General features: G+C 29.0%; 3 protein-coding genes across 3 annotated transcripts; all 3 read right to left on the bottom strand.

The window, feature by feature from the left end:
- Positions 1-40,971: 40,971 nt before the first annotated feature.
- Positions 40,972-42,051, bottom strand: LOC147802766 (uncharacterized). Its single transcript, XM_087152770.1, has 2 exons — positions 41,535-42,051; positions 40,972-41,474 (listed from the first exon to the last, which is right to left on the bottom strand). Exons 1-2 carry the CDS (start codon positions 42,049-42,051, stop codon positions 40,972-40,974), a joined length of 1,020 nt encoding a protein of 339 aa, XP_087008896.1.
- A 48-nt stretch (positions 42,052-42,099) lies between these two features.
- LOC147802765 (uncharacterized) lies at positions 42,100-42,557 on the bottom strand. Its single transcript, XM_087152769.1, has 2 exons — positions 42,242-42,557; positions 42,100-42,185 (listed from the first exon to the last, which is right to left on the bottom strand). The coding sequence occupies exons 1-2, from the start codon at positions 42,555-42,557 to the stop codon at positions 42,100-42,102; spliced, it is 402 nt and encodes a 133-aa protein (XP_087008895.1).
- A 790-nt stretch (positions 42,558-43,347) lies between these two features.
- Positions 43,348-57,660, bottom strand: LOC107438312 (uncharacterized). Its single transcript, XM_087152768.1, has 2 exons — positions 57,577-57,660; positions 43,348-44,376 (listed from the first exon to the last, which is right to left on the bottom strand). Exons 1-2 carry the CDS (start codon positions 57,658-57,660, stop codon positions 43,348-43,350), a joined length of 1,113 nt encoding a protein of 370 aa, XP_087008894.1.
- Between the last annotated feature and the right edge of the window lie 14,429 nt (positions 57,661-72,089).

Here is a 72,089-nt window from a genome sequence, read left to right as displayed (position 1 = left end):
ACATACGCACGGTTTTTAAAAATGAGTTTCAAATACTGTAGGTTACTGCTTAATTGCTAAGTAATTTGCAAACAAAGTTTCTTTTCGATGAACATAATAAGTGGATATTTAAGAAAAGAAATAATTAGCGTTAACAAATATACAAGTTTAGATATTTAATTAAATTGATGCATGATTTAAATGTGGTGAAAATATACAGTAGAAACATAAGTTGCAGTTGTAATTTATTTATGATGCACTAAAGCTGCACAGTGGGCTATAGGCGATGGGTCTGGAAGGCTTCGCTGAGGAAGATCCAGAGACATGCCATCACAATTTTTATCCTCTGACGAGAGGAGGGCACCCTCCCTTCGGTAGCCCGATGACCTGTGTGCGAAGTCGAGCAATTTAGAGTAGAACACAAATTCCCTCCGCAGAGGATCAAAATTGCGATGGCATGTCTTCGAATCATTCTCAGGGATGTTTCCCAGACCGTCGCCAATAGCCCTTTGTGCAGCTCTACTGTGACGTAAATAAAGTACCTACAAACCTCCCTACTGTAGAACACAGCTTAACGAGTACTAATACCGCAAGCGAGCACTAATACCGTCCCTTCGCAGACTGATCAAAGTGGTCACCCACTCGCTCACGGGCCTCAACCAGTGATGCTTGACTTCGATGATCTGTCGTGAACCATGTCCGATCAGTCCACTGCGGGACAAGTAAAAACATAAATACTACTTATATTAAAAATAAGTTACCTAAAAATTATCAAAACGAAAAATAAAGTAGCCTCAGCTAATATTATAAAAAATATAAATTTTATATCAGTATTAAGCTAGAGAACGTCATGCATTTCTACTGAAAATGTAGATTAAATTTTATTGTCTATCGATATAAATGGCTATCGATATAAATATAAATATAAATATAGATATATATATCGAAATAATATTTTTATTTCCTGTTCAAACATAATGAAAAAAAAATCCAGAGAAAACATAAGAAATAGTAATATTTTCATTTCTGTTTCTTTTTGTAATCAATCTTTCACTAGCCTAAATGTTTAATTTCTTTTTCAATTAAATCAATTTTTCGTTACAAACATAGATGATTAGACTCATTTTGAAAAAAGAGATTTTGTAGCGTGACCTTCGGTTACTAACAACAAACACTAAACAATTTCTAAATTGCTTTCATCATCACGTTTTTCATTTTTGGCATTAATAGATTCCACACTTTCTTCATCATCTCAGCTAGAAATGACAGCATGCTTTTAACGTTATTAATTTCATTATTGTTTGGAAAGTGAAGATACTTTGTAGTACTTGTTAATTTTGTTTATAAAATGCCAACAATTTAATTAATATTTTAATGAAAACTAAAAGTTGTATTTATATGGTAACTTTTAATGAATAAAAAAATTTGATATCTACTTTAAAATTTCTGCTGGAAACAAAATTCGACATAAACGATCCGTCGACAAGGAAGAGGGTTGCCACGAATAAGGCGAGTTCGGGGATTATGTTTTTTATGGTCAGCTGGGATTGAACTAGGAATGGGACTAATGCTCAGATGTTCTAGCCGTGACAGAACCTTATGAATAAAATAATAAAATAAATGGAACACCTTAATAAATGTTGATCTCTTTATTTTTTTTTTCTAATGATAAGCTTTTCGCATGCTTATCATGTTCTCAGCTGTAGCCCTTCGAACTCCGGTGCCACAGGTCAGGAGTTATATCCTCGGATTGGACAAGTTTGACTCCCACTTTCTTCCCTTCAGTGGGTCGATAAAATAGATACCAAGTGTGCTTGGGGACTAAACACACTAAACACTGGGCGTTCCGTGCTCGGCTGACCACCCAATCAGAATGTCTACTCTTACGCCCCGGCACACTCGATGAAGATAACTGGGATGATCATAGTAGACTATGACCCTTCATGGACTATCACAGCACTGAATCCAAGATTTTTACAAACTAATCTTATTATTATTAAGCCGTGGGGGCTCAGGGGATAGAGCGTTCATCTCCCTATGATGTGAACCAGGTTCGAATCCCAGCGATGTCAGGTCGGTATGAATTTCACACCCGACTTGCATCGACCACAGTGCTGACGTAAAATATTCTCAGTGGCAGACAGATCATGTATTAGAGTACTCTTGCTGTCAGGCTGACCATGGGAGGCTTTCGTGGTTTTCTTCTCCATTTAAAGTAAATGCGGGTTAGTTTCCTCAAAAAGTCCTTCATGAAGGCAAATTTCTCCCAATACTTTATCCAGAAGTTACCTTGTCTTCTGGATTGGGTTCAAAATTACAAAGCAGAGGAGTTGAATATTGGTAGTCGTAAACCCTATATTGTGAACTATATACATATATATATACTTTTTCACAAAATATTTTTTATTTTATTTTGTGCAGCAGACGATATTTTAAGAGAAGAAACTCGACACAAAATTGTACTTTCTCTGAAAAAGCATTTTTCAATGTATTTGGATTCTTTATTCAGACAATAGGAGAAAAGGAAGCAAGAAGTTTAAAAAAATAATTCCAATAAATAAAAGAGTTGTTCAGACTCCTTATTGTTAATTTCCAATTTGCTTGTTCTGTCAAATATCTAGAGCTGTTTTAGCGAATCTAGCTTCTCCTCTCATAAAGTTGCAATGTTTTTGTAAATTAATTACTAATATCATTGGATAAAATTGACAATAATTAAACTTGTACAGTTTCCTTAAGCTAAAACAAAACTTAATCATACTTGCTGTAAAAAACTAACTTATTACTAAATTTGTTTTTCTTTTATATCTGAAAACTGGAATTCACGATACATCTTCAATAAATAAAAAGTAAATTTAATTTTAATAAAATAAGGTCATTTTTAATACTGGCATTTTTTAAGACATTTTTTTACTATATTCACCAAGTGCTTATAAATTCTCAAATCTGTTAGTTTGAAAAATAATATTTTCCCTTAAAGGATAATATGTGAGATAAAGGCATAATTTAAATTTGATTTGCCTTTTTTTTTAAAAAAAAAGAAAACATAAAAAGTATTTTTTTCAAATTTTGGTTAAGTTAAAAACCGTGTTCCTCCATTTTACGATTGAAACATGCTTCTGATTTGTTCCATATCCTGAAGCTGTTTAAAATGATTTTGGTGAACGTTTTACGAGAAAAAAACTTGTGTATCTGAAAAAGTTTGTGAAATCGAAATGCACATAACTTCTCCAACTTTTTATTATCGATAAAAGCAAAGTATAGTAACATATTTTTTTTACTGTATTACTATTGAAACTTTCCATTTAAAATTTCTAGAAATAAGTAATAACAATGCTACTTTTAAAAAGTAAATAGTTATGCTAAACGTTGTAATTTATAAGTTAAGTAAATTGTTTTATTTTCATCCTAATACGTGCAGATCTCCTTTTTGTTACCTATAATAAGTTTAAACCTATAATAAATCTTAAAAGCATATACCTATAATAATTTTTAACATACATTTACCTTTAATAAACATTATTAAAAACATTTACCTATAACTAAATTTTGTTACCTATAATAAATTTTGAACGCATTTTCAAAAGATATAGAAATTTAAATTATTTTATGAAATAATAAAATTGATTTTTTGCATGAGCAGAAGATTTACATGTAAAAAAATGTGCCTATAGATTAATTCTTGTACCTGAGATCAGTTAAAAAAATTTATACATTAATTTCTTCGTATTAAATTTTTCTGTTTTGTTGGTGCTGGTTTTCCAAGTTTGTAGTTTGATTATTTTTTTCAGCAAGTATTGCTTTTTAATACTTATATAAGTTCCAAAATACCATCCATCGGCTTTAATACTATTGAAAAATAGTCAGACCTAACAAAATCAAAGGGCATATGATTTTTAGGTTAAGTTTTGCATCTTATATCGATCCAAGGTATCTGCGGCATATTCAGTTAGGACTAACATATTTCTTTTTGGACTTTGTTTTAATTTTTTTTAAACATTTTGAGAATGGCAATGTGTTTTCAGTAAATTTCTATAATTTTCAAAACGTACAATGAGAAAAAGTTATTTTGGTTTTTTACTACTTGAAAACTTCATGAATATCCAAATTTAATCAACAAACGAGTTTAAAAGGAAAAAAAAACTTAAAATGAATATTTTCCAAAGGTCCAGGCTACAACATGCGGTAGTTTCAGGTACGCGATATGATTTTCATTATTTCAAACTCATCCGAATCGTATATATTTCTGATATATAGCGAAATATGCAGGGTGTTTATAAAGTCCCGGCCCATCTTGATGTTTAATAACTCATAAAATAATAAAGATAGATTAAAATTAATTACATAAATGGTTAGATAGATTCAAAAAGTTCCATGACCCTTGTCAATGAACTTCCACGTGTGCCCCCTTCGTCGCACGGAGAATATCAAGTCGATAGTCAATTTCACGCCAGATAGCGTCAAGCATATCGGCATCCACAGAGGCTATTGCGGTTGTAATTCTGGCTTTTAGGTCATCAATGTTCGACACGATCCTCCTGTAAACATTGTCCTTTATAAATCCCCAAAGAAAAAGGTCCAGTGGTGCACACGTGGAAGTTAATTGACAAGGGTCATGGAACTTTTTGAGTCCATCTAGCCATTTATGTAATTAATTTTAATCTATCTTTATTATTTTATGAGTTTTTAAACATCAAAATGGGTCCGGGACTTTATAAACACCCCTGTATATCTGAATCGTATAATTTATTCACAAAAAATATTATAATCAATAAATATTCAGGGTAGGCTTTCCCATGTCTATTTTTATGTGTAGTGAAATACGAAAAGAATTAAGAAAAATCTGTGCGAAGGTAGTGGTTGAAGCCAATTGTGAAAACTTGAAATTAGTCCCCCCGCCCCCCATCAACAATGTGCTGCAATCTGTTAGCAACCACAATCTGTTAGCAATCACCCTAAATTTATCGCAGGGCCGGAAAGGGTTTGAAGATGAAGAATTGAAATATGACTATTTTGAAAAATGAAATATCGTTTCCTATGATTTTTTTGTTGTTGAAATGAATTAACCAAAAACGAAATTAAACGAACTAATATGTAAAAAGTTTTTATGTACAAAATGTACAATTTTTTACTTGTATCTATATGTACATCTGAAATCGCTGCATCAGGAAACAAAGTTTAAGATCCTGTGCATGTTAACTTTAAATTGAATGAAATTAAAAACTAGTCAATAGAAATTATAGTTCAGATATGTCATAAGAGTTATAATTTTTTTATGTACAAAAAGTACAATTTTTGAACTTGAACTTATTCATGCGTCAGACATTGTTATGAAGTAAAGTATAGTTTCCTGTGTATTTTTCTGCTCCAAATCGAGAAGAATAAAAATAAAGATAATAGATTCTCTTGTTTGAAAATTATAGGGGTCTAATTAGTAAAATTGCTCGAAACAAAATTATAATGTATGAAAATGTCATAGCTTCAAAACTATTACTGCTACAGACTTAATTTTAGTTTCATTCAGTTTAGCGTAAAACAATACTTGATCCAGGAGTTCCCTTGTCTTCTGGATTGGGTTCAAAATTACTACGGAATTGAACATTAGTAGTCATAAACCTAAAAAATTGGGTCAGCTGTTCCACGACGGATATAAAATAAAACTTTATATTTTACCATCGAGCTTCAGTAGGAATTTTTTTACTTGGAATTTCTAAGTTAACATCATTGTCACTTTTTTTTTCGTTTTATTTTAAATTGCGTATTAGTCCTACCTAAATTATTTAACAAATTATCCACATAAAATAACCTTTTTTCATAATACATTTGCTAACAAATATGTCCAAAAAATATTAATGGTTTTAAATTATTATCTTCATGTATTTTTTTTTCATTAGAAGCATATTTAGCCGCATTCTATAACACAATTTCCGTTACTTTTTAGAAGTCTAGGTGAAAAATGACTTGCAAAATAACCACTGCTGGAGTAAAATTTAAATTCTTTTGATAAATGCAGAATATAATTGGAATTTCCAAAGGTTATATCTATATTTAGTTTCAATTTTAAGATAACGCTGTTTCGGTTTTGTGATAAATTGCTCTTTTATTTATCTTCGATTCCATGCAAATGAATGTTTTTGTATCAGCTAATGGTAGTCAATATAGAAGATTAACGACTGGAGCGTAAGGTACTCAAACAAGTAAAACTTATTGGTTTCAATTTGAAAAATCGCAGGATGTTTCAAATGTTTTAACCAATATTTTTTAAAGGTACGATACACAGTTTTTCTCTTAGACTTAATTCAATAAATATCTTATAATCATTGATAAGATTTATTTGAAATACAAGTTCAAAATTTAATTTTGCTAAAATTACTATTAAAATTGATTATAACAAACAAATAAAACTTATTGGTTACAATTTGTAAAATCGCAGGATGTTTCTAATGTTTTAGTCAATATTTTGTAAAGGTACGATACACAGTTTTTTTTTTGAACTTAATTCCATAAATATCTTATAATCATTGATAAGATTTATTTTAAATACAAGTTCAAAGTTTACTTTTCCTAAAATTACTATTAAAATTGATTATAACAAACAAATGAAACGTATTGGTTACAATTTGAAAAATCGCAGGATGTTTCAAATGTTTTAACCAATATTTTTTAAAGGTACGATGCACAGTTTTTCTTTCGGGCCTACTTCAATAAATATCTTATAATCATTGATAAGATTTATTTTAAATACAAGTTCAAAATTTACTTTTCCTAAAATTACTATTAAAACTGTTTATATCATTGTTATATTTTCCTTTTATTTACAAACGCTTTTAGATTGCTTAAGTGCTTCTTTCATTTCAAAATAGTGCTTCTATATTTAAAAATAAGTCTAGTATTTTTAAAAGAAGATTAGTAATATAAAACGGTAAAATTATAAACTTTCTTCTAAGCAAAACTTTCTGTCTAAAGTTATTTCAGATCAACTAGATTTAAATTTTTTTTAACGGTCAAAGTTCAAGGACGAATCCAAAAGCAAACTCTTCCACCAACAAGAGATAATGGATCGCCTTTAAAGAACGGCATAGGTTTTTTATGAGACCTTCCATTAAATTAAAATCCTAGATTAAGAATATTTCAATTAGAACATTTATTACATTAATTTATCACTATTGGAAAAATTTTGAAAAGATATTCAAAATGTTTTTGTTCCATCAAATACAAATAATTTTAAAATCAATTTGTCTTTTCGAATAAATGACGTAGAACTGAACTTTTTAACGAATATAAGAAACTAATTCTAAACTTGTCATTATAACTTAGATAAATTACATATTTCATTTTAAGCATACAATAATCTTACTGTTATTTCAGTAAAGATTTTATTTGCAGAATAATTCGGTAGTTTAGGAGAAATAAAACAATCTTCGGCGCTTCAATACATTATTTAAGTTAATAAACACACTAAGACGATTTGTAGAATAACCGATTTCTGCACTTCAGCAATAACTAATTAGAAATTGGAAATAGTTATGAAATTCAGTGATAAACAAGAGTTTTATTCTAAGAACAAATTTATTCACTTACATGACAATTACATAAGTTTAAACTAAAATACACAATAAACTCACCATTACAATTTATATCTCAAATTGAGCATCAGAATGTTTGAATATAGAAAATGACAATTTGTATAGCATGTATATATTTCATCTGATTTCCAATAGCCTAGATGTAAAACTTAGCAATTGAAACATCAGAAAAATATAAAAACAGTGGGATATTGTAGTTGCTCAATTTCAGTGGGAATATTGAGTTCATATTTCTACTTAAAATTTATTGAAATATAGTTTATTCTTTCAAACTAACACTTTGTTAAAAAAAGGCCGATAGATTTTGCATCTAGAATTTACGGTTAAATAAAATCACGTGCCACACGAGTTTTGTACAACAGCAAGGAAACAAATTTACAGCTGTTTTCAACGCATTAAATGAAGCATTGAAATTATACAATTTTGGAAGCAAAAATTTTTACAAGTCACAGAAGTTAAGCTTTAAAAACAGAATAATGTAAGTTCTGTAGTCCAAGACGCAAGAGAAAATGAGGTTTAAGTCCAATTTATATCAATATTTAACAAAGCATTAAAATGAATCAATCATTAAAAAATACACTATTAAAAATTACTCTGGTTTCAATTATATTTATTAAGAAAGGTTTTATACATTAAATTTCTAAATAGTTTATGCTCAAAACATTTAAGTTCGAAATTTTAAATATTTTAAAACTATTTTAATTTCAAGTGAAATAAACTGGCCCTATCATATAAAAAAAATGACTTTTACAAATATGTTTCTAATTACGGTTGAACAAACTAAGCTCAGTCATTTAAACTTTTTTTCAAATGAAGTCACGAAGGTTGTAACTTCTGTTTGTTAAATCCCGGCCGAGCCCCCATTTCCAAGCTAGTTATATAAGCTGAAAACGAAGAAAAATTCGGACTGAGATTTTTATACTTTTCAAGTTACGCAAGGATTCTTAGAATGACTGCTTATGTTCTGAGATTTTGTAACAACATTAAGAAAGACTCTCGTAAGTTGACCAATGCGATTTCATGTCAGGAGATTGAAAGTGCAGAAAACACTCTTATAAAAATCATACAGTTTGAATGGTCTTCTGACATACGTGAGAAGTACAAGGATATAATACAATTTTTCGTAGATGAAAATTCAAACAAGACTTATCTTCAGTCAAGATTCAGAGGACTTTACATATCCTATGGTTTTACCAGACCATCCTCTTCTAGAAAGACTGATTTTACATACTCATAGATATTTGATGCATGCTGAACGAATGAAACGTGAAACGAATTAACTTGTGAACTATTCATAACATTTAATTTCTTGAAGTGTTACAGCATTGTGTTTTTTGTATTGCTTCAGAGCATAGGTGCTAGCAATATAAAGGTGGGAGTATGTTGCCACTCACATTAAGTTTATCATTTCCGTCATGTTTTCTTTTAGTTAATTTTGCATTACATTATATTTTGAGTTTGTGAATCTGGTAATTATATTTTAATGTTCTTTTTATGTTTATAACATTAAGTAAGAGAAAATACGATACGTGACGTTTTAAAAGGAATTTTATACAATTTTCATCTTTATGATGTACGATTATGATTCAATCAAACTTGTAAATAGTATATTTTGTAAATAGCCCTATTATTCTATGTGTTACATTGTGAAATAAAGTAATTTGAAACAAGCGATTCTTAGCTTAGAGCCCCACGAATGCATGGCTCCATCACTCATTCGTGAGAACACATCCTGAATCTTGATATGCAGAGGAAGGAGAGCTTTCCACTAATACCTGAACACTAGGACCAACCTCAGAACTTTAGATTCTACTAATTTTACGAACACGCATATCGCTTGTGCTCTGATCTCAGTGAAGTCCGACCTCAGACCCCCCCCCTCCCCTTCGGACAGAAGTCAGATTCTCTTACCACTGGGCTATCACGGCCCAGGTTCAAATTTACAAATATTGAACGCCAGTTACTACTTTAGTTGCAGTTACTACTTTAGTATCACCAGCGACAGGATCTTCATAAATGGAAAATATATATTAATCCATTGACTTTTCAATAATTATGTTACCTTTAAAACTTTACATATAATTTTAAATTTTAAGAATAAAATGATTGTATAACAAAATAATTTGCATAAGGATCTCTCATGCCTGCTGGAAGTATAAGAAATACCTTATTTTGGAAATTAAGATTTCTAGAAAACTAAGACAATTCTTAGATCAAGAGCTAACAAAATTAAATTTTGTTTATATTATGGAATTAAATTCCACCTTCTCTGCAGAAAAGTATTTCTTTCGAATTTTAGTTTAAGATTTGCTTAAGGTTTACCTCTTTTGAACTAGAATTTGGAATAACAGCTTTATTTTAATATTCTTGTAAAGATTCTCTGTCAAATTTAAAATCAATCGACAACTGAAGGCAGTAATTTTATGTACATATAAAATATTAATATTACAGTTTACACAATTTTATAGCAAAATTTAATTTTGTAAAATGATCTTTGTATGCAAAGGCAAAAGGATTTCGCTTTATTTTTACAATCTCAGAGATTATTCACATCACTTCCTCACAGAAAAATTTAGAAGTTATGAAATTAATAATTTAAATTTATTTAGCTACTTTAATTTTAAGTAATTTGACCAACCATCTTTCAAATATTTGTTTACAAATATAGAATATTTAATTAAAGTGTTATTTCAATTTGATATATTCAAGTTCAAATAGTTTAAAGTATTGATTTTGTTTTTAATTCAAATATTAGACTAAATTATTCCTATTTAACAGAGTCAATAAGATAATGGAACATTGCATAAGTATGTTACGGAATTATAGTAGATTAGTAGCACTTTTAGTAGATAAGTATGATGGAACTGATATTGACTTTTGTTAAATAAGAATATCTATTTTGAGTGGAAATTAAAAATACTTAATCCTGTAAATCCTCAATTTGAGACTTAACACTTAAACAGTTAATCCTCAATTTTAAATAAAATATCCAATATCATATTTACCTTAATAGCACTTAAGTTTCTCTTAACGGTATTAAAAAGTTGCTACTGAACATTATGTCAATCAAACTACATAAGTACAATATATTTATTAAATTTGTTGATTTCCTTAACTGGCTCTTACGTTATAGTAGAGTTTTACCATGGATTATATTGCCTAACGTGGTTTCAAATAATTTCTAAATTCTAAAGTTTAAGCCAAAAATTCAAAGAATTTAATAAAAAGGATCTAAATATAGTTTAAACTATATTTTAATGCAAGGGTAAATTTTTAATGCACCTAAAATTAAAATCAATAGTCATTTCATACAAATTAAAATATCCTAATTTATTTGACAGTTTAGAAGCTATAGTTAGATATTAATCAAAACTATTTATTTACGTCGATGTAGTTCGAGCTGCTCAACGGGCTATATGAAACTCTGAGGGCATTAAATTCTTAAGGATGAGCCAAAGACATGCCACCACAATTTTGATCCTCAGCAAAGGGGATATCTCTGATGAGGATCTAACTTTGTAGCCCTATAAACTGCTCAGGGCGTCTAACACTTTATGGTAGAACAGCTTCTGATATCTCGTGCCGTAGTATGATTTGTAGGATAATAGAAGTTTTAATGGAAATATTTGATTATTTAAGAAATTACTAAAAGACTTAAAATAATTCACGATGAAATGCTGGAAGTGTCAAGACTAAATATAACAAGAAAATCTATTTTTAACTATTTAAGTTACTTTATTTCTTTACCACAGAACTTAACCACACTTTACCACAAAAATCTTTCTGTTAGAGTTAAATTAATTCGCACAGTATTTTTGGCAATTAAGCTATAGCCAAATTACTTAAAATTTAAATTTAAAATTCAGAAGTTAAGAAAGAATAACTTCAATATTTTCAATTACCATGATGACCGTTGGATTTTAAAATCTTATAGTTTGTAGCTACATCGCTTGGAACCGTCCGATTGCTTGAACAGACAATTGCTTGCTTGTTTACGGAATACCTCGTTTACATCCTTCTGTATATCAGGATAAAGTATTAACCTGAGTAAATTTGCTCTATTATAGAAAAAACAATTTCGAAATATTTCGAAAAAACAATTATGTTCTGTTATCATTTATTGTTGTAGCGTTTTAGTTTTATTTTCCAAATACATTTACTAAAAGAACTGAACTATGAAACAGATTTCAACTTCATGCACAAACCTCAATAGATTTATAATTTTTATTACTATGAAGAATTTAGAAGTACCACAAAAGCTACATTGCACTTAGATTCTTGACAAATTTACATACAATACTGCCCCCACATACATTTAAAACCTTGTTATGAAACTATTTCAAACAGTTAAAAACAGCAATAATTCAATATTTCATGTAACTAAGGCAGCAATTACTTTTAGAACTAAATTCTTTAGCCAACATTTAGTTTCACTAACATTACGATGATTTAGCTGCAATTTATTTAATATTTTAATGAATGTCAAACTTAATTTTTAAAAGGAAGCACTAAACTTACACGATATGTGATCACGGTAAAACTGTTTTTATAAGTCAAACCTGACAAATATCATTTATGGGTGGAAATAGATTTAAAATTTAAAACCATGATCTACCTCATATCCGAATATTTATATTTATAAAACTTCAAATTTTAATTGAAAAATTTAAAATTTTAACTCTTATTAAAGATAAATTAAAGTTAACCATTTTATTTAGGAAGGTTAAGGAATTTTTTTAATTGTACCTTTAAATCTATCTCTTTCAAAATCTACTAAAATTGCTCACAATTAATCGCTTAACACTGTTTAACTATTTTAAAATTTAACACTCCAAACTTTTACTTTAAATTCCTCAAATTGTATCATTCATAATGTATTTTTCTGTTCTAAATTAAAAAGCTCCCTTTAATTGGTACTCTTACTTTTGAAAACCATTCGTAAACCAAAGTAAAAAAGGGATAATCAAGATTTTAAACCCAGCTGACTTACAATATCTTTTAATGTGTTATTTCTCTATCTATATAGTTTAAACTTTTCTCTACTCTTTCGTTATTTTTAGATAATATTTCGAAAATATTTAGTTATGTCCTTTCAATGGTCAATTAATTTAAAAGTGCCGAAAATACAAGATTTTGATTTAAACTTTAAAAATAAATTCACTTATTTGATTTAGACTCACAAAATTGTTTAAAAAAAAGGCACCCACAAATTGTTGCTCAATTTATTAAATAATAAAGTAACTGAAATAAAAAGTAACAGTTTTGAAGTGCATCTGTTTAACCTCTTCTCACCTGATATTATCATTTTGCTAAAGTGGTAGTTACATTTTGAAAAATGTACATACTTTAAAGTACTCTCATCTGCTAGAAAATAATTTCATTTCGTATTGTGAGTTGAAAAATGCAAAACTGAACTTATAAAATTAATTGGAAGTTAAGTTAATGAAATTTTCAGCAGTCTTGAGAAAAATTCTTCACTGCTTTTTAATTTTTCCCAAGTTGTGGACACTTTGGTTCTGAGGAGGTTATAGCTTTAGAAATTTTAAGTTTCTTTTATCTAAATTAAAATAAAATTAAAAATTGCGAAAACAATATTTCTGTAATAGTTGAGATAATTGCATCTTGAAACCATAGAAAAACTTAGCCAAGTATGTGGATAGTACATTTAAACATCGCGTGATCTGCATATTTTCTTAAATTATCAGTACTTTAAGGTATTTATGATCACCAGTTCACTGACAAGCTTTAACTTCTGAAAGCTTATGGCTGCTCTCAAGTTGTACATTAAACGTCTGTACTTAAATAGGACTGCAAATATTCATCAAATGAACCACGTATCTAATAATAGTAAAATAAGCTGTTTTGAAAGAACGTGTCTCGCCATTATCATCTTGAGTGGTTTGCAAAGACTAAAGGTCTGGTTTCTTAGGACAAGCGCCTTATCTGGGCGACAGCGGGACGTCAACGTCCCGCTGACGCCAACAAAATACTGGTTTGTTAAGGCCTGGTTTCTTAGGACAGGACGCCGTCAGCTGGAAATCAGCGCTAATCTCTGATTGGTCCATTTGTGAGTTTGATAGTATACGTCATCGAACGCTCATCTTGAACTACAATTACCGTCCAACTCAACTGCAGTTGGATTACAACGTGACGTTAACCACAGAAGCAATGGCGGACAACATCCTGTTGCACATTGAAATCAGTCATGATTTTGATTTTGACATTAAACATAGCTTCTTCATTAAACATAGCACTCTTCATTTAGCTCAGCTATAATGTGTTTTTTCTTGGACAAAGTCATTATTTGTTCTCTAAAACACTAGTCGACAATAACAAAATCAATACAAATTCAAAATAAATATTTGTTTACGTTATTAACGCATGCGCAATGAGAGATAATGTCTGCGTTAGACCAACTGCTCACGCTGAGCTAACAAAAAAGTATTTTTTTGGCGTCAGATCTACGTCAACTTTCCGCTGACGCCCAGATAAGGCGCTAGTTCTAAGAAACCAGGCCTTGAGCTAACAAACCAGTATTTTGTTGGCGTCAGCGTGACGTTGACGTCCCGCTGACGCCCAGATAAGGCGCTTGTCCTAAGAAACCAGACCTTTAGCTCAAGGCCTGGTTTCTTAGAACTAGTGCCTTATCTGGGCGTCAGCGGAAAGTTGACGTAGAGCGGACGCCAAAAAAATACTTTTTTGTTAGCTCAGCGTGAGCAGTTGGTCTAACGCAGGCATTATCTCTCATTGCGCATGCGTTAATAACGTAAACAAATATTTATTTTGAATTTTTATTGATTTTGTTATTGTCGACCAGTGTTTTAGAGAACAAATAATGACTTTGTTCAAGAAAAAACACATTATAGCTGAGCTAAATGAAGAGTGCTATGTTTAATGAAGAAGCTATGTTTAATGTCAAAATCAAAATCTTGGCTGATTTCAATGTGCTGTTGGATGTTGTCCGCCATTGCTTCTGTGGTTAACGTCACGTTGTAATCCAACTGCAGTTGAGTTGGACGGCAATTGTAGTTCAAAATGAGCGTTCGATGACGTATACTATCAAACTCACAAATGGACCAATCAGAGGTTAGCGCTGATTTCCAGCTGACGGCGTCCTGTCCTAAGAAACCAGGCCTTAAGACTACTTCTATAGAGACTATATTTAGTCTACAAATTTTCTTCCAGACTAAGGCTGAGACGCACTTATACCTGAAAAAATACCGTTCATGAATAAAACTTCGTAAAAACAAATTCTGAAAATAACAAAGCAACTTTTAATAAGTATGTCCTGAAACCTCATAGTGCGCTCTTCGGATAAAATTTAAGGTTAAAATTTTTTCCGAATATGTTGAATTATAAGTACCGATTAACTGAAACTAGAGATTTAAAAGAAACTATCCGAAAGTGAAAATCTATGCAGATAACGCTGAAGAAGTTTTACTTTAAATACTTAAAACCTCGCTAATCACCATTCGACAAGTTAACCGATTCTGGTACATCTAAATACACTTTCGGAACGATTAAGCATGGCATAGAATTTACTTCACTTTAAATTATGTGGGTTTAAATAGCTTACGAAATCTAACAATTCTAGAGTAATTGAAATTTTAAAATTCTTTAATTAAAAGATTCTCAGAAACGATTTGACCAATTTCGTCACATTTCAAAATTCATAATTTTTCATTATAGAATTCAAACGATTTCTGCGTGTATTTAAAATTTTGATGAAAAATTTCCCTTTGCTTAAACTCTGAAAAATTACGATTTATAAAATTGAATCAAAGTTCCGACTTTCCTCCCCAACTAATTAATCTGGGAGTTGTAATTTCCAGAGAAGAGTGGCTACCTCCTGGTGTTTGGATGGTCAAGAATCCAAATTTGGAGAAAGGTTTGTTTATACAGAGAAATCAAACTTTTGCAAAATTTCCCTCTGTACTAAAACTGCTCATTTGACCACTGACTGCGTTTAGGTAAAAAATTATCATAAGGAATTATGCAAGAGTACTCTTAATTTGCAAGGTGCATTAATTTTTTATGTCCAAAACATTTAATAATTTATATTTACTGCATCTTTATTTACAACTCTAAATATAACGTTACGTTGATATTTTTCATATGGAAGAACTATAAAAAATATTTGTTTCGATGTCCTTTTTTGGACCTTGTTCCACTAAATCCGACATTCAGTTCAATCCAGTTCTCTGAATTCAACATGTAATTCTACATATAAATGGATATTAATAAATGAACACTAAACTGTTCACCTATTAAATTCAATATGCAGTTATATGATGATAAGATTCCAATTTTTAAGTATCCATAAAATGAATCGAATTATTAATATATATATATATATATATATATATATATATATATATATATATATAATAATTTCTTTAAATGATACTTAATTCATTACATATTTAAACAATTTTTTAGAAATTAAATGATTGTGCACAAAAGCATTATTCTACAACGCAAATTTTAATCTCTTACTATTTTGCATTCATGAACAAATTTTGCAAATGCTATATTTGTTGTCAAATAAAATGTCACAGAGAAATAAAAAGATCTATATTTATTCTCCACGAAATTTGTTTTTTGACGGGTCGTTTCAATTTCAATATTAAACCAAAAAATATATGCTGAAAGATCAATCTTTATCATGTTATAATCCAATGGAAAGGGGGAGAATAAAGTTTTGTTTAAAATTTACGAGATGTTTTTTTTTTCATTTAACTTTCACATTTATTTTAATATTTTAACAACAGACGCGACTTCTACATTTAATTCAAATTTAGTAACATTAGAGCATAAATTAAGAAAAAGTAATGATTTCTAAAAAATATTTCTTGGTTAAATGGATAAAATATTTTCAATTTTATAATAATAATTACTGATAAAGTATGATAAAAATAACGATAAAATTTATAATAAAATATATTGTGATTTGATGGATGAATATTAAAACCAAGTCTGGTGGAAACTGATAAAAAAATTATGTTAATCAAAAATACTTTGTATAACTTTTGCAATAATTGTAAATTGACAGTAAAGTCCACTTCGATCTGAACACGCCTACTTCGATTGATGGTCCACATTGAACAATTCACTTGCTACTTGTGACTGCTACATTATCCACCTCCTCACGCTGTTGCTACTCAGTCTCGATCAAACACAACGTTGGCCTGCATACACTCGACTGCTAAAGGCAAACAGCTATGAATCAACTAGTGGTGTCTGTTCATCGAATTCTAACACAGATATAATTCTGGTGGGGGAGTACTGTAATGTATCTACCCCTACAAAAATACAATTCCAATTCATCAGTATATAAAACATGTTAACTCGATTCTATTTGGGGTACCTTTTTATACATGAAGGTTCCCCACAAAATTGAGCTAACACAATCGTAAACTAGCCAATTTTTTTATGTTTGTTCAACTTTAGGATGACATTGCGGATTTTGGCAAAATTTAACGTTTATTACAATCAATCTCCATTCTATGCATTTTAGTTTTATTAAAGAATGTCTTTCCAGATCTCATATTCAAAATCCTTTTCGAAAACAGAAATAACTTCCATAAATTCAAAGACTGTGCTGCCTAGAACAATGGTTCGCATTTGCTTGCGAATTTTTTTTCTTTTTCCGTTTGTTTAAATGTTTATATCTAGATTAACTACTAGTTTTTTAAAACAATCGTGCTACCTAATATATCAAATAGAGATTGTGCCCACCTTTACCATAAACCTATTTTACCCTGATATACTTGAAAATTTTTGAACTATAATGGTAATAACCTGAGATCAACAAAAACTAAAGCTTAACTCAAACTCAAACTTAAAACTCCATCGGGTCCTTAAAGGACCCGGAAGAGGAATCTAGGGAGGCAGAAACCCAAAAACATTGATTTTCGACTTTAATTAAAAAGGAATTCAAATTTGCTATCATATTGGGCAATATCTATGGTTGTTTTAGTAATGTGGTGAATGGGTGAACGAGATTTGTATATCTCTGCATGGAGAAAAAAAATTCTGGAAAAATGTCTATACTGTATAGTTATGACAATTCAATTTTTTTAAAAAAAAGAAACGTTTTTGTGGTTAAAAACCATTTAAACCATTTATTGTATTTAAACCTATATTTAAACCATACATTTGATACATTATCCGTTAATGATTTAACAAAAATTCTGATTTTCAAAATAACTGTTTTTATTACCACACGTCTAGTAAAAAACACAGGATTGATAATAAATTTATCCGAATAAATCGTTTTTATTCCATGAACAAACTACCAAATTTTATCAATTTGCAAAATTTTATCACATATTATAAAACAACATCCTGGTAATTTTGATCATATTCTTTTCTGTGTGTTTATAAATATATATATACATATATATATATATATATATATATATATATATATATATATATATATATATATATATATATATATATATATATATATATATATATATATATATATATATATATATATATATATATATATATATATATATATATATATATATATATATATATATATATATATATATATATATATATATATATATATATATATATATATATATATGTTGTTGTTTTTTTTTTTCAATTTTAAGGTCCATTTAAAGTTATTTTGCAATCGTTGTCTCTTATATAAATATAATTTTTCTGGTAACATTTTAGAGCTATAACAGAGCGGACAAAAAGTGTATTAGAGTAGTTTTTACTCAAAAAATGCCAGAACTGTTTTTACTAAATTAAATACTCAATCCATTGAAAAACAGTTTTATATATCAATGTAAGACTGATAGAACTTTTTTTTCTACTTTGAAATACCGTAATAACTTTTTTTAGTAAACTTACTTACTACTCAAATACAAAAATTAATTTTTTTTAAAAAAAACTCCTTTAAAATTATAATAAAATTTCTCATTCATAAATTTTATTTTTCAATATTTATAAAATTTTATTTTTAAATCGCAATTTTAATATTTTTTTCATTTCAGTTTATCGTAATAACATTATCTAAGAAGTGGGGCATTAAATAAAACATTGAGTAAACAAATATTTAAATTTCAGAAAATGCAAACATTTAAGGATGAAATCTAAAACATAGATTACAAAGTATCAAAATTATATGTATTTTAAAAATCATATTTGTTTTAATATAACCAATATAAAAATGAGGAAAAAAAATAGGAAAAGTAGAAGCTCTATTTTCATAAACTTTAAGCGAAAAACATGGGCAGATATTTGAATGAAATTTAAACCACATTATAATAGCAGAGGATGATTTTCAAGTATAAATTTTCAAAGTAGCTTAAATCAAGCCTAAAAGAGAAACAAAATCTCGGTATTTTAGCAAAATTAAGGTATTAGATATTTCATCTCATATTTAAAAATATTGCAAAGGAGTATTATCCAAACATGCTTTAAATCGAATATTTTTATCATATTTTTAGCCTCCAATGTCTTATTTTTTTAGCTAAAAGTTCTTTTTCTCTGGAGTGACTGAAAACAATTTGTATTAGCTTTTTTATTTAATGTCTCTCATTGTTAAAATTACCTTATATTTAACTATAGCAATATATATAATATATTATTTTAGAGAATAAATAAACTTTATTGCATTTATTTGTATGAAATGATTTCATACTTATACGGAAAAAAACTCATATATTTATATTATACTCATTTATATTATAGTCATATTTATATATACTCATATATTTATATTTATAGAATCAGAAATCTGAATCATTTTCAAGAAAAGTTCGTTTTTATGTCTAATTTCGTTACTTAAAATATTGTTAGCAATTATTAATTAGCAAATTTGTGGTCACCCGCTCGATCAATTAGTATTGAGTCCTAGAACGTGAAAATGCGATCAATAGGTCAAAAGTTATTCAGAGTGGTCCGCTTATTTTTTTTGCGCACTGTACACATACCCTTCGGTGGGAATTAAAATCTATTTCCCCTTATGTATCTTGATTACAATCATAGTATGGTTAACATTTAATAAACAAAAAACGCGAATTACTATAACAGCAGTAGTGCCTGCTGTTACAAAAAATAATTAAGCAGCATTAGCCTCAATTATAATATGTCTTTTTTTTATGCTTTTTCTAAATGGACAAATACTTTTTCTCTATTAATTCAGCATTTTAATTCAAAACATTTTTTTATTTCAATTGGCACCTATTAACAAAATTAATTAACTGTAATTCTCGAAATACATAGTAATGCCACTAATATATTGATGTAACCACTTTTGGCAAGCGAAAGAATATCGGTACAAACTTAGAATATCAGCAACAAAAAATCGCCGAACTATTATAGACACCGGTAAGGCTTAATTAAATGAGATATTGATTGTTTTTGGTGTTGCTGTTATAAGTACTACGGAAATTGAAACTTATTATACCAAGGTGCATAAATTGAGTATTGTGGTAATAAATTTTTCGCCACTTTCCGAAACGAAAGTACCGTAACATAACTATTCTACACATTCAGGGTACCTAATGTACAATCTTTATGCTTTTTTTATTTGATGTATATTCCGGCGTTGCTTAATAATATTAGATTTACTATAATATGAGTTAAAAACATATTCACTAAAAGAAAGATCAAATATACATAAATTATAAATATCGTGGTATTCAGAATTTAGTAAAATTTTACCTTGCCCCAGTTGATATCTTCATTTCTATTCCATTAGTTCTTGTTGAGTTTCCATTATTTAAGTTCGTAGAGACATAGCATCAATTTAGAAGCAGATGGTTTCATTCACCATATAAAATGCAAATTCGGTGACGTCATCACCATACATCATGAATTTACTAGCGTTGGTGACCTAGGTTATAACCTAGGTTAGAAACTAAAGTTATATAATTCATAAGAACGTGTGATAAAACTAGTTTTCGATTGATAGGAACTGCAAACCGGAAATCGTGGGTAGTTTTAAGGAAATAGTTTTGTGTTTTTAAACCAATCTACAGTGCACAGAAAAAAGGGACCACCCTGAATAACTTTTAATTTAATGATCTGGTCTTCACATTTTAGTACTCAATCTTAATGATTCAAGAGGGGGATTTCAAATAAGCTAATTATTTAGTGCAGACGATATTTTAAGTTACAAAATCAGACACAAAAACGTACTTTTTCTGAATAAGCATACCTTTTTTTAACGGATTCCGATTTCTAGCCTTCAGAATATTCGGGGCAGCCGCAATTTGTAAAATATGCTGACAATAGTTTGGTGAAGAGTGTGGTCTAAAGTTTGGACCACTTAATGTTAATTTTGCTTTTTGCGTATTTCGCCCTATCTCAAGAAAATTTTAAGTGAATTGAAAGAAAATTTTGCACACCGTTATAAATTTCGTTTATCCAAAATGAAATGAAAAAAATGAATTTTAGTAAATATTTGCTATTTTTTATTATTTTATTTAATAATTATCGAAAAAATTCTGAATTTTAAGGTATATAATTTTTTACACCATTTTAAATAATATAATTTTACAAGGCGAAATACAAAATTCCGTATTTGTTTCGCACTGTGCCCCAAATTTTGTGAGAGTCTGTTACGAATTGCGATATATTCATACAAAATACAAGGCAATTATGCAAATATCGACGCTCTCAACTGAATAGATAAAATAAATAATCTTCTTCATGGCTCTTGCTTGACTTGTAAAAATATAATCATTTAAATAACATGCTTTTCAGGAAATAAATTAAAACAAAGAGTAAGAAATTATTCTAAATGTCATTCGCTTCAAGCATTAGCGTCTGTTAACAAAAGCTTTAAATTTCAAACAAAAAGATAATTCGAAAATAATAATTCCCGACATATTTCATAAATATTTAAAATTAAAAATGATTACAATTTCCAGAACATTGTTCTAGCTTGCGTTTTCAAACAAACGTTTGACAACATTAAAGGAAAGTTTAATATAGTTTCCTGTTATTTACTATATAAATTACACGAAATTGTATCAAATGTAACTTGCATCACAAATAACATCGCAATACGTCGTTTACTTATTTCATACTTTTTGTCAAAGAAAATTGTTATTTAAAATATTATTAATTATTTCCAGTATCTGATAATTCAAACGTACCAATATCTCTGTCAAAAATAAAAAAATTATAAGATTTTTAGTTGATTTTCTTATTTTATGGTTTGTTAGTCTTCAGTTACTAGCTATAGATTCAACTTAAATTACATAAGTTATGAGAGCAATAAGTTAATATTTAATTCGGCAAATACTCAGAATCCTTAATGTACCTTAACATGTATTTATAAAAATATGCGGCTTCGAAAATATTAAATGTTTCTTATTTGCTCACAAAGTTCTGAAACAATGCAATTCTGCTTCAGTTTTAATGTAGTTAAAAATAAAACCGATTTTGATTTTCATCATCATCAGCATTGGCACGACAGCTCTTTGTGAGCCTGGGCCTTCCTCAAAAGTTTTTCCCATTCTGCCTTTCTCCCAGCAATTGTTTTCCAGTTCTTTACTTTTAGGATGGCAAAATCCTCATCCACACAGTCCTTCCATCTCTTTTTTGGCCTTCCTCTTGGCCTTTTATTGGAGGAGGCTGCTTTAAAGACTCTCAATGCTGTTCGTTCTGGGCTCATTCTCACTACATGCCCGGCCCATCTCATTCTACTTAGTTTTATAGTACCTAAATTTTATAGTACCTAAATTAGTATTTTAAAAATATAAAAGATCATCGAAAAATAAGTTTTACATAAAAAGACGTAGTTTTAGAATCGTGTCATAATGTTATTTACTCAAGTTTAATATACATATTTTTTTAACAATTTTGTGCAAAAATTTCAATATTCATCTACTCCGAATCAGTAATGTCATAAAACTTGAAATATAGACTAGAAACTTGTTGTATAATTTGTAGATACTGTCTTCTAAATACGTTATTAGAATTTTTTAAACCAGCATTTTATTTGGAATAAATGACCCCAAGAAATAGAAGTAGAAAAGATGTGTTGGTTATAGGAAAGATATATAAGGGTTTTTTTAAGTAATGACCGTTTTGTTGTGTTCACCAACAGTTGGCGCGTGTGTTGCAACGAGTGCTTACCACCTTGATCAAAAAGTTCCCCGAATAACCCCCGGGGGCGCTACCATCGTTCCGATTTGAGTTCTTTTTTTTTTCTTTTTTTTCCTTGTTAAGTTGGTACAACTGTTGTTGATATTCCCTCTAAATCTTAGCATCATAGCTTGACATTTGCAAAAGTTACGTAGCCAAGAGTACATCTATCTCTGTGTGTGTTGGCGGTTATTTACAATTTTAGAAATGGATTCAAATTTGAAACAACGAACTTATACTAAATTTCACATAAAAAAAGGATTTAATGGTGCGCGAACGTTGGAAATGTTGGAAAAGTGTTTCGGCTACGATTCTCTAAAGAAAACGGTCATTCACCAGTGGCACGAGCGATTCAAAAATGGTCGTGAGTCAATCGAAGATGATGAACGCAGTGGCAGATCATCGACCTCGAAAACCGACGAAAACATTGATAAAGTAAAAGAAATGTTGGTCAATAACTACAAATTAACCATCAGAGAGATAGCAGAGAGCTTGAACATTTCCTATGGACCCGTCCAAGACATTTTGGTTAATGATTTGGGTCTCCGTCGTGTGGCAGCGAAGTTGGAGCCAAAAGACCTCAATTTCATGCAAAAAAGAGACTGTGTTGACGTCGCAAGAGGCATGATTCCGGCATTCCTTGGGAACAACTGTACTCAGTTGCATCTGTGTAGGTAAACTGTACTGTCTGTTCTGCGTCTTTAAAATGTGCAAATTTGAAAAATCCCCCTCCATGCACGAAATACAGTCGGTGATGAGTGTTTAGTCGGCCGAAAACCTGTCTGCTGTATACATTCACTGGCAGATTTGTGAAGTTACGCTTTGTGAAGTAGCAAAATTCCCTGCCATGCTGGCAGGGAATTTTGCTACTCTATGACGATGACTCTCTCCGCAGATCAGATCCCAGCGTTATTGCACTCTTTTTGCGGGGAAATTTTGGACCATCCTAGCTATAACCCAGACCTTGCGCTGAGTGATTTTCATCTTTTCCGATATTTCAAACAACATTTCGGCTGCAATCACTACAACTATGACAAATACGTTAAAAGGTCGTGACCTCTTGGTTATACAGTCGAAGAAAATTGAATTGTAAGTTATAGAATTAATAGAATTTTAAATTTTTTATAGAATTTTTAAATCATTTTAAAGAATGTAATTTTACATGGCAAAATACAAAATTTGAGCAAAATCGGTCGAATAGGTTTTGATAAATTGAATTTCGAAAATTTCATACATATAAAATTCAATTGATCAGGAACTGAGCAATTAAATTATTTTGGTATAAACAAATCTGTTATTTTTGTACCCGTTATTTTGGACCTGTTATTTGGACAGATCTGTTATTTTGGAACCTGAATGGATAAACGAGTTTAATAATTAAGCGCAAACATTTTTCAATTCGCTTAAGAAGTTCTCGAGATATGTAGAAATATGCAAAACGTAAAATTAATATTAAGGGGTTCAAACTTTGGATCGCTCTCCTGACCAGTGTGAACCATATTTCCGAGATTGCGGCTACGCCCTCTATCTTGGGGGTTACAACTCTAAATCCGTTGAAAAAACCATATGTTTATCCAGAGGAAGTACGTTTTGCGTCTAATTTCGTAACTTAAAATATCTGCACTAATTAATTAGCATTTTTGAAGTAATCTTTTCAAACCATTAAGAATGAGTCCTAGAACGTGAAGATCCAATAATTTGATCAAAAGCTATTCAAGGTGGTCCGTTTTTCATTTTGCTCACCAATGCATATAAAATGTTGCTATGTTATTTCTTGGAAACATTTCCACCAAGAAAATATGGCATTTTTATTTTTTTTAAGCATAAACTTTAAATATTGTACTAAAAATGCGTTTGTTTGACATAAGGTAACGTCATTCCCTTAAAAAATTAAATACGAAAAGATCACAAAAAGCTCAATAGTTATCCTTGTAGGAATAAAAATTTATTTATTTTTTTAAAAAGAACTTCCTTATGGGCTTGATGCAGGCATCGTTTTTGTAAAAAATTACACTTTTAAAGAACTTCATTTGTTAATCTTTATACTCTAAAAAATAAATTACATTTTTTAAAACATGAAACTTAAATTTATTCTAAGATTAATCCAACCTAATTAGATTTAGTAAGTAACTTATAATACTTCAGTAAATCCTGATAAAGAAAATACTGAAAATTGTTTTTTAATATATTTCCTAATTAAGGTTTCCCTGGGCATTTAAAATTAAGTAAACAATGAAAGTCTATATAAATAAACGTATTTTATAAAATGCTTCAAAATGGATTATCTTCCCTACATCTTAAAAAGAATTCAAAAGGCTTTAAATTTCAAATCAAATCAAATAATCCATGCTTGTTTTGAAATAATTAATTTATAAAATAAACTTAAAATAGTGTTTAAATATATTACTATGTATTGAGAGTTACTTATTCGTGTAATACCAAGTTGTTGTTTTTTCAGCAAAATGATGTTTACTCTAATATTTAGTTCTTAATTTATTTCATTAGAAATGACTTCCATTTAATTAATTGTCTTAAATATTGCTAATTAAAATTCCGTTTATCTCCATTTTCTACATATAATGCATGGTAATTTTTAAGAAGCTTATAATAATATATTTTTTATTCTCGAAGTAATTTCATTTTAATTAATTAGCTGGAAATAATATTATATTTATGCATGCCGTATTTTATTTATGTACGTATTACGTATTTTATTATGTATAAGATTTACATGCATTATAAAATACAATGAACATATCGCACCACTCATTTGATAAGATAACAGATAATGTGCTATTTAATGAACAAAAAAGGTAAATAAACAAACAAAATAAACAAAAAAGACAATTTAATAAACAAAAAAGATTTAATAAACGGATATTTTCAACTGCCATTGGTATAAAATTCATTAAAATCATAACAATATCTATTAGTCAATCATTCAGTTTTTCTTCTATAATGGAAATTATGATACTCCCTCAGTAATTGCCTTCATAACAATAAAATTATGATAATCAAGATTTGCCATAATCATAATTGCAACACTCAAAACTGAAATAACCAAAATATTTTTTAACCTTTTTAAGTGAACTAAATCCACTTTACTAGCTTTTGCCCAAACTGCTACTAGCTATATAGTTGAATAGGAATTTTGTACATACCCTTAAGCTTTGTACGCTTTCATAATATTATCAAATCTGTTGAAATTTTAATAAGGTGTTAGATAAAACTATTTTTACTTTGAAACTTAATTTATGTATCGAGGAATTGAAAGTTAAAATTAAAATTATTTGAGTGATAACATATTTAAACTTGAAACCTTTTTAAGATTTAATAAGACACTGAAACAAATGCGTACGGTTAAGAACTAATTAGCATGATCTAAGATTTCTATCAATACTCACCTTACATAAATTCAAATTTTAGAAAAAAAATCTGAAAAAGTATATTGAGTTTTAATTTATAACTAACATTAATTCGCGAGAAATATTTAAATTAACTTCCAAATTTTTATGAAAAACATACATATTGTAAGGATTACTTTTTTCATTACAAAAGTAAAAATAAGCTTTTCAAAGTCTTTAATGTTTTTTTGTAAACTTTAAAATTGCTTTTTGAACAAAAATTACCCTATGTTTAATAAGGTCCTATGATAATGTGTTTTAAAACTAAGATTTTGACGGAGTATAACAGTCCTTTTTTAATGTTTAAGTTCATCTTATAATGTAATTTTTTTAATACAAATCATGAAAAAAAATATTTTTCAACGCTTAACTATGCATACTTTTGTCTTTAACTTCGTCTGATATATATGTATTTTTTTAAAAGATAAAATAACTTAATTCACGTGAGATAAAAACAATTTCCTGTTTGAATTGCTAAACTTTTATAATACTCGTTTGATAAATTATTGCCAATATATGTTTAAAGAGTCTGACTAGTGTATAAACATGATTTTGGGCGAAATTTTTGAAATTGACTTTATTATAAATTTATAATTCTTGTATTCAGCTTTTTAAAATCACTTTACTTTTGCTGGTGCTCTAATTATTAACAAAATTATAGCTGTTTTCGTACAAGATGATAACAGCTGTTGGCTGTCTTTAATTTATCTTGGAAGAATGGTAGACTTCACCGTGATTGGAAGAGAGCCCTCGTTATACCTATCAGAAAGCCTGGCAAGCCTGCCGATTCTTCCGAAAGCCATAGACCTATAGCTCTGACAAGTCCTACTCTTTTTAACTTGTTTTTATCTGGTGTTGGGAATAGGATTTCTGTTACCTGCAATATTGCCATCTTTGTCGATGACATTGCGCTGTGGTCTGTGGCCGGGATACTGATTCCTTGGTATTGCATTTAAATCAGTCATTGCAATCTATAAGTGATTTTGCGGCCGACCACAAACTTGTTTTCAATGCCTTAAAATCGGTGACTTCATTTTTTACCACAAATAGACGTTTATACAACTACCAACCTCAGATTTCCATTGGCGGGGTTCGGATGCCTCATGACAAAAACCCCAAATACTTGGGTTTTATTGTAGACCCAGAGTTTCATTGTAATAGGCACATTGACTCCCTGGTTAACAGGAGTAGAAGTCGTCTCAATATTCTAAAGTATATCGCAGGCAGGGACTGGGGGGCCGACTCAGCCACCCTTAGAACAACCTATACTGCCCTCCTGAGACCCATATTGGAATATGGTTTCCAGGTCTACTCCTGTGCTTCGGCCAATAATCTCCAGAAGCTTGAAAAAGTTCAGCATAGTGCAGCCAGAATTATTTCTGGATTGCGTAATAGCTGCCCGAGTCATATTCTACTATATAAAACAAATTTATAGCCCTTGGAAATGAGAAGGGAATCTAACCTTGTTAAATACTATGCGAAATTGGCTAGCTTGGGTACTCAGAATCGAACAGTTGAATTTTTGCTTAATTGGCAAAATTATCAAAGATTAAAAAAGAACAGCCCTCTTTCTCGGGCCCTTTCGCTTGATGCAGTAGAGTTCAATGTTGATCCGCAATTCATCTGCAGTCCTGTATGTGTTTTTCCATACTACACTGCTCTCTGAGGTTACTATGGGCAACCAGCCTCCAGAGTACTTGAAGCAATTGGCTTTGGATATAATAAACTTTGTCCCTGCTGACGATCTTAAAATCTATACTGGTGGTAGCGGTGACGATCATCACCACGCCGCAGTGGAATTTGCACTATATATCCTGCTGAAGTTCACAAATCAAGATCACTAAGAAACCCAATTTTTTGTTCAATGTTTCGCAGTGAACTTATTGCTTCAAGCAGGTCTGGAAAATATCAGGACTAGAGCCACTTTTCGGAATGTCTGGATCTTCACGGACAGTCGTAGCTGTATTCAGCACCTGAGCAATTGGGAGAGAGTAACGGACCGGAATGGGGTCTCTATACTTCGTTTATTAAATGCCCTCTCAGCCTCCCATGGCATCCATATTCAGTGGATACCCTCACACGTTGGTCTTTTTGGCAACGGACGTGCTGATCAGTTAGCAAAAGAAGGTACTTCCCTTCCGGCCTCTCCAAACACGGCCCTCACTTACTCTGAATTATTTTCTATCCGCAAATCTAAAGTTAATAAAGCTTAGCTTGTTCCACCGGATCACAATTGGTATCCCCCGCAAGCGTCCTGGAGGAGCCCTTGACTTTCATGGTATACGTGCCGACCAAACCGCTGCCTGTAAATTTGTCAATGGGTATACTAAGAGCCTCACTTTCAGTGGACAAATTAAACTTTTTCCATCTTGTAAAAAGTGCAACTTCAGCGAGGTTAGTCCTCACCATCTACTTGATTGCCTGGATTTCACCGTGGAAGAGGTACTTGAGAGACCTCTCCTTTTCCTCCTTTTGAAGACTCACGGCCTCATGGATCTGGTATAGCTCCGCTATTTCAGCTGGGATTGGAAACAACAACACTAGTTTTAGAAGTTTTACGGATAATAAAACAAAGTAACTAGTTTTTGAAAATTTCATACTAATATTTAAAAAGATAGGCGGCGAAGCTAATTGGATATTTTAAAAATGGAAAGGTACTAGTACCACATAACTCGTATCTTCTCCATTAGGGCTTATTCAAAAATTGCCGCTCATTCTCAAGACGCGAATGACACGTTGGGGAGAGTTGGGCAGCCCTGCCCTCTTAAGGAGTATTGCTTATATTTGTGTATAATATTGAGTAATAATCAATATTTTTGTACGTTTCTATTGTTTTATCATCTAATTAAATAATACAAAAAGAATAAATCAAAAAAAGAATAGTGTAACTCAAAAAAATAGAAATTTAAAAAAACATGTTTTTCAGCTCTTTTTAAAATGTGTCGGGTAGCCCCGCCCAGTTACAAAAATCATGTTTTTTGACTGTTTTTTCAGGTGTAAATGAAAATGACCAATGCATTGACAATAGATAAACCTCATTTATCATTTTTATCACAAAATTCAACCAATTTTTCTTAATTTCGTGACTACTGTATTCAACATATTTTCAGAACTATTGTTTACCATGTTACCAGCTGCGTAAATACTTGAAACTTTGAAAATAATCTTTTTTTTAATATAACAATTAATGTCCGATGGCCCATTGACTTGAAAAAATGTTCTATACATATGAAATTGACAGTGGGCGGGGGTACCCGACTCTTCCCTAATTCACGTCTAGTGTGTCTTTGGAATGAGCACCAATTTTTGTGAGCTTGAAACATGTCAACTTTTACCTCCTACATATTTTTTGAACCAAATGAAGTTTTCATCTTATCAAGTACATTTTTCCTCTTCAGTTGTTTTGGAATTTATAATTTTATATAAATTTTTATCCAAATAGAACATTGTTAATTCTTCTTATGCTCCAATAGGTTTTCTAAAGTCTCAAAGCATTTTCTGAATAATAAATAAGTAATTAATTACACATTGGATCTGTTTAAAAAAAATTGCCCTCACGCTTTCTCTTTATATTTTTTAATGAAATGTTTTATTATTTCTAATTTTAATATTTTTAACACGTTTAATTAAAAGACATTTCTTATTTACTTTATGCATGTGCTTTAACTTGTACCTATTCGTTACTTTAAGTGATTGCACGTTAACAGACTTTCTATAAAAAACTTAAAAATCATTGATTTTTTATTTCTTTAGTAATTCCACTTTTAAATAATTACTTTTAAAAATCTGTCTTATTATTTTTCTGCATGAATGTTTCAATTTTTTTATACGTTATATTTTCAAAATAACATAGTCATGTCTGGTATAAACAGTTCTTTATTTTTAGACCAATCTCGTTAAGTATTCTATTAATTAAGTATTTATAACACTGCCGAAAAAAATGAATTTATCTTGTTAACCGACAAATTTGTTTCCATCATTGATTTATTTATTGAGTGTGCTTTCTTAATCAAACACGGAAAACCACTTTTGCTGTCCACCTCAACCACTTAAAGGAAAATCAAAAAGCAAGTCCAAATCAAACATTTATTTCCCGAACAAAACATTGACGAAATAACGCGTACATATAACTAGTGTTATTTATAGAATAAGAATTTATTATATAGCACAGATTTAGAAGAAGTAAACCATATGGGTTTTGCCCAAATTCTACTATAATTGTTTAAAAAAGTAGTAAAATCTAAATTTTGGATCTAAAGTTCTGTTAAGTGGATTTATAGGTAAACTTTTTTAACTAAATCTTGTTTGATAAAGATCTACATATTTTATCATTCCTCTAAAGTTATAGCAATAGAAAGTGCTTACTTAAAGGTTAAAAATCAATGTATAAAAAATACGAGATAATTATCGTAAATCAATAAGAATTAGTTTGAAATTTGAAACAAAAATTGGTCGAATAGTTCCAATTTCGTTCAAATTTTGTATTCAATCACATAGAATTACTTACTTTAAAATAATGTAAAAATTTGTGCACCTCACAATTCAATTTTTTTCGAATTATTAATAAATAAAATGACAGAAAATAATAAATAATTATTAAAATTACTTTTAAGTAAAATTATTTTTGAATCGATGAATTTTAAAATTGCGTAAAAAGGTAAGTTTATTCAGAGTAATTATGATTACTAAAAACTATATTTTGTATGAAATTATCTCTGGATAAACGAATTTTTATAATTGTGTACGAAAGTAAGTTTGTTATTCAACGAAAATACATTTTTATAACTGTTTTCGTAACTTAAAATATCGTCCATAGTAATTAATTAGCATATTTTGGTCAAACCCTTCGTAACATTAAGCGTGATACGTGGTAAAATCAGAGCTTTAGATCAAAGGTTATTCAAAGTGGTTTTTCCTTTTTATTAGAATAGGATAAGTAGCCCCATGTAACAAGAATAAAAACAACATAAAAAGATATAAAACATTGTTTAATATCTTTCATCAACGCGTCCATACTTAAATGATTTTTTTTTAAAGTTTTTTAAATTCTAAGTGGAATGAGTCAATGGAATATGTAAATCAATTTCAATTTTTTTAATTTAATTCTTAATATTATTACATTATGCAACTATTCTGCTCTGAAACATTCCAATTTATAAAAAATTTAACATATTTATTTTTTTCACCCTCTCTAGTAAATACACTTTCCTAGTAGGTACAGCATTAACATTGTAAGTTTAAAGAAAATTACGAATTAATTCAAGTTACTCATTTGACTTAAAATGAAAAGGAAAATCTAACTGTTATGTTGGTATTAAAGTACAACTATAATAAACAAAAATGAGAGGATTTTTTTTCTTTTAATATCTTAATCTACATTAATGTGTGGGACAGGGATATCTTGGCTGGTAGGGCATGTCCGAAAGGTCGTGAGTACGATTCCCGCTGGCTGAAGAGTCTCCGTGTAGAGCAGTGTTTCCGAAAGTGTGGTACGCGTACCCTCAGGGGTACGGGAATAGTTTAGTGGGGTAACGCTTTTTTATGCGATGCAACAAATGAAAATTTCAAAAAATTTTATTTAAAAACAAAGCCAACCATGAAAATTTGCGATTACGTATTTCTCTATTGGCTATTTTTTGCAGAGTTAACAGTTAATAATTAGTGGTGTCAACAGCCAGTTGTGATTTTTAACTTTTGTACAAAAATTGTATAGTAAAAAATACATTCATTTTTTTCATTAGTGGTACACAGCGTTGCAAAAAATTTAGAAATTGTACCCAAAAGTCATAAGTTTGGGTAACACTGGTGTCGAGACTGGTGACTGGTGCACGCTAAATCTTACGGGGTCAAGTCCTCCAACTTCCCAAAAGAAATCATTATCTCTAGGGATTCTGGAGAGTAGGTTGAACGTTCATGTCAAAACTATAATCTGTGGATGGATGGATGGTGCGTGATTGTGTTCTCCTTGTTAAAAGGAATGTGAAGTATGTATGTTGTCTCCGGATCATCATCAGAAAAATGCTTCCCAGAATGTCGCCAATAGCCCATTATGCAAGTCTAGTGCGACATAAATTAAAGTACCGTACATTAATGTAATACAACTATAAATGAATGGGTTTTTTTTTCATTTGCCTATATATTTATTTTTTCGGAGTTTCAGAAATAACGATTTTTTTTGCAACAAATTCTCATTAAAACTCAAATTAATTGAGACAAAGAATGAAATGTTAAATATTAAAAACTTTATATTTTTATATTTTACTTTACTTTTCTTCATACTTCACTTTTCTTAATTGCAAATTTATGTAAAAGGAATTAAAGGAATATTTATATAAACTAATTGCATTTTTCATGAATACATATTATTAAATATATCTCTTGAACTTTAAGTGTTTTGAATGTTTTAAAAGATAATCACGGTGTTTGATTTCTTTTAAGGATCATCACCATTTTTACTCATTTATAAATAGATAATCTTACTATACGGAATTAATTTAATTAATCATTTTAAATAATATGTTAATAAATCTGTGACTATGAGTTCTTAAAAAAAAGTTTGAGGATCAATTTCTCCTCTATTTTTTTACGTTTTTGAAGTGGGATTGCGTTTAAATACTGCACATTTTAACTTCAGAAATCGCTTCATTTTTGAAAAGTTGAATGAAAAATTGTTCCTTTTTAGACAAAAGTCATTTTTACTTATTGTAATTAATATTTGAATTATAATTAATATTTAAATTATAATTTAACGAACTCTTTAAAGAGAAAGGTTCCATCTTTGACAAAAGAAGTTGGAACGAATTTGAGTTACAATACTATGAAAATATGCAGCAGTCATAATAATTTTCCTATATGTGCGCCATCTTTTTGTTTTAGTTGAGCTATAGCATCATGTAATCAATTTCAATATAGACTAATATGGAAGATCGTTTTTAGAATGTAATTTGGAACATAATTAAATTGGCAGAACATTTTAACCATATTATACATCAACGTGTTCTACAATTTCTAATAGTGTATAATTTAATGCATACAATGCTACACTTCAAAATTAAAGGTATTTCTTCTTAAATATTTCTTCGATTCCTAATTATATATTCTTTACATTTATTGCTTCATCAACATGATGCTCCTTACATTTATATCTTATTATTATCTTATTATTTTTTTATTATTTTAATAAAGGGATTTTTATATCAATAGTTTTTAATAAATTTTATATATTTTGATAAATTTTATAGTCCTTTAATTCAGTTAATTAAAAACACATGAAGATTCCTTGTCGCTATATATTAGTATATTGTATTTTTTAAAATAAAATATTTTATGTAAATAATATAATGTTAATGTTTTCGCTAAAACCCGCATAGTAATTGCTGCCTAACAGCACAGTGAGTTATTACAGCGTCACAGGTTTAGAGGAAAAGGTAGCTATCTTCTTTACAAAAGAATAATTTACTAAGAGCTTTCACTTAATGGAACAAAAAAATCATATAAAAAAGTACTTATATATTCTGAGTACGAAATGAATAGTGTTCCTGCCTTTTTAAACGTAATTAGATTCATAAACTTGTTTAAAGAAATAAGTAGGTTATTTGGTTAAAAGAGTAGGTGTTATTAAATTAGGTATGAAAATTCAGTTACCTTAAAAATGCTTTCAGAGAGAAGATTTGTTAATAGCAGCATAAAGCATCTTTCCTGAGAAAAAAAAACATTTAGTATTATTTTCATGAAACTAAATTGGGTGTGGTTTATTTTTTCATGTAGGCCTTTCAAAGTTTTTAAAAAATAATTACACGACAGTCTTAATTAACCTCATTTTAATAAAAAAAAATCCGAAAATTTTGGTAAATATTAAAATGCTGTCGTTTGTAAATTCTTGATTTTAATCTAAATTTATTTATTAAAAGTTATACTGTGTAGAATTTTTTAATAATATTGTTTAAGCTTCTTTTAAAAATTCTTTAATCGCCTTTAACTCGAAACCATACTCTAATTCTACCTTTACATTAGAGTATTACAATTACACAATCTTATTTAAGGAAACTTAATGCACTTTTAAATGGACAATCATTTTTTAAAAATTTTTAAAAAATTATTATATTTTTATTAAAAAAAAGACAACTAACTTGAGAAAAGCACTTTTTTCCTCCGTTATTAGCTACCACAATGCTATAATTGAATAACTTACATAATTATTTAACTCCAACTATGCAGTAGTCGAGTAACTTATTTGATAATTATTATCTCCAACAATACAGTAGTCGAGTAATTTATCGCGTGATTATTATTAGCTTCAACACTTCAGAAGTCAAGTAACTTCATATCAACATCTTGTACCATTTTCAGAATTCGCATTGAATGCGATAGCTAGAAATGAACGACAGTTAACTTAACTGTGAGAAAATAACTGTTACAAACTCAAAACAGTTATAACAAATGGTTATTTCTAATGGCAAAAGCTTTCAAAAGTCAGCCTCAATATCTGAAACAACCTATTTAGATACTAAAATAAATAAATAATATATTATTTCAATTTAAAAAAACAAAAAATTATGCTTTATATTAATTAATATTGGTATTAGTGTTAAACACTGTTTAACAATTTTAATGTCTTTAAGAAAAGACATAAGTTGCAAAAATATAAGACTTGAAGTATTGCTTTGTAACAAGGAAGAAATTGCATGGACTGATCCTATAGGAGCAGATTATCTCGAGGAGCAGCTTTTGAGACGCTATGGGATTAAGCTGAACTTTCTCCGCAGCGACACCTGTCAGCTGAGTTCCCGAAGTGCAACAGTATTCAACAAAAAGTAATGGCAACGTGGGAGTGAGGGACTCCTTTTCCCCCTTTTCGAGAAGCATTCATTCGATTTTTTTGTGGGCCCCCTGATGTACGTCGGTGCATCAGGGAGGCGTAGAGTCTGTTGTTTTAGAAGCGAAATGGTGACGAGTTCTTAGGACGAGATGAATCCATGTCCATCATTAATAATTGGTTAATAATTTACAATTTGTGGCCTGTGTGGCTGTAGATAGTGATGTTTTGTATCTATAAGTTTTTTAATTTTTTTAAAAAAGAGTATGCTGTCTAACAAATAAAATGTGGTGAGTTTACAAATTTCTGTATTTTTTTTATCTGTCTCAGGTTTTTTATTCTTACCAATCCATTCCTTTTCAGCTATTTATTTTTCTTTCAGGTTAATTACAAGTTTAGGTTTATTGCGACAACGCAATCTTTTTAACATTATACTTTTGGCCATGTTTCTTAATAAGATGATTCGTATCCGTTTACAGAATATTGTTATTCTAGTATTTTGTGATTGTTTATTCTAAATTAATTCTTAATGGTTCATTCTGAATTAATCTTTTAATCTTTTGTTTTACTTCTTAAACCCTTTTCCCTAAGCCATTAAGCAACAACCATTATTAATTAGTATTATTATTTGTTTTTTATATCAATGCGTCCAAATTTATAAAGCGACAAAATTAATTTTATGTCTATTAACAGCAGATAATTTAATTCATTACTCAGCCTGAAACGTACAGAATACAACGCCAGGTAACATTCAAGCTTGATTATTCACAAGGTAGTAACAAGACGTTGATTGGATGTTTGAACACTCATCATACTAATCTGCCAGTTAATCATTAAATTTCTCTTTGTTATGTTCCAAATCTTAAAATTCCAAAAACGTTATTTATACTATTACGTTATACATCCAAACGTAAAATAATTATAAGTATGATAAGACATTGACATACACGCTAATTTCGAGATCACAAATTTTTATCAGTTGTTTGTACTTTTTATTTAAATTAACGCTAAAATTGGTTTCAAAGTGAATAAAATAAATTTTCAATGTTTAAGAATAGCATTTTTTTTTCCTTTTATGATATTAAATAATTCGCATTTCTAGATCCCCTAGTTATTTTACACAGATTTTTCAAATGAAATTCTTGATAAAAATGATATCTCTCAGAGTATTATTAAGGAGAAGCACAACCTTCGGCAAAAGACATTATGATTTTGGCAATAAAATACTTCATTGTATTGATAGAGAAGAATGTTTAAACTTTTAATAATTTTTGCTTTCGATTTTTGTATGCAAAATGCAATAACTTCAAAATTTTGGAAGAAAGACATTATGCTTTTGTCCTTCAATAAAAGTATTTTTGTTATCAAATACTGTCTTACGATTCAGCAAAAAATACTTTTTCACAGTAAAAAATATGGGTAACAAAGTACTGTACCAAGGATTATTATATGCTATACCTTGTTTCCTCCAATGTTACACCACATTGAATATCACTCATTTTGAGATCTAGTTTTCCAGCTTTTTTAGTTAGTTAGAGCCGAATATTCATGTAATAAAGTCTTAATTTAATTTTTTTAAGCTGTCTGCATTGGCTAAAATAAGTCAATAACGTAATACTAATAAGAATTGCGCTAATGCTGAAATAAATCAATAAGGTAATACTAACATGTTCCCGACTAGGTGGCCGAGTGATTAGCTTGCCTGACTGCGGAGCCGATGGTTGCGGGTTCGAATCCCGCTCAGGGCATGGATGTTTCGTTCTCTCTTTGTGTTCTATGTCCTTTCTCCTGTGTGATTGTGTGAATGTAACCCGCCCTATAAACGGGTTTGCGGTTGTATGACGTGGGCGACGCTACTCCACCGCCTTGGCTTAGCCATAGGTGACCACTGGGCAACGATAAGAGAGAGCAGCATTTCTGAGGCCAATGGGAAATAGACCCATGTGCCCGCCATTAACCAAAATAATTTTTTACTAATATGTAACGTAATACTAACACTATATTACACATACAAATATTTCAATTTGTTATTTACTTTTTATCCCAGCAAAATTTTCAATAGAAAGATGTTTTTATAGGATTCATCTATGAGAGCAGTCTCCTAAGATGGTTCACGCCCGAAATCTGGTACTCTAACATCACCAGACCCGGTGACAATAGCAAGTTTGTAAAGCCAGCAAATAAAAGTTACATACTTTAAATTTTACAAAATAATATTTTATGGAAAGTTAATTCATAATGAAATCAGATATATTAAATGTAGTTAGTGCATGAAATTCGTAAAAACGAAACGACGCAATTTCACGCCATAGATTTACTAGTTGTACACTACGTCCGCATTTTTTTTAAAATTACACTATGGTGGGTATAATAAACAGTGTAAGAATGAGAAAAGCCGCTTAACCAGAGGAGGGTAAGAATATCATAATGATTTGGTAAATGCTTAATTTATTCAATCAACAGATTTTTTAATGTTTTAAAGGGTGAGTGATGTATGATACAGTTTCCCAGTCCCAAACTAATACCTTTTCTAGTTAGGTTTTGACCCTTGAAACTCAACCACCAATTTATTGCTGTCCTTAGATTAAACAATTAAATGATTCATGACCAATAGTTTCCCCTACGTCGTACCTCCACCAAAGCAATATTAACTAAATCCAGAAGCATCAGTTATAATATGAATTGCACACGTCATTGTTTTAAATCATTCAACATCTGTTATAATGATAATGATAATTTATCTGTTTACTGTACTTAAATATTTAATAACGAAATTTTAAAATTAATATTGCAAAGGCTACATAGCGCATCATGCCTAGCTAGAGCCCAAGGCACACCAAGCAATTGCTTTTTCTGGTTTATAAAGCATATCAAAAAGAAATAAATTTTCTTAAAAAATTAGTAATTCATTGTATTGAAAAACACATTTTGGTTTATTTCCACCTTAATTTTGTTTAACATTTTTCAATTTGTTTTGAAGTTTTGCATTTGTTCGATTAAAGTGGTTATCCATCAAATTATTGGAATGTTATGATACATAGTAAGAAGCTCTCATTTTGTCGAAATTTTATTGCGTTTAATTTACTTATATGTTTTTCCAAATTGACATATTTTTTTCGAATTGGCATTTATGAAATATTCTTATCATCTTGAAAATGCTAGGTGTAGGGAGCGAAATGAACTAAATTAATGTTTGAGTATTCCTTGTAAAAATGATAGTAACAAATGGAAGTGTCAAATAGGCATAGCACACTATCTTAATCTAAGCAATCATAAATAAAATTAGTTATAAATTTTGATAACAGACACAAACTGTAAAAACAACTATTTAAACATGTTTAAATTTAAATAAAAAAGTAGGATAGTCTGAAGATAAAATTAACAGACTGTCTTATGAATTTTTCAATTGTAAAGGTCTTACAGGCAATCAAGAAATACTTTTTTCCATTGCCCACTCATATATTGATATTAGTCGCTTGAATATCAGAAGAAGAGATTTGTTGACACTTTTTCAAGGGCACCATATTAGAAGTGACAACGTTACTCCCCAAAGTAAGAAGAACAGACAGGAAAGAAGGAAATACCCATACCCATAACGGTGATTCGAACTCAGGATCCTTCTGAAATAAGGCCAGCTCTCTGACCAGCAATATCGGCCTATCAGCATCTAGAAATATTGGTTTAGAGTATATCGTGGATAGAAGCAACATCTATTGGCTAACTTTGCAACTAATTCGGAAACTTGAAAAACAATTAATTAATTGTGAAAAAATTAACCCAGTTTGTAGTTAACGGTTTGATGCTGCTTAATTATGCAGACGGTATTAAACCGCACATTTGTATCTACTTCTGATTCGACTTCCTTTATTTGATTTTTTCAATTGATGAAAACGTTAAGACCAATTTTTATCCTAATTTGACGTTGTTCGACTCCTTGCCATTGTTTTTGTATTTTGTTTGTTCCGTAAGTGAATGGAATTAAAATGTTTATAACAAATAAAAATTATATTCCATTTTGTTTCTTACAATCCAGATGGTTGCCATCTCATTTTGAAGTAATATCATTAAAAAACTTAAGTACTGTCAATACTCCAGTATTTGTAGATAAATGCAAAAACGTATTAACTATTAATGCGACATCATAATAATTATGGTTAAAAATAAAATAATACTCTAAATACGATTAAATTATAATTAGTTAAAATAAGTCTTGTATATTCAACATTTTTTTAAAAGTTTCTTAATACAAAAATAATTAAATATTCATGGAATTTAATACGGCTTGATAAAAATATCATTATTTATTTCGTAATGAATTTTGCATGCAACAAATTTTTCTTTAAATAAAATTATATTGATTTATATTAACTATTTTTTAAAAATTCATGTAAAGTAAAAGAATTTTTCTTAAAATTGCGTCGAAAATAAACTATTTTCATGCAAAATAGATTAATAATTATACGTATAGAAAAATGAATGTTTTATAACGAACTGATTATAATAAATCATATATGATATAAAAACAAAGATTTAAATTTCAGTAATGAAGCTTAAATGCTTAGAAGAAAATATTTATATTTAAAGAGAAACTTTTTTTTATTTTAAAAAGTTGTTTCATTAGTTTGTTAAAGCAATATGCTGCAACTAGGATGTAATTAATAATGCTAATATTGCGAAACTTACAAAACAAAATCCTTGTTAACCAAATTAATTTTATCTGATATTATCTTAATCTCAATAATAAATTAATTAGAGTTTTAATTAGATCAAACATGTAAATAAATAACACATTTGTTGATATAAGTAATGCTTATATAAATTCACACATATGTAGACAGAATTCCTTTCATTTCCTTTGTTCTTGATTTAAAATAAGCAAACATAAAATTAATAAACAAATTGAATAAGAATTTTTGAAAACAATGAGCTAAAAAAAATAATTTCTGTGAACAGAGATTCCATTACCATTTTACTCTAAATGAAAACAGAAATCACATTTTTCTTTACTTTTAAAAGTATATTCAGTCATATTCAGGATAATATTTTCAATTAGATAAATTTTAATGATAGTTTTCTAACATTTACAAAAGTAGTCAAATAAGCCCGACGTGTAAATATAATTTATTAACAAAGTTAGTTAAGTATAATTTAGGAACAAATGTTAAAATAATCGCCATTTTCTATAACTTCAATCAATAGATCCTATTTAAAACTCATGTTAAAAATAAATGTAACTGACAGATTGTATATTTTTGTCATTTACTGTAATTATTCCAAACATTATATATCATTTTTTTAAATAACAAAGTGTTAACTATAATCATTCCTATAATTTAAATATATTATAAGTCGCTTTTTTTCATTTTTTAACTAAATATAAATATTAATTATATATTAATTATATAAATATTAATTATAAGTAAATTGTATAAATATTAATTATATATTAGTTATATAATTATTAATTGTATATTAATTATTAAAAAAATAATGCATGAATAGCTTAAATGATTCATCCAGCTTCAAAGGACAATTTATTTATAAGCATACGAAAGAAAAAGATGGATGATATACGTGAACTTCTACTGGTTTAGCTTGATGACGCTTACAAGTCACACACTTGGAAATAACTTTATTTATTAACTTTTTAGCTTTAAGAATCCAGTATCGCTCTCTGAGTCTTGAGAGTAAGATGGAACGGCCTGCATGCATCGCTTTTATATGCTCTTCACGGATTAATTCTAACACAACACTGTTAGCAGGTAAAAGGATTGGACATCTGAAATTCTCATTCTCATCACTATGTACCAGTTTGGTCTTTACTCTCAGAATATCACTTTTATCTCGAAAAGCTTGTATTTTGGCGAGAAATTTATCATCTTGGAAATGCGTTGTTTGCATTGACTTAAAAATCACACTTTCTGCCTTTGTTAACTCCTCACAGATTAAATTTCCCTTTAACTTATCCTGATGCGAAACGTTGTGGACAAAGCGTAGGATCCAAGCGACTACTCTTACATTTCTACTATATGTTGAAAAGTAATTACACCATATTTCCGTTACTTCAATATTTACCATGGAAATAACTACTTGTTTTCTTTTTTCCAAATTCCTCTTCATTAACGGAAATTTCGTCAGCTGCTGCAGGCCATTGCGTGTGGGAAAGATATAGCCAGCTGGAGCCCTCCCACCACTTCGAATTGCCAAGTTGTTGAGCAGAGCAACCTCTACTTGATAAGTCTGCGGGATTCATAGATCCGGACAAATGCCTCCATGCTTTTACTGGAGTCAATTTCCTGATTTCTTGAACTCGATTTACCACAAATACACCCCATGTGTCTTCTCTTTTAAGCCAAGCTAATACAGTTGTTGAGTCTGTCCAGAAATGAACTTTGTCCGTCTGAAACTGTTTTACTATTTCAATAGATGGACGAGCTGCAATTGTGGCACCAAGAAGTTCAAGTCGAGCAATCGTTATTTCCTTTTTCCCGCTAGGTGCGATTCTTGCTTTACTCTGTATCAGGTGAACTTGAACATTGCTTTCATCTTCTATTCTCAGGAAAACTACTGTTTAATACGCAAAATTACTGGCATCACAAAAGAAATGTAATGAAATGCGCTCGTAACCTTTGTCACAATGTAACCACCTTGAGATTTCTATGTGCTTCAGATATTCAAGCTGACTTAGCCACTTTGTAAAATCTTCTCGTGTTTTTGTGTCAACTTCATCGTCACAACCAATTTTAGCTTTCCACAAATTTTGTAACCATAATTTTGGTCGTAGCGATACCGGGCTAGTTATCCCCATAGGATCAAAAACTCTGTGTGAGGCAGCTAAAATGCTTCTTTTAGTGATTTTTTCATGTCTTATGTCTTTCATATCAGGAATATTAATTAACAGAGTATCACTTTGTCTATTCCACTTCATTCCCAGAATATTGGTCCCACTAGAATTAGGTTCTGATGGGTTAGTAGGCTCCCACCTTCGTAAATCAAATTGTCTTTCAGCCATAATATTAGTAGCAACTTCTATGAATTGTTTCAGCTCTAATTCAGTTTTCACGCTTGTGAGGCAATTATCTACATAAAAACTGCATATTAGTTCCTGTATAATCTCCTTAGGGTATTTTTCATTCCCTCCCATTGCTTCTTCTAGTTTATTATTTAAATGGTATTGAATAGTGGCTCCTAGCTAAAACGGACTACAAGAAACGTCAAACACAACTCTTCGATGACGAAAATGTTTCAGCTGTCCATCTTCTCCATACCATAAGATTTCTATTCCAAGAAATTTCTATCATTTTCATAAAGACTAATTTGCAAAAAAGCCTTACGTATATCAGCTGTTACACCAAATTGATATCTTCGAAATTTATTTATCATTGAGGCAATTACATCTATCAAATTTAACCCTTTTTCTACACAATCATTTAAACTAGGAACTCCTTTTATCTTAGAAGAAGCATTGAACACGGGCCTGATTTTAGTTGTGCTGCTCTCCTTTATCACAGGTCGATGAGGTAAGTAGTGACAAGGTATTCCCATGTCTTCTTTTGGAACCTCTTCAATTATTTCCTCTTTCTCCCAGTTCTTGAACACTTCTTCATAGGCATCATACAATTTGTCGGTTTTCAACTTGCGTATTGTCATTTGCAATCTCTTTAACGCCAAATCATAATTATCTGCAAAGGCAAATGCCCATCAGGTCATGGCAGACTAACTATAAAACGACCATCTCCTTCAACTTTCACTGTATTTAAGAAATGTTCCATTGAGGCTTCTTGCAGTTCCTCTCTAGATTTTTGTTCTGAAGGATCTTTTATTCCTAAAGAATCTAATCTCCACAGCTCAGAAATATCCATTTCTTTTACTAAAAGGGAAGTAACCAACATTGCGTTGCTTGACGGTAAATCATATTCAGGTGCTTTCCCTGTTAAAGTCCATCCCAGTAGTGTCTCTATTGCTACTAATCCACTGGCCAAAACTCTTCTTTTTCCAGTCATAAGTTTTCCTATTACGTCAGCTCCAAGCAGAATTTGAACTGGTTGTGACTCATTTCCGACGTCTGACAACTTTATATTCATTTCTTCAAGCTCTTTTAACCAGGGTTTTAAGCTAACACGTGTTATAGTATCACAAATAGATGCTTGATCGAAAGCTTCCATGTTACAAGTCAAGTTATTCGCTGGATTCCTTAATCTAATTCTATAACACGTGTGCTCAAATTTATCTGATTTATGACTACCAAACAAAGAGTGTATGAGAGTTTCTTTTCTCAAGGGAACATATTCCATCTTCTCAGCCAAATTTTTTAAAATCTATGTTCTTTGTGATCCAGAATCTAAAACTGCTCTCACCACAATTTCTTTTCTATCAGATATCAGCTTTAGCTTCATAGTTTGAAGGAACACTTTCGGACCGTACGTGATGTTGGACATGTTTATTTCAGAACTTTCATTTTCTGCCCAGATTTATCGGGTTCACGATTTTTTGCAGCTAAAGATTCACACATTAGTACCACATGTCTTTTACCACAAATGACACATTTTATAAAAGCTTTGCACTTACGAACTGGATGTCCGTGCATTAAACAGGCAAAACAACATTGACTTTCTCTTACTATGTTCTCTCTTTCAGCTAAAGTCATATTTTGAGCGGAAAAGCAATCTGAACTTTTATGTTTCCCTGAACAAAACACACACCCTTTCTTCAAATCTTTTACATCTGTAGTCAATAGATTCGCCGCTGTTGGAAATCTTTTTGTTGGCAAATCTCTTGCTTTCTTTTTAAAGGGTTGGCGTTTTTCATCAGATCCCAAGCCAAAACCTGACATGGCCAAATTAATTCTTTCTTCACCTTCCGTTTCTGCCTTCAGAAAAGCCATGATGTTTGTTAATCGCTCTTTGGCGTCAACTGAAGCAACGGGCGAAGAACTTCGGTTCCAGGCTTTTAGAAACTCTTCTTGGAAACAAGATTCTACAATAGGGAATAGTATTGAAGCGCATTTTTCGGTCGTAACACCTAACTTTTCTAAAGCTCTAAGATATGACTCCAGTTTGTCATAAGGGGACGTCATAGATATCTTTTCATGCTTTTGAACGGAAACTATGAGCTTCAACAATTCCTTAACATAAACTTCGACCAAAAAGTCATCCTTGCCAAATCGGGCTTTGAGGCTATCTACTGCTTTGGTATAGTTTGCAGCTGTTGGAGGAAAGCTTTCTACAACTTCTCTAGCTCTAGATCCAACAGTTGTAGCTTGAATCAGGTATTGAAATTTGTTTTCAGGGGCAATATCTGTATCGTTATTAATTTGTTCAAATTGTCCCCAAAATAGTAGCCAATCTTTTAAATCTCCACTAAATTGCCTAAGTTCTAATTTTGGCAAAATAAACTGCTTTCTGGAACTGGCACTAATAATATTTGGCGGAGACTCACCGGTTCTATGCGATGTAGCTTGAAGTCTCGCCTACTCCAGTTCATGTTTTCTTATACTTTCTCTCTCTTCATATTCTCTTTGTCTCTCTTCATATTCTCTTTGTCTCTCTTCATATTCTCTTTGTCTCTCTTCATATTCTCTTTGTCTCTCTTCATATTCCTCCTTTTGTCGTCGATCATTGACTGTAGCTACCAATAGACTTGTTACAAGATCTGGATCAGATAAATATTCTTTACTTTTCAAAATGATTGTCTTCAGATCCGCTACAGTAGCTTTACAGTAGCTTTTTGAGGTAATACTTCGCCAATTTCTTGGGCAGCAATATTAAGATCTTCTTTTTTAAATCCTTTTGATGCTAAAAACATTTTTTAAATCAGAAGTAGCGTATCAACCGTCCTGTCGCGGACGCCACAAAATGTCGCTAATAAGTTGAAATAAATAATGCAGACGCCTTTTAAATAAAATCAATCAAATGAACTACAAGTTCTACAGATGAATGACAACAAATATAAATCTTTAATCTTTTAATATCTAATAATTTAGCACCAAAAGCGGATTCTAAAAAATATAATTCTAAATTACAGCAAAAAAGAACAACAACAAAAACTATCTCAGGTTGCCACGCAACCTAAAGTGAAATTTTAAAACAAATAAATCTAAAGAAAATTAACGCTGGCGCTTCTGTCACATATACATACGTTAATGACTTAAAATCTTAAACAATACGGAAAGATAAGTACATGGACCGAGTTTGAAATTCTTCATTGACTTCAATTGTCCTTGATCAGCAGACGCGGATAATACTGTAAGTCAAATTAATAGCATCACAGCAGAGGTTAATTGTTCAATAACATCACAGCAGAAGTAAGGTGTTCCTGATTTGTTTTTTTGACATTTAGGGGACATAAAAGTTTTAAACATCCAATATCAATTACTCCGCAGATGCCCAAAACTGTTGCTGTTACGGACATTGATAGAAACTTCTTAGGGAACGTATATAGGGAAGTGTTTTACCATTATGGTGCGTACTGGATGACCAAGGCAGCAAACATTGAAAATTTGTAATTAGACATTGTACAAGAACCGAAATATTGTATTAGAAACTTGTAGAAGCACTACGCTTTTTCTGTTACGGACATTTATAGAAAAGTGTTATTAGATGTGTATAAATTTCGTTTTAATTTTCAAGTTTCACCCTGAAGTCACCAAGAAGTCACCCTGAAAATTAAAGTTTTAATTTTCAGGGTGTGCACTGGGAGACCAAGGCTGCAAACATGGAACACTTGTAATTAGACATTGTCCAAGAACCGAAATATTGTATTAGAAACTTGCAGAAGCACAACACTTTTTCTATTATGGGCATTTATAGAAAATTGTAATTGTATAATGAAGTGGTTTACCATCAGGGCGTGCACCGGGTGACCAAGGCAGCAAACATTGAACATTTGTAATTGGACATTGTACCAGAACCAAAGTATTATATTAAAAACTAGGTGAACGTATGCGTCTTTCCTCCATGCATCACTCGTCTTTGCACCTTGTGTACTTATAATATAAAAAGGTATTTGAAGCTGGACAAATCATTTATGCTAACCCTGCATTTATCTTTATGCAACTATGTATAGTTTAGCTTCAATACAGAAAAAAATTTGACTGAGCAATATGATCTCTATGAAAAGTGGAAATTGTTTTATTGTAAGTAAATTAAAAGCTTCAACTATTCACAAGTGAAAAGACCTGAGCTTGCTAAGTTGCTAAGTATGAAATAGGTTAAGTTATGGGCAACGTAGTAAACTTTCTAATTACGGTTGTAAAAACATTATGTCCTTAAGCAAGTTTCTACAAAAGCTATTTCTTGAGTTAATTTTCAATAGATATTTTAATAGTTCTCAAACATATCAAACCGTAAAACAGATTTTAAAATGTAAATTCTGAAGCAAATCTTTGAAGAGTTCTTGCGCAGTAAAAATTTATAAAAAGGCATTTGCTTTTTAAAATAATCACAACAATAAAGTAATTCCCAAGAAATAGTGACTTATTTCATCATTTATAACTAAATAGTTTTTAAAAAGTGAAATATTTTATATATTTTAAGTCGCATATACTGCTTCAATTACTTTCGATACAAAGCATAATAATTTTATAAATTATTTTTAAAACATTTTAATATTATTATATTTGATTAACAGGAGAAAACACTATAAGAGTAAAAAAAAAGTAAAATATACTGTAAGCCAAAACTTTTAAGCGCTTTCCTAAATACCTAATTTTTGTACGACTATTCTATTTTTTAACCCCTTAACGATCGGTTAATTTTCAAGAAAACGGTCATAAAGGTGTCTATTTTGCCAAATACACGTATTTGATTAGTGCCAGTATCTAGTTCATAATAAACTAACTATTTACAGTTACATTAAAAATCTCCTGGTACTGCTATATGGTGCGTAAAATGTGAAATAAAATATTTTCTGGGCAGAAGAAATGAATTAGTTTTGTTCTTATTGGCACATTACTACTAAACTCTCCAGTCCGTCAATATCACGGGAGAGAGAAATAGCAAGCAAAAACTCACCCCGTCATTTTACAGGAGCGAAAAGGAAGGGGTTAATACATTATTTGTGCAAATTGTAACTTTATATTCAAATTATTTACTGGTTCTGGTTTTCAAAATTACACTAATGTAGTAAAATATACAATGCTGAAAAATAAATTTAGCCAAAGAAATGGTTTTTGTGCCATGCTTTAAGGTATCATGATAAAATTAAAAAAAATTTTATAGAATTCACCAAATTTTATCGCGTTTTATAAAACTATACTTTACTATTAATTTTACCAAAATCATCACCTCAGCGCTTCGGTAAAAATTACCTATCTTTTTGTTATTCTGATGGAACAAGAAATATTACAAATTTTACCACATTTTAGTAGTTTTCCCCAAATTTATTTTCCTCTGGGCAAAACGACCCATATTCTTTTCCAAAAAAACAGTGTATTTGTTTAATGACAATAATTATTTAAACTAACAAAGGAATTTTTGTAGGAAGACAATATTATGAAAATCTAAAAATGTTTTTCTCCATTACTTGCGATATAAACATTAACTAAGTTAAAACAACTTCATAAAATTTTAATTATCATTCCACTTTTAAGCTTGCACTAATAAAACAAATTTTATTACACCAATTATTTCCAATTTATAATGTGGTACTTTTTATTACGTAATAAATTCAACAAAATTACATCAATGTATTACAACAGCATTATTATGATTAAAACTTCGCGTTTTCTGCTTAATCCATTAATTTCCAGCCACTATATGTGATCAATATCTGAAAAATACGTACGTGAAAAAATGGTGGACCATATTTATTTAAAACTAGTAAATAATTCTTCCCGTTATCTTCCACTTTAACTTCAGAAAAGACCGAAAATTTTTCATTCAAATATAAACAATTCTATCATTCTTATGTTATGGTGCATAAAAAAAAACACTTTTTTTAAATAATTCCTAATTACGAAGCATGTGTTGCTACTTTTTTTTCCTTTGAAAAAGAGGGAATCACTTTTTTAAAACGGATGCTAGGCAAATATAGGTTTTAATAATATTAAGGGTACAAACAGTTAAGTAATGAAATTCTAAGAGGTTAAATATAAAAAAGTAGTTAATAAATGTGTTTTTAGGCTCATTTTTTTAACAAAATAAATGTTTCAATTTTTAAAAAATAAGCCTCTTTACGTATAAAAAAACATAAAAGACTTTCGGTAGATTAATTTTTTAATAATTTCTTACGTGCAGTTCATTTTTTCTATTTTTATCCATTCTTCTTGTATAATGGCAGTCTCAATTCCATGAAATAACTTGAAAAAAGTCTTTTTTTTTCAAGGAACAAATTAATACCATTGAAAAAGTTTTTAAAGAAGAAAAAGCGAATAATAATTTGTACTTTGAAAAATATACAATAATATTTCTTTTGAAAAAATTGGAAACAATTTACCACGTCATATTGTAAAGTAAAATAAGAAAGAAACTGGACTTTCTAAATTTCTAAAAACTAAAAACCCAATAAGAAAAACTTTCATAGAATATTAATCTCTTTACCCTTAAAATTTCCTAAATTAAAATGTATCTAATGAAAGGCATTTACTTTGTTAAATTCAAATACGGATGATTTCAACTCAAGAGAATTGGAGAAGTCTTAAGCTGGTAACGAAATTAATTTCCAAAAATTTTTCTTAGAGATTACTTCCTGAAAAAAAATATTTTAATTAAAAATTACATTTAAAATCGCACTTGTTTGTGTTGTTCTAAGCTCGAACATAAATGAAGGAATTTTGATAAATTTTTTTAACTTATTATATACAGAGTAATATATAGTTTAAAATTTCGGAGCATGCTGAACCATAATATTCTTCAAATTTCCCGCAACTTTAATATGACTCTAAGTTAAAGCATATTATCGTACTTCATAATGGTTCAATTTAAAACCTTGCATCAAATTCTTTCCCTATTATGGTTTAAGTTAAAGATATTGAAGTTCAACATTGAAAGTATTTGGTGAAAGTCATAATCTGCTACTACATGCGACACAGCAACAGATGTTACAATTAACTAATCATTTTAACATTTGATAATTAGTTCAAAAACTGTTACTTTTAATGAACCATTCGGTTAGATCTGCGACTTAGAAAAATACAATTACAGAGTTAAAGACAGGATTGCTAAAAAGCAAGTTTTATTGATAAAATATGCAGTAAGTTTCTTTTCACAAAATTTCAATTTGTTTGAAATTTATTGCATTTTCTATTTTTATTAGAAGATTTTGTGCATATTTTTTTGTTTTAAATATAATAACCATTACTGTAGGAAAGTTTACTTAACTTTCGAGATTTTTACTTACAAAATTTGATTTTGAGTTTATGACGAAGGTAGCAAAAAAGAGAGAGAGGTAAGAAAATATGCTGCCGTAAATACAGCAATAATACGGTTTTCAAATCCAAGTAAATTTTTATTCCATAGTGATTTCTTCACGCATAATTAAAGAGAATAAATTTTATTTCATAAAATAGTTTGAAATTTAAATTTTCACATTTTTTTTATAGTGATCATATTTCTTATCGAATTTATTTACCTATTTTTCACTAGTACAAATTGAGCTTAATATAACATTTTTATGCAATTTTTAAAATACTTATTACTTAAGGGTGTTTGAAATTTACTATTTGGTCAACTCACATAACTTTATTCATATGGGTGTTTATTGATATAGGTGCATTGTAAAATACCAATTCAGTGTTATTAAAGTATTGTGTTAAATTGTGTTAAATTCTATTAAATATTATTGCTAATATTAAACTAATATTAAATATTATTAACTAATAATTTAACTGATATTAAGTATTAGTTCAATATTATCTCAGAAGGCAGATTATAACTATATTAACTGCCTTGAATTTAAAGAAATTGTTAAAAAAATGTTTAAACTAATACTGAATACAAAAGTATGTTATTGTTTCCATTAAGGATTAAATTTTTAAGAGTTTCTAAGTGTTCTTTCTTTACTGAGATCTATCTATTATGTGCTTTTCCATCTTAATTGAAAATTTATTGGAAGAAAAAGTCAATTCAATTAGAATTCAAAATGAAAATAGAAGAAAAAACGAAAAAAAAGAAAGTGAACATTTATTAGCAATGAACAATTAATAGCAACGAAATAGAGACAGAAAAAACTATTATTTAATTAAGTGTCAGTTTCATAAGGACCACAAAGGAATCGAAATATCATAAAATGTTTAATTACATATATATATATATATATATATATATATATATATATATATATATATATATATATATATATATATATATATATATAATATATATATGTATACAATATATATATATATATATATATATATATATATATATATATATATATATATATATATATATATATATATATATATATATATATATATATATATATATATATATATATATATATATATTGTTGTTGTTGTTGCTTATCCCCTTGGTCTAGAACCCTAGAGCAAGTCCAGAAGATCATGTAGTGTCAGCAAGTCATAGACAGTCTCTCCATCACTCATCAGTTGCCTCACAGAGGCACCAATACATTTTATTGTAAACACAATATGTATAATATTATATAAACGGCCCGTTTTTTTTAAACTTAGGTGTTAAAATAAATAGAAAGTAGTAACCAGGAAATCTAACGGTGAATTTTAACCACCAACGCCACCTGCTCTTAGGTTTATACGGTCAGCCATCCATTGAATTTGTGACACTCAATGTTCAACTTCAGAGCCTTGTAATATTAAATCGAATTTTCGAGAGGAAACCCACGAAAATCTCCCGGTGTTAGCCGGAGATCAATAAGGGGATTCTTTCTATTATTAAAGATATTTTAAATTAACACTGTGTTTGTCTTGAGCCAGCCCTCTACAGGATTCATACCTGGATCGTCTCATTTGCGAGACAAGTGCCCCTGATTTTTAACAATATAAATGGGAGGGATTTTTTCTTTTATTTATATCGGGTATTTTTTTTATTCAAATCCAATTTTCTTCTATTTTTCAAATATTAAAATTAAAACTTTGATAAAATATATTGAAAACGAATAACTATTTAAAAGCAGTATTAACTGAAGTACTTATATATTGAATTAAAATGAATGAATGATCGAACTAATAATACAATTGTCACTAACTGAAGTCTGAAAAAAGTGTAATTGTTTTTATTCAAGCTCAATACTCTCATGAATTTGAAAGTGATGAATCTTTTTTCGCAGCTAAACATCAAATAAAAAATAAATTTAGATCAGGAAACACAAAAATATAAATTATCCATTGTTTCTAATATTAATTAAATGGAAAATTACCTATTTAAAACACCATAAATAAAAATATAAAATGCAGAAGTTTTCGCATCATATTAATCCACGTTAGTCTTTTTCAGTCTATTTTAAATCTTAATAAATAATATATATACATTACCCTATCATTAATTCTATGGATAAAATCTCTCAATATTAATAAAAAAAATCCATTTTTTTAATAACATTAACCTTAATACATTACAAAATATCCTAAATTTTTCATAAATATTTTCATAAATTCTTTTAACATTACTTTTTATAAATTCTATTATAAAAAATATAGTGACTTTTAAATCACGATTTAAATGATTTAAGTCAACTGATTTAAATCATGATGATTAGATCAAATGATTGAAATCATGATAAATCAATTGATTAAAAACCAAAGCAACCCTGATACAAAGATCAAATTTTAGCGTCATAATTTATGGCACGATTTTTTAACTGAAGAGTGACAGCTTACATTTTAAGAGAATTGGAAGAAGAGAAATTTATTTTCTTATATTAGCTGTTAAATTTCTTTTAAAATTGGCTGAATATTATCCAACATAAAAATTATTCAGGTTTTTATCAATTCTGGTATTCGCAAGTATATCAATTCCTTCAACAATGGAGGGATCACAAAGCAACTTTGCCACATAGAATATCAAAAAAACATTTCCCTATAATTTTTGGATAGCTCCAATTCCTATTTGGAAAAATTAGATGTAACGTTAATTTTAATCCCAACAAATTTCATGACATTTATAAACTACGCTAAATAAGTATTCCCACGCAAAATGCTGAGAATATTCCTCGGGAGAAAAATAATTGTGGAATTAAGTACTTTTATTCGCCAGTAAGAACGCAAGAGAACGACATCTTCCAATAAAGGAGTTAAGTTATACTAATACATTAAATCTATGCCCTGATAGCATTTAACAATGGATATTTGTACTATCAACGAAGAACAAGAGCTTTTATCTTTGTAAATAAGACACACTGTGTTCATTATCTTCCACATAAACAAAGAATAAGGAGTATCTTTGTTTCGCTGACAATAGGATAAATATTACACTTTGAACTTCTTAATGAAATGATATTTACTGTGTTTATTTAGTAAAATCGGTTTTATCAAAGACGATTATTCAAAAGAATAATATGGGGTGAGTACAGTATAGAATATGTGTTAATTTGACATACATATTACATAAATAGTTAAAAATATGAAGAAAAAATCATACATACATCGAGAGGTGTTTTTAAAGGTTCTTTTTATTTTTTGTCAAACCAATGTTTAGAAAAAGTTTAGAAACGATTAAATATCTGGAGAAGTATACATCGCATCGAAAAATGCGAAACAGATGCAATCAATATTTTTTTAAAGCTGTTCAATGATGCCTAACTCGAGCTTCCACCCCAACAACCTGAACAACTTTGAAGTCCTAAATATGAACCCCCAATTTTTTAGTATGGTTCTGAACAGATTCGGATTCTTCAGAAAAAGAAACCCATTTTAAATGTAGCATTTTGTTCTATTCATGAATTTCGCTTCAGAGATGGCGCTGTAACTGAGAAAATTAAACAGTGGTACAAACTGTTTAAAATAGTAATATCTTGAATCCATCAAATCAAAAAAAATCCCCAGTTCATATGTAAATATTTTTTTAGAAAATAAAAATGTTTTAAAAAAAACGCCAAGAAATTTAAAGCGTGTCTGTTTTCATGTTTTTAATCTGATGGGTTTAGAAATTAGCCATTTTAAATACTTTATACCACATTTTAATTTTTTTCTGTCACAGCGCCATCTATACTGCAAAATGCATAAACCCTTAGGTCGAATAGGATTTGCTTTTTTTCTGGCAAAACCGAACAGCACTAAAAATAGAGGTTCGCGTTTAAGATTTCAAAGTTACCTCCACTCCATCCCCAGAAGCTAGGGGGGGAGATCAAGTTCGGTATAATTGAATAGCTTCAAAACAATTTAAAATGCTATAGTTCTCACTTTTTCAATCCAATTTTTCTTGAGATATATGACCGTTTCCAAACTTTGTGAACAACTTGCACATCTAGTATGAAAAGAGAGAGATGCTAGAGAATTTTCAAAGGAAGAAAATTAATGAATTATTTTTAATTTTTTCATCCTATGAATAATATAAATAGTCATAACCCTCATGCAACTTTTTTTAAAACAGCTTTTGGCAGAGTTGCATTTTACTTTAATATTTGACCGCATAAAACAATGCGAATCAGCGGCATCTTTTAACGCTAGAGATCATTGTGTGGATATAAATGAAGGTAATCCATATATTTCTTTTTGAATTTAAAATCAAATGATTGATCAACTAAAATGTGTAAAACGGAGGATTAGTGATTTATTTTAACAAAAGGTATAGAATGAAACAGAAGTTAGATTAAAAATGCTAGAAATTCCAGGCAGATTTCAAATAACACTTTTTGTAGGAACCTTGTAAATTAAAAATGTATTTTTTAAAAGAAAAAAAAGCAATCGCAAGATGGTTATCTAATAGAAAATTTAAATCTAGACAAATATTCTTCCAAACCATAATGTCTCACTTTTCTCAACAGTCATAATGAACACAATTACTTGACATATATATATTTAACTGTACGTAGATACGTACTACATCGTATCGGTCGAAAAAATAAATTCAAATAATTCTACTGATTAGTCCCATAATGTCTTAATTTTCTCATCAGTTATAATGAACGCAATTACTTGATAAAATACATTTAATTGTATGTAGTTACATACTACATTGCATCGATCGAAAAAATAAATTCAAATAGTTTTACTAATTAATACTGTAATGTCTTAATTTTCTCATCATTTATAATGAGCACAATTACTTGATATATACATTTAATTGTACGTAGTTACATACTACATCGCATCGATCGAAAAAATAAATTAAAATAGTTTTACTAATTAATACTATAATGTCTTAATTTTCTCAGCAGTTATAATGAACACTATTGCTTGATATATACGTCTAATTATATGTAGATACATACTACATCGCATCGATCGAAAAAGATAAATTCAAATAGTTTTACTAATTAATACTATAATGTGTTAATTTTCTCATCATTTATAATGAGCACATTTAATTGTACGTAGATACATACTACATCGTATCGATCGTAAAAATAAATTCAAATAGTTTTACTGATTAATACCATAATGTCTTAATTATCTCATCAGATATAATGAACACAATTATTTGATATATACATTTAATTGTACGTAGATACATACTACATCGTATCAATCGAAAAAATAAATTCAAATAGTTTTACAGATTAATACCATAATGTCTTAATTTTCTCATCAGTTTTAGTGAACACACTTATTCGATATAAACATTTAATTGTACGTAGATACATACTACATCGCATCGATCGAAAAAATAAATTCAAATAGTTTTACTAATTAATACTATAATGTCTTAATTTTCTCATCAGTTATAATGAACACAATTACTTGATATATACGTTTAATTGTACGTAGATACATACTACATCGTATCGATCGAAAAAATAAATTCAAATAGTTTTACTGATTAATACCACAATGTCTTAATTTTCTCATCAGTTATAATGAACAAAATTACTTGATACATGCATTTAATTGTACGTAGATACATACTACATCGTATCGATCGAAAAAGATAAATTCAAATAGTTTTACTAATTAATACTATAATGTGTTAATTTTCTCATCATTTATAATGAGCACAATTACTTGATACATACATTTAATTGTGCGTAGATACATACTACATCGTATCGATCGTAAAAATAAATTCAAATAATTTTACTGATTAATACCATAATGTCTTAATATTCTCATGAGTTATAATGAACACAATTACTTGATATATACATTTAATTGTACGTAGATACATAGTACATCGTATCGGTCGAAAAAATAAATTCAAATAGTTTTACTGATTAATACCATAATGTCTTAATTTTCTCATCAGTTATAATGAGCACAATTACTTGATATATACATTTAATTGTACGTAGATACATACTACATCGTATCGATCGTAAAAATAAATTCAAATAGTTTTACTGATTAATACCATAATGTCTTAATTATCTCATCAGATATAATGAACACAATTATTTGATATATACATTTAATTGTACGTAGATACATACTACATCGTATCAATCGAAAAAATAAATTCAAATAGTTTTACAGATTAATACCATAATGTCTTAATTTTCTCATCAGTTTTAGTGAACACACTTATTCGACATAAACATTTAATTGTACGTAGATACATACTACATCGCATCGATCGAAAAAATAAATTCAAATAGTTTTACTAATTAATACTATAATGTCTTAATTTTCTCATCAGTTATAATGAACACAATTACTTGATATATACGTTTAATTGTACGTAGATACATACTACATCGTATCGATCGAAAAAGATAAATTCAAATAGTTTTACTAATTAATACTATAATGTGTTAATTTTCTCATCATTTATAATGAGCACAATTACTTGATATATACATTTAATTGTGCGTAGATACATACTACATCGTATCGATCGTAAAAATAAATTCAAATAATTTTACTGATTAATACCATAATGTCTTAATATTCTCATGAGTTATAATGAACACAATTACTTGATATATACATTTAATTGTACGTAGATACATAGTACATCGTATCGGTCGAAAAAATAAATTCAAATAGTTTTACTGATTAATACCATAATGTCTTAATTTTCTCATCAGTTATAATGAACACAATTACTTGATATAGACATTTAATTGTACGTAGATACATACTACATCGTATCAATCGAAAATATAAATTCAAATAGTTTTACTGATATATACCATAATGTCTTAATTTTCTCATCAGTTATGATGAACACAATTATTTGATATATACATTTAATTGTAGATAGATATATACTGCACCGTATCGATCGAAAAAATAAATTCAAACAGTTTTACTGATTAATAAATATAAATAAAAATGAGGGCCTGATTGAGACCACATATATCATAAACCAGACACAAAAATCAGCAATTCTTTGATAGCAAATCTTTAAAGATTGATTGCTTATGTGTTTTTCTTCCATTTTCATTACTTTGGTATTACAAAAAGAAATCAGACATCATTTTTCTTGATTTGATGTTATCTGAAATTGGAAATATTGTTTAAGTTTTAATAAAAAGAATATTGAATATTAAAAAAATAACCATTTTAAGAACAATTTCAAAATTTGCATGCGCTTTTTGTTAAAAGAAAATGATTATGGTAACTTAAAGAATGTAAAAACTTATGGCTACCAAATGGAGAAATTTTACAAGTTATTTTTCAATTCTCACGTTATTATTACTTGGGAAACAAGATCGTTAGCTTCAATAATTATTTCATATTCATTGAAATTTCGAGTGCTTAACCTTAATTTCTTTTACATTTTTCTAAAACTTTAAAGCTGAGTAAATTAAAGCATTTCTCTCTTGAAACTATACCATCTGTAAATTGATTTCAGGATAGTAATGTTTTCATCTGAAAGGGAACATGGTAAAATTTATTAATTTATTTAGATTGCAGAAGATTTCAAAGACGGTTAGAGGGTTGGTGTTGCATGAATTGAAATCAGAGCAAATGTGTTTTGACTGTTCAAATTGCAAGATTTGTGAACAGCATAGAAGTCAGATCTTAATGATTGAAAGTAGACCAAACTAAAGGAAAGGAAAGGTTGAAGACCAGTTTCTGCAGTGCCACCTGAAGTAAAAGAACAAAGCGAAATTAAACTGTAGTGCAACGACTACGAAACTGTAAATGATCGAGCTTCTTTTGGTGGAACACTCAGGATTATTAAAGAAAGTTCATTAGCAGCTGTGAGTATACTAAGTAAAAAAGAACCTTTTAGTTATTTTGAAACTATTTAATGTGTATGGAGAAATATTTATTATAATATTTTTTTTCTTGCCGTATGCATATGGTGACAATGAATAAAGTAAGCTAAATTATGATTTTTAAAAACAAACTGTATAAGCAATGGGAATAGTTATGAGAAAAATATAATTCTCTATTCTTGATTTTATATGTATGTATATATATATACATATATATATATATATATATATATATATATATATATATATATATATATATATATATATATATATATATATATATATATATATATATATATATATATATATATATATATATATATATATATATATATATATATATATATATATATATATATATATAATAAAACAAACTAATAAATAAACTATGGATTATTGATTGGATATAATTATAACTAGATAAAAATACCTTAACTTTAGGAGCCTCTGTCATCCTTTCACGGAAACCTAGTGTTCCGGGGAATGCTTTTTGGGAACCACTGTTCTGGTCCATCTCTCACATATGCGAGCTAGATATGATGTCAAAATGAAACATTTTGTTTTAAAAGAGTTTGGACGTCTATCATAAGCATCAAGTAATGTTGAACATTGTATCATACTTTTTTTCTTTAAATTAAGAAGGTTCGATTAAATACAAATAAACAATGTTTATGGTCATATAAGAATGGAATTTGTCTTTTTATATTAACTCTTTTATCTTTTTTTTACTATAATATCTGTAAAATGATTGAAAGGCTTACTTTCTTAAATCTGTGATATTCATTCTATTTTTCCATACATTTCATTCTTTCGATTATGTTGACATACCCTGTATTTTAAGACTTATCTGCAAATGATAAAAATCAGAATCTGTAAAGCAAGCCATTATTTATGATGTATCTACTAAAATAGTTTTCGATATTTTTTTTTCTAGCTTATCTCAATAGAAATTCCCTTTGGATATATCCTGACGGTTCGAATCATAAAGATATTCCAATCTGCGTTTTATTTTGTTGCATTCAATATTGGATTTTCTAAGTTGAAACCCAACCAAATCTCAAGCGAAATCATTTATTGTAATATAGATCTTTTTTATGCTGATTTTTTAATTTTTTTCATGATTTTATTTTTACAACTGCTTCAAAAACATAGATATTTTTTAATGTGGCAACTTTGTAGGTTTTCTGTGCATTTTTTTCTTTTTTATTAAAGTATTTCATTCTCAACACAAATTCACAAACATTAAAATTCTGTAAATTGCAATATATTAAGAGATTATGTAATACAAAGTTGCAAAAACTAGTTTAATTTTTTTAATTTTTTACTGCTCTAATATGCAATTTTTATAATTTCCAAATTGATGTTTAGTTTCCTGTTTAATTATTTTGTTTAATTTTTTTGGAATGAGTAAATCCAACATAAAGCATTACGAATTTAAGAATATTTATTTATTTATTTAAGAATATTTAATAAGAATATATATTTTTTTAATCTAAATTTTCTGTCACAAAATACTAACTCCGAGGAATAGTATTTAAAAAATAACAAGACTCTAATTTCTTCTGTATGAAATTTGAGTCTCATTATTTTACATTTTGAATCTTGTTACTTTAGCAAGAATATCAACTCTTGCATCATAATCTATCTCAAAATCGTATTCATAATGTTACACTAGTAATAACGTACAAGAAATATTTTTTTAAGCTCCTGTAGCATGAGTTTAAAGCATTTCATTCACATCTCTGAAAGTTTTCATCTATAAAGCAACCATGTTTTGGTCATTTTATAGTTCTGTAACGTTAAAACATTAATGCTAGCTTCTATTTATTGGGCAAAAACTAATTTTTTTTATGTGTTGTTATTTCAAAACTATTCAATCACCATTTTATTTTATTTTATAACCGTCGTTGAACAGCCAACCCAATTTCATGGGTTTACGACTACTTACGTTCAACTCCGTAGCCTTGTAATTTTGAACCAATCCAGTAAACAAGGAAACTCCTGGATCAGTACCCCCAGAGGTATTGATTTGTTGTGGGAACATGGAGGACTTTGAGACTCGACAGATTTAACGTGCATCAGTCACCATTTACTACACGGGGAGTCTTCGGCCGGCGAGGATCGAACCCACGACCTCTTGGATATGGGCCCACCGCCCTACCGACCAGGCTATCCCGGCCCCCATTTAATCACCATTGCTCAAATTTCGGATGCTAGTACTATTTGAATTTCACAATTTTTAGAACACGTACAAATTTCTGTAACTTACTGCTCAATTCTCGCTAACTATTAAACTGAAAAATAAATTTTATGAAGCAACGAAAAATCATTCGTGAGAACGGGAGTTCGAATCCATCCGACTCCCCATGTAGTACATAGTGACTGGTGCACGCTAAATTTGTCTAGCCACAAAGTCCTCCATGTTCCCATAGCAAATTATACCTCTGGGAGTAATGGATTGGATATTGATCGTTAACTGATTCAGATCAAATTGTGGCAAAAGTCTAATTCTTGGCCATAGATGGCGCCACCAATTATAAAACAATAGCACACCCAGTACATTAATGTCCTACGACAACAACATCAACAACTACAAATTGTTCATTGCCTGAACTATCTTTGAATAAACGAGTTTTATAACATAGATAACGTATTTTCCTGAATGGGATTTGCAAAATTAATTTCATGTATAACCATTTTAGTAACGTCTATTGTAATGACTTAAATTGATCTTAAGTCTCCTGATATGGACAACGAGATAATGTGACTATATTAGCTTTTTTGTTTAAATAAGATAGAATTTGATACTTTTAAATTTTATTTGACAGCGATTTTATGATGTTTCTTATGAACAAGATATTATCTATGGAATATTAGTCACACGAATAAAATTCTGGTGAAATTATCATACCGTATGGTAATGGCATTTACCAGTAAATAATATATAATTCTGGTTAATAAAGCCAAAATATACAGTGTTTAAATCATTCATTTGGTGAATTTTCCGTTCATATGCTAATTGTTTAGGGGAAATTCTGGTTTTCAAATTTATAGTTCATATTACAGCACATGACGCCCGGTGGCTGATTGGTAGCGCTTCGCGCTGTCGTGCCACAGATCCTTGTCTCGACCCTCGAGCCGAGCAAAGTGGACTCAGCCTTTCATCCCTTCAGTGGTTCGATAAAATGAGTACCAAGAAGGCTTGGGAACTAAGCATAGGGGGTTCTGCGTTGGGCTGACCACCCAACCGGAACATCTGCTCTTGCACCCCAGAGCCAAAAGGTCAAGAAAACTCAGATGGGCACAGTAGGACTTGGCCCTCTATGGGCTGTCGCGCCACTGAGTTTATTTTGGAAAAATTCACTATAAAATAAAGTTATATGATCTGTAATAAAATTTGGCAACTGAGGTAAAATTTATTGATTTACTAAGAAATATAATTTTAAAACTAGATTAGATAACTATAACTAGATAAAAAATTAGAATATAAATTGAAAAATTACCAAATGAACAAATGTTCATACCGTATATTTTAGTTTTATCAACCAAAATAATGTTGTTTATTTTTACCAGAAATATCATTGCCATATAGTACAGTAATTTTACCAGGAATTTTTTTTCCGTGTTGAGAATTAAAACAAATTTAAGTTAAATTAATATTCCATGTGTTTGCTTACAATATAATAATTAAGAGTATTATTTATTTCTACTTATTTATTTTTTTTAATTCAAAAAGCAATTTTTGTTTACAGAAATGCTAAAAAAAAGAAGCGTTATAATTTGGGAGATTTTTTAGTGCAGAACTTCAAATGCTCATTATTATGCAGATTTATTCTTGCTATCTCAATCTCGTATTTTAACTTTTATACCAATCAAATATTATTATAATTGCAATTATTTTAATTTCAAAATTAACAGACCGATTACCACTGGGTCTACTTGTAATATACGTGAATAAAAATATTATTTTTTTCCTACTTATCTATTCTTTTTTGTTTAAAGAAGTATTTCGTTGTTTAACGAAACACCAAATGAAAACATTACAAATTTAAAAAAATGTATTTCTAATTTTACAAGTTTACACTTTCGTAATCGCAATCTAAAACATTAAATTTTATAACAATCAAATAATATTGTACTTAAAAATATTTCATGACGTTTAAGATATTTGTTTTTTATTTAAAATATTGGAATTGTGTTTAAATTATTAAGAATGCGTTTATAGAAATAGAACTGTAAGTAATATATTATAAATTAATTTTGAGTCTGCTTTGATTGCTTTCCTTTCGAAATATTTTTGTGTTTCATTATTAATTCTACAATTTTACAATTAATTAATTTTAATGTTTCTGTTTAACTAATTGTTTACCTCTTCAAATAAAGAAAATATATACCAAAATGCTCAAATTTAATACTCATATTCAAGAACATTTACAAAAAATCAAAGCTCTCTCTTTAACTAGATTTTTTTGTTCAACAATGTTTATTTTTCTATGAAAAAATTCATTTTAATTATTTTCCTCTTTTTGGAATAGATTCAACAGACTATTACAATAATTTTATTCTGTGCATGGTTGTGCAACCACTTCTCATCAGAAGAAGGCTATTTAGAGACTATTACGATCGCACTGAATTTTTCATGAGGAAAGAAAATAAATTCTAAACATCATTCCAAAAATAACCAGGCAAACATACAAACGTCTATGAAGTTATTTTAACTAAACAAACAACCTTTTTCTTCCAAAAACTGCATGAGAAATTGATTGTAATAAAAACTGAATCATTATTTTGTAGTAAAAAATTAATCAAAATTAAAACTAAGTCAAATGAATCTAATTAATATCTTTTAAAAGTATTTTTTATTGAGATCATAATTTCTTATTACTTTTCTTTTAGTTATTTGAATGTGATTGCATAAGCAAATGTATCAGTCCTTCGACACGGAACTTATAGAAACTGCTCCAAACTGTTGTGACGATGTCGTTCGAAAACAACCTGTAAAGTTTAATTTGTTTTTATCTTAAGTGGGGAATGGGAGCTATTCTTTTCTTCTCTTTTTGTTATAAATTGAGGCTTTTGTGCAGAATTCAATAGGTTTGAAAGGTAACTTTTATTTTTAATACAAAATATTTTCCAAAGATGTACCGACAATAGGTTTCTGTTAGTTTTTCTTAATAAAAATAAAATATTCTTAATAAAAAAAAATTTAATAAAAATAAAAAACAGTTTTTCATCATAAAAATATACATTTAAAAATGAAAATTTGATTTACATTTAAATAAGTTCAATCAAACACCAATCAGTCAGAATTCTTCATAAGTTTGTAAATCTGGAATTGTTTTTTTATTATTCTTTAAGTATTTAACTTTTTTATTTCAGTCTAATTTTGTGAAAAATATATTTAAAATATTGATAGAAAAATTATTAAGTAAAAAATAATGACCTCACGTGAAAATGATGAATAGACTCAATCAAAAAATCAATTGTTAAACGTTTAACAACCTCTTACAGTTAAACGATAAACTAATGAAACGTTAAGGAAATTTGAAACGAGCCCCAAAAGCTCCAGGTAAACCACACATTGTTTAGCAAAAAACAACGGAAGAAAACAGAATTATAAATATATTATGCATATTTTTTACTGCATTTTATCAGTCATGAATAAAGTTGCTCATTTATTACCACAAATGAATAATTGATGACCCCAGAGAAAAACAGTGATACTCCTAACTTTATAAAAAAATGAATTCTCCTACTACAAATAATAATAATATTCAGCAAAATCTTTCATTCTGCCGAAGCAGTACTAGCCTCCACCTTGCAACACAATATTTGTTTATTTTTATAATATACAGTAAATCTCTGGAGTGCGTGTGTGAGGTAATTTAGTAATTAAAGACTAAAGTAGCAATTAAAATGAGATAGGAGAAAGGAAAAATAATTTATAAATTAATATGAAGCATATGGGCCTAGATGCCTCATTGGAAACAGCATTCCCCTTCCAATGAGGTTAACCGCGTCGAATCCTAGTGCTAGCTGGTCGAAACGAATTTCGCATCCGGCTTGCACCGACCACAGTGATAGCGTGAAATATCCTCAGTAGTAAACGAATCATGTGTTAGAGTCCCCTTGCCATCAGGCTAACCATGGGAAGTTCGCGTGGTTTTCCTCTTCATGTAACGCAAATACGGGTTAGTTTCATAAAAAGTCTTCCACGAAGACAAATTTCTATCAATACTTAATCCAGGAGTTCTCTTGTCTTCTGGATTGGGTTCAAAATTGCAAGGGTACGGAGTTGAACATTACTAGTTGTAAACCCAAAACTTGGGTCGACTGTTCAACGACGGTTATAAAATAAAATAAAATATGAAGCATGTAACTGATATTTACCTTAATTTCAATACATTCTTCGTGTTTTTAAATTAAGTTGCTTACTTATTGAAGCAGAGCTGTGTGACGGCACAATTACTTAAGGGAACTATCATTAACAGGATCCTTAACCTTCATGAACCCCATACAGGCTTATTTCGGGAATCCTTTACTTTTTAAGGTATACAAAAAAATCTTATATATTAAGAAACTTGCTTTCGTGCAGAGCAGTCAAAACAGACTACTACAACTGTAAGGCAAAAAAGAATAGTACGAGTAATAAAATATTTTTAAAAAAAATATTTATAACATAATTTGTGGCTAAACAATTTTGTGTACTACGTTTTAATGGAATAAAAGAAAAAAATCGAAATTTTTTCAAAAAACATGCATTTTTCTCACTTTAATAGGTTGCTGATTACGGTCGTAATTTTTTTACTCAAGCGATTTAAAACAATTGTGTCAGAAGAAGAGAAGAATTAGAATAGTAAGATAAACGACAACAATGAAGCACTTGCTCTTTTTAATAGAAGTAGATTGTTTAATTTTTCCAGTGATTGTTCTACTTTTTCCAGTAGACAACGCATGGCTATTCCTTACAATTTTTTTTAATGTCATTTACTGGCTTATACTTGGCTGGTATTTCCTTCGCAGTTGTCATTTTAATATAGTCTTGGGCTCTTTCCTGGTATTCCCTACGCTATGTGAAATTCGTAGCCACTTCAGAGCTTCAAAAATCTTCCTTCAACTACTACAGAAAAATGAATGAATGAAGCAATATAAAATAAAACACAATGCAAAATGTGACATACCCGATGAGTTGAATAGTTTTTATTATTTGTTTTATTTTCATTATTTTTTAATTAATATATATTTTATTTTCGACTTCCATATTCTGAAAAGGAAAATATATTCTATCTGGTGTATCTGTTTCAGAAAAGAGGGATGCATTCTTTATTTATCCTCCCTTACCACTTGCGAAAAAAAGTAAAATAATCCACGCCCACGAGGATAGAGCTTAGAAATAAAGAACTAAAGCTTTGCATGCTTGTTGTTATGTAATCTTGCATCCAAACCTTGTATCACTTTTTTTTTCTTTCCAAAAACTATTCGTTCGACACAGGTTCGAACATATTTTTTCTAACGGTAGAAAAATTATTTTCTAGCTATTTAACTTAAAGGAAACGTTTTAAAAGGTCAAATAAAAATGTAACTAAAATGATATTGATTAAATTATATCGCAACACACTGCGCGATTTTTTGATTCCACGTAATGCGCGATGGTTTAAGTTTTCCATCGTTTCTTAGAAATAACATTTTTTTAAAAAAATGTGGCAGAACATTTTATAAAATTGGCATTAATACTTTTTGCGGACGCTCGAAAAAAATTAACGAAACTAAAAAAAAACACGTTTGTGATTAACTGACTTTTTAACACATAAAAAACGAAAAAATGATTTGAAAAAAAATATTTTTTATATTGAATCCACATTTCTTTATCTTTCTATCTTATTAATTACATTAAATAGGAACTATTTAAAATAGAAATTTGATTTTGTAAAATAAATTGCTCACGGACACATATATTATAGAAAGAACACTAAAATTCGGAGCTAATTTCTTCGTAATTATTAAAATAAGCAACTGTTATTGTACTTTAAAAAGCATTTTCAATTGTATTTAAATAACTTTAGCACACTTTTTCCTTGTTTCCTCACAATTTTATATAATCTTCTCAAACTACTTTTGTCTCATTAAAATAATATAAGACCCATTTTGCATTATGCAGGGTGATTCATTATATCAGTTACAACTTGGAGGAAAAGTAGAGCATATCATAAGGATTGCGGTGTACTTCAACTCATTGCCAAAAAATGCCATGGTATGCTTTATGGGGTGCTTCCCCCTTATGGACTAGCTCATCGCACGCATTCAAACTGGTACTTATATTTACCATATCAGGCATACCATATGCATTTGCATATGGTTTTCCTGCTATGGTTAGTCTTATGACTGTAATGGTTTGCTATGGCTGCAAGCTACTCTCCAAATCTGTAAACTGTGATAATATAGCTAAATCCGAGATTTTTTTGATAGCAACTATTAAAAAACGTAAAACTAAGATAATTATAAAAATAAAAGTTCTGATTAAAATGCTCATAAGCAGTCAACCCATGATAAAAAAAATTGACCTTAAAAGCGTGCTATGATATTTTTCGGCTTTGAAATTCTTTCATGAATCCTACGTTTCCTCCAATTTTGCAATCTTGAAACTGAATAACCCTACATTTATGTCTACTTAAACTACTTTCGATTGAGCAAAAATACGTCAGAAACACATTCACGTTAAATATATCTAAACAAATTTCTTTTAGCTTAGTAGAAACACATCAGAAGCATATTTACATTATATTTATTTGCTTAAACTAATTTTGATTAGGTAGAAACATGTCAGTAACACTTTTTTCATTATAATCATCTGCTTAAACTAATTTTGATAAAATAGTAACTAATCCGAAACACTTTTCTATTATATTTATCAGCTTAAACTGATTTTGAATAAGTAGAAACAAATCCGAAACACTTTTCCATTATATTTATCCCCTTAAACTAATTTTGATTAAATAGAAACGCACCTTAAACACATTTTTCCATTATATCTATGTGCCTGATTCACTTTTGACCCTAATAGAAGCTCATTATCTGCATCAGAAACCAGAACTTAGTGAAAGAAAAATAATATTTGAATAAAACTACCACACGGTAAAAAAAAATCCGTATCAAATTACGTTAAAAAGTACTGGCACCCTGAGCACTGCATTCGTAAAATCAATTTCACCATAAAATCCCTTTTTACTGTAAGATTACTTACCGTAATTTTTACAGCAACACTTATTTCAAGTGATTAAATGGCGTTACTCTAAATATTATTGTAAAAAGTACTAAATATCAAATCTTCATTCCCTAAAATTTAACAATAAAAACAGATTTACGATAAAAAGTACTGAAATCCCGAGTGCCGGTATTTTTTTTTTCCGTAATTAGATCCGGAATTTCATACAGAGCAGTAATTTAAATACGATATACTTTCAGACATTTACTCATAAAAAGGGTTTCTAAAATGTTCTCCATGTTTTTCCACCTAAATATATTTTAAAATGCATTTTCAAAGAAATGCGATGTTGTGTTGTTAAAGGAATACCTCCCAACCTCATCGAAAAATACTCATGCTCTCAATATTTTATTTCAGAATACCATAGTTTAAATGTTTTTTTTTTCTTTTTGCAAGGATAGTGTTCGAAAACGTCTAACAGGACCCAAGTGAGGTTTCATCTTGAATTCTCCAAATAAAAATGAATATGACAACTTCTACGTTGAAGAAAAGCTCAGTTTGCATTTGGATGTTTATGTTTATATTCAATTTAGCGTCCCAGTTGGTAAAGAGGAAAGTATATTTATCTACAAAAGTTACTACTAAAGTGGTTTATAGAAAGTTCTTCCTTTTTCTAACGTAATATCGAATAGTTTTTTTATTACTCGCAATAAAAATTTTAATTCTATTGCGTATAATTTCGAGTTAAAATTTAATGCAATTGAAACAAAAAATGAAGGGTTTTAATTGTGGTATCTAAATTATATTCTTCAGAAGAAGTTAATTACCTTTTATGATATACGAATGCTCTCATTTTCGATTTTAATCCCTGTGATGCCACAATTGGCATACACATATTTATTTTCTATCTTTTAAAATATCTTTCATTACTTAAGCTGATTTTTTTATTAATAGAATTATTTTTAAAATAAATCAGAAACTTAATCTTTTTAAACGAACATAAAATATTTATTTCTTCTCTTCCAGATCAATGTAACGGATACTTTCTTTTTATTTCATTATTATGCAGACATATTAATTCACTGTCGCCTCTAATCGAAAACAAAAATCTATTTATAACTTTTTATTCTAATTTTCCAACGGCTAAATGTTTCGGTTGCATGGTTGTAATAATTCACATAAATTTGTTGGCGACTCGTGATCGCCAAGGTATTATTTTAAACCCAATATTGATATGCTGATTGGCTTTGTTTTGGCTATGCTATATTTTAATAAATCGCCAATTTTGGATCTCCTACCAATGCTTCTGTGTCCGTTGGGAACAATTTACACGTACTTTTTAATTTGGCTTTTGATTAGGCAGGTCGTGGGGATTTGTCTCCCATGGCCTGACCTATTTTAATATTACTATGCAAAACTGATTCAACTGAAATTCTTATGAATGATTTTTATATTTTGTAACTTGAGCTCTGCAAATATACAACTAAATAAAAGCTTTTTCATTAATTCTAATCCGGCTCAACTATTATTTTCATCACCCTTCTGTTTTCAACATCAATCTTCAACTTGGCCCACTATACTAATACAAACCTCCAACCTCACCTGATATCCATCTTATTCCATCATCACCACTTAAAATTGGCACCCCTGAATCCTGCTTCTCCATAAAATGGCACCCTACAATTCCTTCTCCATAAAATTGGTGCCTAGTTACAAGGAACGAAATGTTGGGTTTACAACGCAAAATCTTAAAAATAATATGCTGATCTTCAACTCATAATTTTTATCTTCACGGCTACTTCAAACCACTACTTCATACTGGAGGAGAGAATTTGGAATGCTGCGAAAACTTATGGAACTGGATGAACCTTGACCCTGGAATGGTTTACGATGATCTATTTCGTCTGATGTTCGACATTTCCCCCTCCTACGCTACTCGAAAGAAATATCTATTAATTTAAGATTCATCATAAAGAAGAATTTGTTTTTCCTTCAACTCTCGTCTTGCTTCTGATTTCGTTTACACGGAACTTCATCGAACGTTCTTCAGTTTGTATCCTTTTTGGTATTTATTATAATTCATTATATTTTATGTTTACAACATTTAATTGAATTTTAATTTTTGTATGACAAATTGATAGAGCATTTGACTTAAAATCTTTTTTTTTTTTAAGTTAAAAATATAATAGAAATTTTTTAATTTTATTTAATTACAACCTGAAATTTTGTAATTTATCCAGTTAAGCGGCATATTTGATTTTATTATTAGCCTTTTGGTGATGTTTATACAGGTGAAGAATTTATTGATATTTGAATTATTGTTGGAACTAACTTGAATTCTGAAACTAATATATTTTCACAGGATTTGAATAATTTAGTTTATGTTTTTATTTCAGTGATGAGGATTTGTAATTAATTAATATACAAAAGAAATGATAAGTCAAATCAATTTTTCCATATTTTATTTTCTATAAAAAAAAATCGAATGTTACATATTTTATTAGTAAACATTAACGATGTTTTCAGTGATTTTAAGGAATTTTTATTTATTCTTAGCAGTAACATTTAAGAGTTTTTATTATTCCCATTTATTATTTTATTAAATGATATTTGAGTTAAGATTTAAATTGCTAACTCTTGAATTAAACTATTTTAACGTCTGAACAGAATGATTCAAATATACTTTGGTTTTCAAAGAAAATATTTTTGGTAAATTAGAAGGAATGTTTTTAGACTTCCTTGCGTTTTGTTTTATGATGTTACGGGAGCTTTAGTGTTTTTGCATCTGATTTGACCAGTAAGCAAACTTTGTTAATTTGAAAAATTTATTCAACTCTTGTATTCTTATAACAGACAATTTCTTCAAAGCAAAACAAGAAATGATGATAGTGTTGGTTAGGTGTAATTTGCATGTGAAGTTTCTTTAGGTATCTGGTATTTACGGATCGTGAGGTGTTTGACATTCTACTTATTTATAGATTTATTTTCAAAAATTAATTTCTGCAATCTAATTAAGAATAACAGAACTTAAAATATTCATATCATATATTGGTTCATAGAAAGAATTTCAATTTTGTATGATTTAATTGGTCATTTTAACATTATTTATGGTACCGTTAATATTTTGGGTTGATCATTAGCAAGAATTGCATTATTACAAAAAAAGAAAATTGATTTTATACTGTTTGCCATAAATTGATATACTATTTATATATATTTGAAGTGCATTTTTAAAATTATTGTAGTTGTATTGTATTATTGTACAAATGTTCTTAAACTAAACCAGAACTGTATTTTAAATAATACTGATAATAATAATGATATATTTTATAAACCCTTATGCACACTTAAATTTTACAATTTAAATTAGCTTCAAGCTAGTTAAGTTACTTTGAAGTACTCATAAATATCAATAATTAACTCTCTATTTTTTTTTTTGAAATGTTGCAAATTTCAAATAAGATAACAATACTTAAATATGGAATATTAACATGTACACAAAAACACAATAGGGAATAACATGTTATAAAAATGTATTATACGGATTAAGCTATCCCAAAGTGATTCTTAATCAGTACTTATAGTAGTGTAACATAATTTCACCCAGATTTATTTTTAAGAAGAAAAATAATAAACACACAATAACACACTTTTGTTATCTTATGAAACCATGTTAGTCTGATATTCCAATCCTATAGAAGTTAGTTTGGTATGAGTGTTTGAGAATTAAAGATTTCAGAATCTATATTTTTTCTTTAATTAAAAATTTCATTAACTGTCTCATTGTTGCTGTTGTTTTGCACGGAGGCATCTGTGCGGAATGATTTAAAGTGATTTTCTTTTACTTAGGTGCCAGGTAATTAGAATTCCTTAAGTGACATAGAGATATTTTTTTAATAAAATGAACATGATAATATATAATTCATCTAATATATATTTTTTTATTTTACAATAGCTATTATATTTATCACAAATAGTTTTTCTCTTACATAAGTAAGCCATTTTATTCATTACAAGTGCATATTCAACAGGGTTAATTCAAATAGTTACTCACGAATATTTTGTTTTATCAAAACATAAATAAATTCAAAAATTTTATTATATATATAAAAAAAAGAAATAATCTGTTGATTTGAACAATGCAATTGGCGAATATTTTTTTAAGTATTTTAATTTTTATTAAATAAGTGTCCAACTGAGCTAAAAATAAATTCATGAAATTCACTATTCACTGGCCTGACATATTTTAATATTACTATGCAAAACTGATTCAACTGAAATTCTTATGAATGATTTTTATATTTTGTAACTCGAGCTCTGCAAATATACTACTAAATAAAAGCTTTTTCATTAATTCTAATCCGGCTCAACTATTATTTTCATCACCCTTCTGTTTTCAACATCAATCTTCAACTTGGCCCACTATACTAATACAAACCTCCAACCTCACCTGATATCCATCTTATTCCATCATCACCACTTAAAATTAGCACCCCTGAATACTCCTTCTTCATAATCCCTCATTCACCTTTTAATTCAATTTTTGTTTGTTTTAAAGTTTAAAATCATAAAATTATATTGTTAATAAAAAAAATTGAAATGCTTTCATTTTCATGATTTTAAACGATTATATTGCCCTTTTCTGAACATTCGCAATTCCTTATTAAATTTCATTAGCTAAGAAAAAATATTATATTTCTTTTCAGTTTTCCTTACCTATTTTCTGCCTTATTTCTTAGTAATGTTCTTAACACTTTTTCATATATTTCATATTATAATTACAAAGACTTCTAATCATTCATTATTTTGCGCAATATTGTGATGTACTTAATTAGTTATCTAATAATACCTAATTTTGAACTATTCATCTTAATACATTATGTTGAAAAAGTTTTTTGAAAAAAAAATAATCGAAAGTCTAAGTTTTCTTCAAATTTTAATCGAATTTAACAATTACCAACGCTCATAATACTTAATGTCTAAAGGTAAGTTATTTGATTAACATCTGAGACGAAAGGATCATTTTTCATTTTTCCTATTATCATATGATCTATTTTTGACAATGTTAAGCTAAAATAATTTTTATAATCTACTAAAAATATATAGTTTGCGTAAGAAATGCATAAATAAATGCAAAGAAATGCATAAATATAAGTTACTAAAATTATTTAAAATAAAAGATAGGGAAAAAATTCTCCTGGAAGATATCCAATATGCAATTAAACTCTTGCTTTCATTTTCGATAGAAGCATATATTGTTAGATTTTATGAAACGAAATTATATGTTTTCAAATTATTTTCAAAGCTCAACTTTCGTCATTTTTCTAGCAGTTTTTAATAAACTTTCTCTGCTGACGACTAATTTTTTTTTGTAAATCCAATACATTTGAATAACGAATTTGATTTTTCCTTTTATCATTAAGTTTCCTTTCAGCCCAAAGCTGCAAAATAAGCTTAATGAACGGAACGTCAACTACAAATTCTGTAGAACAACTTTTAGATTTGAGGAAAAGTAAACTGAAATCTATTTTTAAAAAATGCTTTCTTTGAAACATTCTTTTCTATTTCCATTTCCACGATTAATATCGTAAAAAAAATCTATCTATAGCGCTTTGTTTGAGTGAGAAAATTTAATTGTGGTTAACAATTATTTCTACGTATCTTCTTATTAAATATTTTGAAATGAACTAACCAATATTATATGCCTGTACAGTTTGCAATTTCAAATTATAATATCAATT

Source organism: Parasteatoda tepidariorum, chromosome 10, assembly GCF_982258835.1.
Source record: "Parasteatoda tepidariorum strain Cologne lab strain chromosome 10, Ptep-v5.0, whole genome shotgun sequence".
NCBI classification, from domain to species: Eukaryota; Metazoa; Arthropoda; class Arachnida; order Araneae; family Theridiidae; genus Parasteatoda; species Parasteatoda tepidariorum.
This window is presented reverse-complemented; position numbering and strand designations above follow the sequence as displayed.

Bases quoted from the DNA above. Each gene is read 5' to 3' on its own strand.
- LOC147802765 (XM_087152769.1), bottom strand. From the start codon at position 42,557: ATGACAATACGCAAGTTGAAAACCGACAAATTGTATGATGCCTATGAA. The intron at 42,186-42,241 runs GTAAGGCTTTTT...TTCTTGGAATAG, and splicing joins TGGTGTAACAGCTGATATAC to AAATCTTATGGTATGGAGAA.
- LOC147802766 (XM_087152770.1), bottom strand. From the start codon at position 42,051: ATGGGAGGGAATGAAAAATACCCTAAGGAGATTATACAGGAACTAATA. The intron at 41,475-41,534 runs GTTACGAGCGCA...CGTATTAAACAG, and splicing joins GTGGTTACATTGTGACAAAG to TAGTTTTCCTGAGAATAGAA.
- LOC107438312 (XM_087152768.1), bottom strand. From the start codon at position 57,660: ATGGACCAGAACAGTGGTTCCCAAAAAGCATTCCCCGGAACACTAGGT. The intron at 44,377-57,576 runs GTATTTTTATCT...GAACTGGAGTAG, and splicing joins CAGAGGCTCCTAAAGTTAAG to GCGAGACTTCAAGCTACATC.